The 64809-nt window shown below is 34.3% G+C and overlaps 3 gene segments (V, D, J or C); all 3 read left to right on the forward strand.

Moving 5' to 3' along the window:
• The first annotated feature begins 6717 nt into the window (after nt 1–6717).
• LOC130416322 (T cell receptor alpha variable 18-like) lies at nt 6718–7210 on the forward strand. The segment is given in 2 exon segments: nt 6718–6757; nt 6903–7210. Coding segments are annotated over 2 exon segments (348 nt in total).
• A 32069-nt stretch (nt 7211–39279) lies between these two features.
• On the forward strand, nt 39280–39741 carry LOC130416338 (T cell receptor alpha variable 18-like). The segment is given in 2 exon segments: nt 39280–39313; nt 39434–39741. Coding segments are annotated over 2 exon segments (342 nt in total).
• Nucleotides 39742–40911: 1170 nt separating this feature from the next.
• Nucleotides 40912–41372, forward strand: LOC130416354 (T cell receptor alpha variable 18-like). The segment is given in 2 exon segments: nt 40912–40951; nt 41062–41372. Coding segments are annotated over 2 exon segments (351 nt in total).
• The last annotated feature ends 23437 nt before the right edge of the window (nt 41373–64809 follow it).

A 64809-nucleotide genomic window follows, 5' to 3' on the forward strand; every position in this document is an offset into this window, starting at 1 on the left:
CACCCTGCTGCCAGATTACAGGTCATCTTAAGTTTTTCTGTAAAGCTACAGAATTGTTTCTGTTTTTGGTCACCAGTAAACTGAAGAGTTGAGTCTGTGTTTAAGACAAGGTCATGCAGTGAGTTATTGGTGTTATGCTGCATTTTTCTTTGTTTAAATCAGAAAAGTTGGTCTCACACTTGATGCGAAGCAATGTTTAACTATGTTATCTGTAAATGAATTAAAAACTATAGTAATTATCGCTTTTTTTCTCTTGTAAATTCATTTTTGAAAGTTATATTCAGAAATATTTGTTATAGTGGAATGAAATGATTTCACACACAGCTAAGAATTGTGGAAAGACACTTTTCCATGAAGTTTTAAGATACAAAGTTGTTTACAGATATTTACGTAATTTTACAGAAAAGAAAAATTCGGGATTTTCTTACCTGTGCATGTTGATGTTGTAGACTAATGTAGATTGTTTATCCTCAGCTAAAACAATTTAAAGTTTTTCACCAGGTGGGGGCATCGTTCCTCAAAGACAAGTCTCTGTGACATGAGAAGCTGGCGACACAAACAGAAAAACGTTGTTAACACACAGAGACTCACTAGAAGAAAACTGTTTTAAAGTTGATCAGTGAAGTGATGATGGTTAAACTAGTGATTATAACTGTTATCTTCACAGCACATTATTTTGGTAAGTATATTATTTTATCATTGACACTATATCTGTTTGAGATTTTCAATATATTTAAATGATTAATGCATAAATGTGTTTTTTTTTCAGCATGTGAGGGAAAGGACAGTGTTGAACAGACTCCAGGAGAAATGATTGCAAATGAAGGACATCAAGTTACTCTAAAGTGCAAATTTTCTACAACTGCGACAAATTCATATCTTTTCTGGTACAAACAGCTGCCGAACACATCACCAACATTCATTCTGAGTGAATTTACAATTGGTAAAGGAACAACTGAGCCTGAATATCAGAAGAGATTTTCTGCAACAATAAACTCAAAAACTGTTTCATTGATAATTCAGGATGTAGATGTGAGTGACTCTGCTGTGTATTACTGCGCTCTGCAGCCCACTGTGACAACACCATATTCAGTGCTTGAACAAAAACGTACTCATGCTTGTTTATACAGTACGTGTATAGAAAACAGAAATTAACAAAAAATTACTTGTTGTTTTCTTATTGTAAACTCGCTGGCTTCGTATTTAAATGAATAATCTTATATATAAACTGGTAAACTAAAGGCTACCAAACCCATAATTCAAATGCATTAAATCTTAAGAAATACAGAAAGTCATTGTATAACCTTCAAATGCACACAAGCAAAAAATTGTGTTAATCAATCTAAATAATGCTCAACATGACATGAATATAAACTCTGTATGATTTAAATGGATCTAAACACACCACACTAACTTCAGTGTTCCAATGTTTACCAAAAGGAGGCGACCTGTTAACATAAATGTCACATCAGTTCTTACAGCATCAAAGCGTTGTCTTTACAAAGAATTACTGCAAACTAGTGTATATCCTTCACTGGGGGGTTCTTAACCTTTCTAGCCTTCAAGGCCCCTCTTGTAGTCAACATTATTAAAAAGCTCCCGTCACACTCGTAAAATTTCGACCCAATTCAATATTTACAGCTTTACTTTAAACGTATATTCATTGAAAAATATTAATAATTATATTGGGTTATAGTTTATTTATTTTTACCAATAATGATTTCGTCTCATTTTAAAATATTAGTCTGCTTGAGACCTTAGATTTCAGCTGCGGCCCACTTGCGGGTGATGGCCCCCCTTTTGCATACTATTGTCCTACACTTTTAAATACTGAATAACTTTATTTTTTAACATAACAATACCTGTATTACATGCATTAATCTAAGTTTATGTCATGTTACTGTTAATGTCATATACAATTGCATCTGATTTTGTAATGCTTTAAGAAGGGTTTAGAAAACTAACTCTGCTTAACCTAAATACATTTTAAGACTGGATTTTATATTCTTCTGAGGATTCATTTAGTTTAGAACAATATAGATGTCTCTAGAGATGAATATTTGTCTGTATATATTCTTTGCACATTTCACGTTGTGTTGTAACTTTAAAAATGAACTTAATATTTCCTCAGAGGATTCATGAATGTTATTTATGAAGTGAATTGTTCAGTGTTTAGGGGAGGAGCTAACAGAGGAGACATCATCTACTTGACCATGAAACTTTACTGTGTAAGAACCAGTTTGTGCTGCAGATGAACCCATTCAACATAATGATCTGTTGTTTGTTTTTACTCTCTTCTCTTGTCTGTAAGTGTTCAATATTCACAATTCAGTTCCAGTAGATCAGGGGTGTCCAAACTGACCCTCCAGGAGCAGGACTGGACACCCTGCATTAAACTTTTGTTTCTTTAAATTTTTTTACATTTCTGTATGATTTTATTGATTGTTTTGTTGTCTAATCTAACACACTTGATCTTATTGACAGGTTACAGCTGTGCGAGTATCATCACACCTATTGAGACTGAGATGTCTGGAGCAGAAGGAGATGATATAACTCTGTCCTGTGACTACTCCTCAGCAAATACTGTACAGTGGTATCGCCAGTCTCACAGATTAGCTCCTGAATATCTTTTTAACATTCTTCATGCAACCGGGACAGTTTTACAGAAGTCAAAAATTGTGGATTCAGATCCTCGATTCTCTGCTAATGTGAAAGAAGATCAGATGTTTCTGAAGATCTCATCTGTTAAAGTCACAGACTCTGATCTGTATTACTGCGCCCTGACGCCCACAGTGACACAAAACACAACAGCACTCTACAAAAACTTATTATCTTGTGAGAATATTTCAGAATCAAGCAAATTTCTGCAGACATTACTTTTGATATTGGTAATCACAAAATAAAGAAGAGAATGATATATCCTTTATTTAGATATTTCAGATTTTCAGATCCAATGCAAGTCTTTGACACAAAAACATTACATCTGGGATAAAACTTTCTTGGTTTCCCAAGACCCACTATGCAAATGGAGAAAACACTACTATTGAGTTCTGTCCATTCTGTGTGTTTCATTTAAAACTATTTCTATCAGTTTCTGTTCACAATTGTGTTGATCATGGTAAAAACATTAGTTCAGAAAACAGCACTTATGAATGAGCGAACACTTCACTATAACCACACCCACCTACATAATAATTCGAAATATACATTTTACCTCAGCAATGTAAATATTTCACATATCATTCACAATATACAACAAATATACATTCAGTGCCAAATGCTGATATTTAATAACATATAGTATTAGAAATACAAAATCCTCTGTACTTTATCTTGTCAGGATTGGAAATGGAGACACAGATGACTCTCTTCATGATATTCACGGCGGTTTCAAGTAAAAATACTTGATACAAAAGTAGCAGATTAAACAAACAACAATATAATTTTACTGTGATAGCTTATCATTTGATATATGATATTATCCATTTAAAAGGGATCGAATTCCAATAGTGTATTGAAACAATTCCTATCAGAGATAACAACAAAATATAACATTTAATTTGAAGTGAATCTGCTTTTGGAATTGGAGCAGAAGGAGACACTAATATAATCAGAAATAATGGAGAATCTTAGACACTGAGCTGCACAAATGAAACAGTCATCAATGATGTTTGGCATTACAGACAGTTTCTTAACACAGAACATGATTTACTGGTCATAGGTGCTCGAGCACGAAGCTCAGCATACAGAAGACATTCAGTTTTGATCTAAAACATCTGAATCATCCAGTGAACTTTCTTTTATAGTCACGTTTTGGCAGACACTCTTCAAGTGACTTGAACTGTTTTTATGTCAAAAAAATATGCAAAGATGACATGTAGGCAGGACATATGAACACAAATCTCTTCAGTAACATCACTTATCCAGCAATCTATCATTCGAGTTTCGCCAGAGATCAATTGAATAAATGCGTTTGTTTTCAATAAGGAGCTGGGCGTCTTAAGATATGAAACTTGCTTAAATGTTATAAATAACACTAATACTTAAATGTCAAAACACCAAGAGTACTTTGATCCTTCACGTCATGAGCCCTGTAATGTTTTACTTAGTTGTGTTTGTATTAAACTCCTCTGCAGATTCAATCACAAGTGTTTAGAGCTTTATATTATTGAAATCCTGAGAATTTTATATAGATTAAACAACATCATTTTTTTTAAGAGGCTATATTTAAAACTGTGTCGGGCATCTTATGCAAAACAACAATATTATCCCAAATTCACTGGTGTAGCCAGATACCGTTTCCAGAGCTGTGGTTTAAAATTAATAATAATAGTGGTTTGATGTGGCTTCATTGAAGACAGAGTTTTTGTAGAAACTTTTTAAGTCTTTTTGTATCACAGGGCTCCAACTCTTAGAGCACAGTAATATAGAGCTGAATCTGACAGAGACACACTGTTAATAATGAGATTTCTTATATGTTCATCGCGCTGCAGGAACTGAGGAATGAGATTAGATAGCCATCTGGTGGATTCATATGAAGGTCATAAATAGAAAGTACTTTTTGTGCTTTCAAAAGAACAAAATGCTGGTTAAAATCCTGCAAATGGACATCAAGCGTGAGTCTTGGTGTGTATGATCTCACACTATGTGATGTTTTCAGATAATGTCTCTGTCAGAGGGCTGTCAGACAGAAGGTGAAGTCTGACACAGATTTGTCATCACAGATCACTGAAACAAGCAGAAGAAATGTTTGATAGTTTTTTGAATTCTGCAATGTGGACTGAAACTTACATTACTGACTGTAACTGAAGGTAAAATCAAACATTGTGTCATTATTTCACAACACATTTGTGGTTAGGAAGACTTGACGAGAGCCGTGAGGTTGGGCCGGAAGTGTGAGTTATAGTTTGAATCAGCTGTGTGCACACCGGTCCCGGATATCTCCGGTGGAGATTGGGAGCATAAGAGGACGAGCGACGGGACTGTTGACAAGAGAGGACCGGGCCCGAACATGTTTTACTTCCGTGTTTTTCTTGTGGTTTGTTTTGTTTGCCGGCGGTCGGCCGTGAGGGGCCGCCGGCTGTTATTATTTATATTAAAACTTTGTTTAAATGTTTGCCCGTTCCCGACTCCTTCCTTCCCTACTTTGAATCTCATTACAACATTCATCTATACTGTATAATGTATTTAATATGTAATAATATTTCAAATTAAACTATGTTAATACAATTTTTATCAATGAGAGGACATAATCTCGCCAAAAACAGAAACCTCACTGACCTGAGATGTGATATAAAATATTGTCTCAACTCTGTAAAAGCCCTCAAACATACCAAGGCATTATGAATGCAAATATGTTGTTAAATGTTTATTATTTATTGTTTGTCATCTACCACTAGAGGGTGATATTTCAATAAAAACTATGAGAGCGAAGTTTACACTGCTGGTTTAAGTAAATCTTGAGGGAGCTGAAGCTCTTATCAAAGACACACTGTGTGTGAATAAAGAGTCTCAGGATTGTCTAAATATCACAGACTACTGCTACATTCACCCACAGCTAGAGGAGGGGTTTATAGTGGAGACAACCTCCGCTTGAATAAACTAGTATTCACTTCAGTGTGTGCTTCTGATGATCCAAAGAAACCTCCTGTAAAATGATGCTGTTTGTTTGGGTTGTTCTTTGTTCTTTAGCAAGTAAGTGCCGTTCTATTACATAACAATAACATTTGTGTTTATTTTATTCTAGCCTGTTACTTTATGAGATTAACACATGTTCATAAACTTTTATCTTTGTTTTACACAGGAGACAGTTTTGGAAACATCATCACACCAGTTCAACCTGAGATGTCTGGAGCAGAGGGGGGAAATATAACTCTCTCTTGTAACTATTCATCATCTTCAGCATATACTTTACAGTGGTATCGCCAATATCCCGGATCAGCTCCTGAATATTTGTTAGTCATTTCACACACTACAGGGAAAGTTTCACAAAAGTCAGAAATTGTGAATCTAGATCCTCGATTCTCTGGAAGATTGAATGAACAGAAAACTCATTTGATTCTGGAGATCTCCTCTGTTTCTCTATCAGACTCTGCTCTGTATTACTGCGCCCTGACGCCCACAGTGACACAAAACACAACAACACTGAACAAAAACACTCTCTGTTATATATAAAGAAGCTTCAACATTCATAATAACAAGTTTTTTAATAAAAACATGATTTTTTAAATATTTAAAATAATCTAATTCTACTGTATACAAACTAGAAACTATTTACATTGGTTTGTTATGTACTGTAACTTTTTTTAGTTTTGTGGACTGAAATGTAAACTTTTAAAAACATGTGTCAAAGTTCCAGTTTTTGAAAACGTTGCATTTATCATCTTTGTGTAAACTGCAAGACGGATTATTCTGAGGACAATGACGTCTCGCACATGAATTTTACGTGTTGAGTCAAGCGAGTAAACCCAAAACAGTATGACGGCCTCCAGTTCTGTGTGTTTGAGATACTCGGCATATGTATTAACGTTTCTCCAGCAGAAAGTGGATTTACTGTATCATTAAGACCACCAGTGACACATTATGTACACGTGGTCTTGTCATAAACCACACCCACATTTACCCACTTTACAGCTTACAGTCATCTCCACTGGATTCACATATTTATCTTTCAGCGTTGATTCATGAAGACGGTAATGATATAGTTTATTAGTAAAGATGAAGAGATGTATCCTGCTGATTCTTGTTACAGTGTCAGGTAAAGTGTATCTTAAATTGTGATCCTAAAAAATCTTGAACTACTGCATTTACTGTCTAAATATATTAGATACTAACAATGGATATATTTTTATGTATTTGTATTACTCTTAATGTTGTTTATTTACTTCGTTATTCCCTTGCAGGTGTATTTGCTGACAGCATTGTTCCAAAAGACACCAAAATAATGAAAAGTGAAGAAGATTCTGTGACACTGAGCTGCACGTATGAAACAACTAGCCGATACGTTTGGCTTTACTGGTACAGACAGAATCCTAACAGAGAACCTCAATATTTACTGTTTAAAGGAGCTCGATCATATACTAATGAAGATATAGCAGACCGTCGATTTCAGACAAAGACGTCTGAATCATCCACAGAACTCATTATTGACAGTGTGTCTCTGTCAGATTCAGCTCTATATTACTGTGCTCTGAGAGTTGAAGCCCAGTGATACAAAAACCCTGAAAGTCTTTACAAAAACTCACACACATTCATTGCTTTGAACAGTTTTTAATCAAGTAAAATCAAACCACAGATGTTCTATCTGTAAACCACAAAGCTTTGTGTAAGACAGGATACAGGAACACCTGCTGAAACTGAATCTAAGGTTTTTATTCAGTTTTTACTGCTGTAAAATGTTAAACAGTGTTTATGTTTTAATGACAATAAAATACTGTTTTGCGGAGTGTCCTTGTATTCTTACGTCTTTAACCTTATTATTTACTATTCACATGTAAGTAGGTCGAGTCAGAAGTATTTTATTTAATACATTACATTCAAAAACACATTTGTAAAAATAAATTTAATTTCTTTCTTTTTTTTAATGTAGAGGTAAATAACATCTAATGACCAAAACACAATCATCTTAATCAAAGTGAACTTATATCAGTTATCGTCAGCTTCTGGTCTTCTTGTCTTTAACTCTTGCTTTCGTACATCAGGGTTTACTGCTGGTCTCAGTGTTCCAAGTGCCTTTCAATTCCTCAATCTTTTATACATTTTCATGTCCTTGAACTTTCTCTTTTTAAGAAACAAATGCATTCAAGCCACTGCCACTTGGCTACAGTAATACCTAGTGTACATCTTGCCTCATAAATCCTAGGTTTAATCCCCCAATGAGTTGCGAGGCCTTGTGTGCAGTTTTCATGTTCTCTCTTTGTCCGAATTAATCTATATTGCCGTTCCTAAACTTCTGTATGTCTAATGTACATGACAAGCAAACTTCATCAGTAAAACAACCTCATACATGTCTTTATGTTGACTCAACTCAATTTTCTATATATCAGATGGTGTATGGTCAATAAATGTATGACTTTCAATTAATGATGTTTTTTTTATTTGAAAGGTTGTACATCTGTGTCTATATTAAGATTATGTGAAGAGGTGGAGCTTAACACATCTGTAATGATGATCACTGAACTAGTGTGAGACGAGAAGAGGATGTGTGTCTGAAGCTGCTCTTTCAATACTGACATGTTTGCTTGTGTTCTTCTATTATTGACTGTAACTGAAGGTTAATATTTCATACATCATCATATCACTATACTCTTATTTGAACTATACTCATATAATCTTGTGTTGTAGGTTACAGAGCTAAATAAGTCATCAGTCCTTATATATGTAACGTTTGCCACTGAATCTGAGGATGTGACTCTGTCTTGTAAATACACTGGTTCTGTCTATAGTCTTCACTGGTATCGTCAATATGCTGCTTCACCACCACAGTTTCTTATTATGGATTATTCAGGATCCATAATTGAAGCTATTCCTCCAGTTTCTGGAATCTCCATCAAACACAGAAAAACAGAGAAAAGTGTTGATCTGAAGATCTCTTCTGTTAAAGTCACAGACTCTGCTCTGTATTACTGCGCCCTGCAGCCCACAGTGACACAAAACACAGAAACACTGAACAAAAACATGACTGATGGTGAGATGAGGCAAAACAAAACAAATACATGTGATGGCATGATACTTTGAGAAAAGAATAAACTTACAGTCAATTTCTATTCTGATGATACTTTTTTTCTGATGAAAGCATATCTGTTTATTTAAAATAAATGGGAAGTTTTAGTAAACAAATAATGTCAATTTATGACAAATTATAATAAAACAAATGTATTTTTTTGTAAAAATCTATCAATTTTAAAAACTTATCAGAATAATGTCTTAATGTCACCAAAATAGAAAAGAAGAAGTTGAAGTATTAGGTTTATGATTTAAAACGATCACATCTCAGTTGCTCAATATTAAAGTTTAAACAATAGATGGAGACTTTTCACCAAACAGAAGTATCATATAATCCCAATAAATCTATTTTTTTATTCTATTTTATCAGCTACATGACAACACTTCAAACGATTCTGATCAGTCCGACACTCATGATGACCAATAGGAGCAGAACAGGAAGTTGATGTGTGTCTTTGTGTATGATCAGCAGTGTATGATACACAAACAAAGATCTGAAAGACTGTTTTATAGAATCAAAGATTAAACATCACATACCACAAAAACTTAAAACTCTTAATGTTTCATTGATAGCTTTTCTTGCAATGTTTCCATTTTTCTTTTCATTTTAATTTATTAAAATACATTTTATTATTGTGTTTATTGTTAACAGATTTGGTAACTGGGGACAAAATCGAGCCAGATAAAGGGACTACAATCATCGTAAAAGAAAAAGAAAATATAAAACTGAGCTGTTCATATAGTTCAACCAGCAATGATGTTCGACTTTATTGGTACAGAAAGTTTTCTCAAAGTGAACTTCTGTATTTAGCGTATAAAGGTGCTCGATCATATAGTGCTGAAGATACTTCAGATCAACAGTTTAAAGCAACAGCATCAGACACATCCAGTGAACTCAATATTAATGATGTGACTCTGTCAGATTCAGCTCTATATTACTGTGCTCTGAGAGTTTCTGCCCAGTGATACAAAACATGAACCCTAAAAGATATTTACACATTGAACCTGTAGTACAAACCATAAAAAGAAAACAATAATCTATTCAGTCCCAAATATAATAAAACATGGTTACATTTGTGTGAGGTTTAAGTCAGAGATTCTTTTGTGTATTATTATGTTCAGGTATTTTGTTACATGAAGTGAGAAGAGTATGTTTTAGGGAAATGATGTAACTGCACATCATAGCCACTGTGAGTCAGAATATGTATGTGATGTATATAAACTCCTCCTACATCTACATCTACAACTATATGTGAAATGTAAACAGTGAATTGTCTAGTTATCATCACTGATATTGTCTGTGTTAATTAAGTTTGTCTGGTTTACTTTCAATGTTTGCAATTCAAGGTAAAATATATTTCATTTTAAATTTAGTTTTTACTGTTCAATAATAATATGCCTGCCACGGTATGATCTTGTTTTAAAATTATTATTGTTATTATTTTATTAATCGATTCAATTTCTGCACAATGCAATACAGAAGATTCTGTTGATCAACCAACAAGAGATCAATCTGCTTTTGAACATGAAGCTGTTACACTTCACTGTACATATAAAAACCAGTGATCCGTTCTCTTATCTTTACAGGTACCAACATATTCCCAACAGATTCCCAACATAGATGCTCCAAAAGCTCTCGACTGGATCAGGCAGCAGTGAAAAAATATTTGAGGAAAGAACGGTGTTTGAAACTGTGTCTTTACCCTTGCTGGATTCACCACGGGAAGCTTGTAATAATGGTTTGTAATTTGCCCTGTCGGGCCTACTATCCCGGAGATCCTCATGTTCTTTATGATAAATGTTATTTAAGAACTAACGTTATTTGAACGGGATTAGTACTATCTGGGGTTCTCCTGTGATTTAGAAATTACGTTAACGTGCCCTCCCCACATCTGTAATTCATGTGGCGAGAAATAGCACGGACAAGTGAAGCCTTTGACTTTGCAAATAGTATATATAGTTGTATGGAGTATAATGATTTATGAACGTGCCTGTCAGCATTTAAGACCCGCGATTGGGGATCTTCTGTCCACTTTACGGAAGTTTCCATGAGAAATAATAAAATGACCCAGCAAACAAAATAATCTCAAAACACTTCAACACAGCCTCAGTTAGCGCTATTTGTATCTGTTTATCTTCTTATGTGTTTCGTGTTATATTATCTGCCATGTTATCTGTGTTTATTATTTGCTAATGATGTACAGTGAAGATTCTCACCGCTGCACTGTCACAGGCCACAACTCAAAACACCACTAATACAAATATTAATTAAAACAAGATTTCAGACAAAATAAAAATGAATACATACATTAAAAATGTACTAAATAATTATTTTAAAGCTTGATTAATTTCTTTTTATATCCCATCTTTTCTTTTTTTTCACAGGAACTTCGTTTGCTGATAAAAAAGAACCGTTGTTAACAGAAAAACATGAGTTTGAGGGTAAAAATGTGAGTCTCTCTTGTAAATACACTATCACTCGTGGTGTCACTGTTAACTCTCTCCAATGATATGGACAGAATCTCAACACAAAACCAGAGTTTCTACTGTCAGTCACAGAACATTCAAACACATCTGAACCTGCTCTTCATCTCTCTTCACATGTTGTAAAACATCTCAAACATGTGTATCTGGAGATCTCCTCTGTTTCTCTGTCAGACTCTGATCTGTATTACTGTGCCAAAACCCTTATACACAACACTAAATGTGTACCATACTGTATATAGACTTATTTTAGTTATATTCTCTATTCTTTTTATCGCTATTATTGATGACTGTTACATCTTTCAATAAAAAAGTATTATTGAAAAGTTACCAACACTTCAAGAAAAGTTGAGCAAAGATCTGAGTCTGATGAATATAAACAACCACAAGCTGACTTGAAAGACAGTAGTTGTTTATGTTCATCAGTTGTTTATATTCATACAGTAAGTGTTATATATATTTGTTTCTTTTAATACAATAATAAGAGGTCATACCACACCATCAGTTTAAAAGTAAAAATGTAAGACTTAACCTGCACTTTAAAAAATGCTGTCTTATTCTCAACCCAACACTGGGTCAAAAAGGGACAAACTCAACCCACTGGGTTGTAAATTAACCTCCACTGGTTTGTCTCAAGTGATTGTTAAATCAAATGTAAACATATGGATAAACATAAGCCAACATTTATGTTTGTCTCATTTTGACCCAACGCTGATTGAAAATAAACCAGCAATACTCTGGATTTGATGTGATATGGACTAAATAGTTCAATGATTTCGCATTTATATAAAAAATTATTTTATACAAGACTGGATGACGTTCATTTATAACAGAATTAACGAAAAATGTTCAATTAATGTGACACTGACAAAATGATATTTTAATGCATTTGTATTTGCTGGTGGTTGAGGAAGGAGGAGCTCAAAGTAGATCTTGTTTTGAAGCTGAAAGAGTAACATCAGAGGATTGAAGCTCAGGTCTCTATAAACATGTGCACAATGAAACTCTATCCAGTTATTCTGCTCGTCGCCTTTTTATGTAAGTTATTTTGTCAGTAATTATTTAAAAAATGATAGTAAATAAACAATGTTGTCATTTTTTAAAAACAATAATCGAAATACTGAGATATTGTTTTTCTTTGACAGCTGGAGTCATTAATGGAGATACTATAACAGCAAACAGAACAGAGGAGTTTGCTGAAGATGGTTCAGATGTTTCATTATCCTGCAGTTATTCCTCTGCTCGGTCTTTACTTTGGTACCGTCAGTATCCAAGATCAGCTCCTGAATTCCTCGTGCTTATTCTAGACAGTGTGAAAACTCAGAAATCTGATATAGATGCCAGATTCACTGCTGTCATCACCAAAGAGAAAGAAAATCATGTGTATCTGAAGATCTCCTCTGTGTCTCTATCAGACTCTGCTCTGTATTACTGCGCCCTGAGGCCCACAGTGACACAAAACACAACAACACTGTACAAAAACCTCACACACAACATTATGTCTGTATCACACTATAACTTCTTTTGACACACTGTTTTTATGCTACAATACTTTTATTCAAGCTTGTGTACTTTTCATTTGTTAATTTTTAATGTCTGTGAAGTATATTTTACTCATATCACGTGTTATGAAAACTGAAGTCAATTATCATACAGTGTTTATGACATATAACAATTATCAAACAGAGCTGTTCAAAGTTAAAAGTATAGTTGTTTCATTTAAGTAAATAAAAAATCTTAAGTATAGATATATTGGATTTGATGTTATTTGGATTAAAAATAATAAATGGGAGTCATATCACTGTGATATTTTGATAATATCATTTTAAAGAGTTCACTTAAAAATGAATATGACTCCTTATTAACCTGCATTTGTGCCATATAATTCTCTTTTTTAACAGAGAGCAAAGATGAAGAATTGACTGAGCAATTTAATGCAAACCTCAATGTCTCCTCACTGTCAGTTTTGCTATAATAATTCAGATTTTACATCTAAAACCCTCTGCTAATGTGCTGACAGATTTTTGAGTTGCTCCAGAGCTGAAATCATTTTTTTTTAATTAAGATTACTCTTAAAAAACATTTACAGATCATACTGAAAGCAAAGTGTGAAGTATTGAGGGTTTACATGTTTAGTGATTTCACTTTTCCTCCACAAGGGGTCAGTATTGATCTCTCCATGTATGACATTTATGAATAGATCATATGATAAACTACATCCAAGAAGAGCTCTGTGTGTTTTTAAAATCTGACATATATGTTATTTATTTATCTCATAGATCAGATATGTTAAGATTGGGTTTGATTTCTTTATGTTTCATGGCACATTATTATGGTAAACATCTAAAAACGTTTTCTATACACTTTATGCCTGCAAGGACTTACTTTATTATAAGTAAACCAACAAATTACATTAATTGGGTTGATATTTTCATTGTGCTGGTGACAAAACAACGAGAGGAACAAATGTAAAAAACATTTCAATTGTTTCAACAGTTAATAGTCTAAAGGTCTTTTGGACATTGAGTACAAAACTGTCATCTGAAAATTCCATGTTAAAAAATAAATACAAGATTACTTTGTGTCAATCACATTTACACATCTCCTCTAAACACACTTCCCTCCTAACCAGTAAAGGGGGTCCGGGGGTTCCTGAGGCTAATCGTAAATGTGTTCTGGAAGTTTCACATGAGAAATAACTGAAATATTTTCACAGGATTACAAAACTGGAGGATGGTGGGATATGGATGTAAAAAGCTGGAGACCCCCAGCCGGGAATCAAACCCCATAATATACCTTTGTCACACACGCTTTTTTGGGGGGTTTTCAAGCTCATGAAGGTAAAAGGGATTAACAAAGTTACTGGTTTCAACAAAAGCTAGACCACAACCTGTTGAGAGAAAGGGTTAGTGGGCTTAGTTTTTTTTTGTATGTCAGGTATTCACTGAAGAGATGGGTTTTTCAGTAGTTTTTTGAATGATGTGAGAGATGTGGTTGACCGGACAGAGTTAGGAAGAATGTTCCACCAGGAAGGAGTTGTGAAGCAGAATGAGCGGGAAAGCGATTTACTGTCCTTATGAGAAGCCAATACAAGGCGCCACTGGTTTGCTGAACGCAGGGATTTTGATGGGGTCTAGGAGTGCAGGAGGGTGTGAAAGTAAGCCGGTGCAGATCCAGTGATGGTCCTGTAGGCAAGCATTAGTGACTTGAATCTGATACGGGCTTCGACCGGTAGCCAGTGGAGTGAGATGAAAAGGGGAGTCACATGAGCCCTTTTGGGCTGTTTGAAGACGAGGCGTGCTGCTGCGTTCTGAACCAGCTGGAGTGGTTTAATAGCCTTTGCAGGAAGACCAGCAAGGAGAGCATCGCAGTAGTCCAAACTTGAGATTATAGAGCCTGGACAAGGAGTTGTGCCGCATGCTCAGTGAGATAAGGTCTAACCTTTCTAATGTTGAATAAGGCATATCGGCATGACCGTGTTGTCTTTGCAATGTGATCATTGAAGGACAGCTGATCATCAAATATGACTCTGAGGTTCCTGGCTGTTTTGGAATGAGTGATTGTGGTATTGCCAAGAGGGATGTTGAGATCGTGTTGCACTGTAGGGTGTGCCGGAAACACGAGTAATTCTGTCTAGGCAGGGTTCATCTAGAGGTGATGCCCTTTCATCCAAGCTGAGATGTCCTCAAGGCAAGCTGTAATGTGAGCTGCTAGTGGCATCATCTGGGTGAAACGAAATGTAGATCTGGGTGTCATCAGCATATCAGTGATACGAGAAGCCATGTGCCTGTATGATGGGTCCCAAGGATGTCGTGTAGATGGAAAAAAGCAGCGGTCCAAGCACCGATCCCTGAGGGACCCCAGTGATCAAGTGGTGAGCAGTGGACAGCGAGCCCCACCATGACACCCTGAAGGATCTGTTGGAGAGGTAGGATTTGAACCAGTGGAGAGGAGAGCCTGAGATTACTAGTGATGACAAGGTTGCTAGCAGTATCTGGTGATTGACAGTGTCAAACACTGCAGATAAGTCTAGCAGAATCAGGGCCGAGGATTTAGATTCCGCTGTGGCTAGCCGCAGTGCTTCTGTGACCGATAGCAATGCAGTCAGAGTGGAGTGGTTCGTTTTGAAGCCAGACTGCATGTCATCCAGTAGTTTTATTTCATTTAAAGCAAACAGTGATTACAACAATTGTGACTTCACATATGATAAACAAGTCATTGATGTTGCGCTGAATGTTCCTTTGGTCACTGTAGTGGGTTTTTGAGGAAACACTTCATTGCATGTACTGCACAATATGAATTGTAACCTGCTCAAGATGGTAATCCAATATAATAGTTCAAAAAATATATACCCTAAAATATTCAATTTAATTTCAAAGTCTCTTGAACCAGAAATGGCGATCTTCTTCAGTATTCTGATGTATTTCCGAGTGAAACTTAATAATCAAGTTGATTGTATGTATAAATACAGTTTAGTTTATTTTTTTAAAATAGTACTGACAGCAGACTGATAGATGGAGAGTTCATGTTCTGTTCTGCATATCATCACTAGATTGTGGAAGTAAATTTTGTTTAGTTTATGCAGATTTTATTGTTTCATTTCACAGTGAGTATTTTTACTTTATGTTAAGAGACACTCTTTCTAGTGGACTAGACATTAGTTTTTAATGAAATAAGTTCACACACAGCCAATCATTGTAGAAAACACAAGACTTTGATATGAAAGTTGTTTACAAGTATTTTACTTATTTAACGGTAATTTTCTGGCACCACTGCTGCCAGATTACAGGTCATCTCAAGTTTTTCTGTAAAGCTACAGAATTGTTTCTGTTTTTGGTCACCAGTAAACTGAAGAGTTGAGTCTGTGTTTAAGACAAGGTCATGCAGTGAGTTATTGGTGTTATGCTGCATTTTTCTTTGTTTAAATCAGTAAAGTTGGTCTCACACTTGATGCGAAGCAATGTTTAACTATGTAATCTGTAAATGAATTAAAAACTATAAGTAATTAACGCTTTTTTCTCATGTAAATTCATATTTAAAATGTATATTTAGAAAAATTTGTTATAGTGGAATGAAATGATTTCACACACAGCTAAGAATTGTGGAAAGACACTTTTCCATGAAGTTTTAAGATACAAAATTGTTTACAGATTTTTACAGATTTCTACGTATTTTTTATTCAGGATTTTCTTAACTGTGCATGTTGATGATGTAGACTAATGTAGATTGTTTATCCTCAGCTAAAACAATTTAAAGTTTTTCACCAGGTGGGGGCATCGTTCCTCAAATACAAGTCTCTGTGACATGAGAAGCTGATGACACAAACAGAGAAACTTTGTTAACACACAGAGACTCACTAGAAGAAAACAGTTTTAAAGTTGATCAGTGTAAGTGATGATGGTTAAACTAGTGATAATAACTCTTATCTTCACAGCACATTATTTTGGTAAGTATATTATTTTATCATTGACACTATATCTGTTTGAGATTTTCAATATATTTAAATGATTAATGCATAAATGTGTTTTTTTCAGCATGTGAGGGAAAGGACAGTGTTGAACAGACTCCAGGAGACATGACTGCAAATGAAGGACATCAAGTTACTCTACAGTGCAATTTTTCTACCTCTACAAGAAATGCATATCTTTTCTGGTACAAACAGCTGCCGAACACATCACCAACATTCATTCTGAGTGAATTTACAATTGGTAAAGGAACAACTGAGCCTGAATATCAGAAGAGATTTAATGCAACAATAAACTCAGAAACAGTTCCATTGATAATTCAGGATGTTCATGTGAGTGACTCTGCTGTGTATTACTGCACTCTGAGGCCCACAGTCACTGAAACACATCAACACTCACACAAAAACACTGTGTGAATATTACAAGTCTGGAAACATGTAAAGCATCTTATATACCAAACAGAAAGAACCTAAATTCTTTCAGATTCATTTTACTAATCTTAATTTTTACTGTACCACCATTTTAAAGTTTTGACACAAAAAAAATCACATTTAAACTTATCTGTCATCTCATTTATATTCAAATAAACTAAATACGTTTTGTTACATTGAGGATGTATATGAATATACAGTACAGTAACTCGATAATGAATGATCTATCAAAGGAATGGTCCACTGTGCTTTAAATCACCAAATATCACAAATGATTTCAAAGGTTACATTACACATCTCCACCACTAGAGGGAAACATCTCTTAAATTTTGAGACACATTTTGAGACTGAGACAAGAGAATATCAAGACAAATGATTAAAACCACACATCACATCAGATGATCTATCTCTTTAACTCACATCAACAATGACAAAGTGGATGATTATTGCTCTTTTCTTCACTGCTCATGACTTTGGTAAGAACATTCATCATTTTCATTTAAGTATCTTAAGTATATTTAACATGCTCAAATATTCATGTGGTTAATAAACTTCAGCTTTAACTCTATGAACAAAGATCCTTATGAATGTTGTTTCATGTTTTATTTCAGGTTGTAACTCTCAGGACAGTGTTGATCAAAGTATAAGAGTTCAAACTGCTTTTGAAGGAAAAACTGTAACAATAACTTGTACATATGAATCTTCATTAACAGCAAATGTCTTCTGGTATCAACAAAGAGTGAATGAATTTCCAAAATACATGCTGAACGGATTTGACAAACAGTTCAAGGAGAGATTTAATGCAGAACTCAGCACATCTTCAAAATCATTTCCTCTGATAATTCAGGATGTTCATGTGAGTGACTCTGCTGTGTATTACTGCGCTCTGAGGCCCACAGTCACTGAAACACATCAACACTCACACAAAAACACTGTGTGAACTCTACAAAAATAAAATATGTTCTTAACAAAGGGTATAAAGTTAGGTTCAGCTGTTTACATGGCATTCTCCCACGGTGTATGCATATATAATTGTAAAAATATCATTGTATCACTTTATTAATTGATTGCTATCAGGAAGTAAAGAGATTTCCAACCAGCATGACAAAAAAAATCTGTCTATCATGATATTTTCAAAATATCAATTTAAAAAATATTACGGAGTGACTGCTTTTCCATTAAATTATGTTTTCCTGAATTTGGGCCATCATATAATATATTGGTAATGTGAATTCTTACATTCTATCTTTCCAAATGTTCAGCCAAAACATACCATGAATGGTCATGTGACTTTTTTGTACACCACCTGATTTGTAAACACGACAAAAAGAGTTTCATTGCAGTTTTGAGCCTTTGTTGTATTTCCTTTGTTGTATTTCCACATGTATAAGACACCTTATGCATGTGTGAACTTGTGACTTATTGGCGTAATGTATATGTATTGGTATTTCAATCAGCTCAATTTCAAGTGTGATGAAAACGCAGCTATTAAGTGTATTTTAACACAAATTGCTTACTAAAGAAAACTTAACGCTAAAGTAAAAGAGTCAACAAGAAATTCAACATTAATTGCAGGTGCACAAGTAACATTTATTCAATGTGACAAATTAGCTAGTTTTAACAGTGATTCAATTATTGCTTGCTATCATGGATTTTGCCCCCATTGACTCCCAGTATAACTCAGAATAGGACATATTCCCAGGGTCCCAATTTATTTTATCAAATTATTTTTTTAATTTATCATTTTTGAGTGAACTAACCCTTATGTATTTTGTTCTCCTAATTTAAATTCCAGTAACACATCCTCAACTCAATTCTGAATGCGGCAACAACTCGGGTTGTGACTTTTGTCTGTAGATTCATTGTAAATGCTGTAAACACACACAGAGCAGCAGTGTTTATAACTTTCACCACTAGAGGACGAGATGTTCACAGAAATCACAGCTTTAAATGAACTGCAGCAGTAACTTGAACAGGAGAACATGTTGAATGCTCTTCCGTGAACAATGTGCTTTACCATGAGAGACTTTGTGAGAACTGTTTTAATATTTTTGTCAATATACTCAGGTAAGTTTAACTTTAAGCTTTATAAATACATTTATACATTTTATATACTGTTACTGTTAGTTAGTACTGTTAGATGGACAAACAACCATTATCTCTTCTCACAGAAACAAAAGCACAGGATTCTGTTCATCAGCCGAAAGGTTTTCAATCAGCACATGAAGATGACAACATTATTTTGGAATGTGAATACAAAACTACAAGATCAAACCCCACTCTCCTGTGGTACAGACAACACAATGACTCTCCAAAATACATCCTTTTAAAATCAAAACATATAGATGGAGATAAAGCTGCTGAATTCAAGAGTAGATTTCACTCCAAACTTGATTCTTCATCAGTTTCACTGATAATTCAACATCTGCATGTGTGTGACTCTGCTGTGTATTACTGCGCTCTGCAGCCCACTGTGACAACACCATATTCAGTGCTTGAACAAAAACTTACTCATGCTTGTTTATACAGTATGTGTATAGAACTAAAAATTACTTGTTGGTTTCTTATTGTAAACATACTGGTTTCTTATTGTAATGATTAATCCTATATAAAAACTCAAAAAGGTTATCAAACCCATAATTCAAATGCATTAAATCTTTAAAGAAATACAGAAAGTCATTGCATAACCTAGAAATGCACACAAGCAAAAAAATTGTTAATCAATCTAAATGATGCTTAAAATGACATGAATATAAACTCTGTATGATTTTAATGGATCTAAACACACCACACTTTCTTTAGTGTTTCCAATGTTTACCAAAAGGAGGCGACTTGTTAACATAAATGTCACATCAGTTCTTACAGGAGCAAAGCGTTGTCTTTATAGAGGATTTCAGCAAACTAGTGTATATCCTTCACTAGGGGGATCTTAACCTTTTTGGCTCCAAGGCCCCCCACTGTAGACAAAAATATTAAAAAGCTCCCATCCCACTCGCAAAATCTCAAAGTTTCGACTCAATACAATATTTTACAGCTTTACTTTAAACGTATATTCATTGGAAAGATAATGATAAGTATATTGGGTTTTAGTTTATTTATTTATTTCAATGCTTATTTTGTCTAATTTTAAAATATTAGTCAGCTTGAGACCACCTTTGCGGTCAGCTGCGGCCCACTTGTGGGTGATGGCCCCCCTTTTGAGAACTACTATCCAACACTTTTAAATGCTCAATATCTGTATTTGTTTACATAACAATACCTGTATTACATGTATTATTCTAAGTTTATGTCATGTTACTGTTAATGTCACTTAAAATTCATTACATCTGATTTTGTAATGCTTTAAGAAGGGTTTAGAACACCAAACTGCATAACCTAAATATATTTCAAGACTGACTTTTATGTTCTTCTGGGGATTCATTTAGTTTAGACATATGGATGTCTCTAGAGATGAATATTTGTCTGTATATATTTTTTTGCACATTCCAAGTTGTGTTGTAACTTTAAAAATGAACTTCGTGTTTCCTCGGGGATTCATAAATGTTATTCATGAAGTGAATTGTTCAGTGTTTAGGGGAGGAGCTAACAGAGGAGACATCATCTACTTGACAATGAAACTTTACTGTGTAAGAACCAGTTTGTGCTGCAGATGAACTTATTCAACATGATGATCTGTTGTTTGGTTTTACTTTCTTCTCTTGTCTGTAAGTGTTCAATATTCACAATTCAGTTCCAGTAGATCAGGGGTGTCCAAACTGAGCCCCCAGGAGCAGGACTGGACACCCTGCATTAAACTTTTGTTTCTTTGCATTTCTGTATGATTTTATTGATGTATTGTTGTCTAATCTAACACACTTGATCTTATTGACAGGTTACAGCTGTGCGAGTATCATCACACCTATTGAGACTGAGATGTCTGGAGCAGAAGGAGATGATATAACTCTGTCCTGTGACTACTCCTCAGCAAATACTGTACAGTGGTATCGCCAGTCTCACAGATCAGCTCCTGAATATCTTTTTAACATTCTTCATTCCACTGGGACAGTTTTACAGAAGTCAATAATTATGGATTCAGATCTTCGATTCTCTGCTAATGTGAAAGCAGATCAAATGTTTCTGAAGATCTCATCTGTTAAAGTCACAGACTCTGATCTGTATTACTGCGCCCTGCAGCCCACAGTGACATAAAACACAACAACACTCTACAAAAACTTATTATTGTGTGTGAATATTTCAGAATCAAGCAAATTTCTGGAAACATTACTTTTGTCAGTGGTAAACAGAAGAGAATGATATGTCATTTATATAAAAGTCATGTTTTGTTCAAGCTAAATGATGTTAAAGTATATTTGTAAACACTTCCAGCTATTGATATGTCTGATTACTGAAACTAAAGCTTTATAACATTAAAAGTACATTGTTCCACCTCACGTGTTTATAAATCACCTGTAAATGATTTTATTTAAATATGTATTTTTTTTACATGGCTGCAGTTAATATTTGAAAAAAAAACATGTTGAATATCATTTGTAAGAACTGAAGGAGGAGTTTAGAGACACAACTTCATGACACAGTAGATTATCTTTCACAAGTCTGTGAATCAGCTGATGTGTTTGTCTCCTGTTCAAGTCTGTTTATTGTGTCAAAATGTTGATCTATTTAATTACATTTCTTTTATCAGCTGAAGGTAAGAAATTACTGGATTAAAAAATGTTCTGGAGATGTAAAGCTAATGCTATCGTATACAATATTGCTTTATTATTTTAAAGATTATTTTCTCTCTCTCTGTAGGTAATGTCATCAGCCCGTACAGTAATAATGAGTTTGCTGTGGAGGGAGACAGTGTGACTCTCTCTTGTAAATACAGCGCTTCTGTTCGCTCTCTTCACTGGTATCGTCAATATACAGATCCATCAATATAGTTCTTCATACTGGACTCTTATGGATCAGTGACTACAGCTGTTCCTCCAGTTCCTGGAATCTCTATCCATCACAGAAAAGACGAGAGCAGTGAAACACACACTCAACACTGTACAAAAACGTCTTTACATATTGAAGATTGTAAGTACAGTGAAAAAAAAGCTTGCTTACTCTGGCTATGTCGGTTCCAGAACACGTTTGAAGAGTAAGTTTTATCAACCTCCCAAAAGATAACAACATGAAAAAATTGTCAGTGGAATGTCACAAGGAAAAAGCCGGGAAGCTTAAAGTTTTTGACTGTTAAACAATGTTATAAATCTGAGGTTATTTCACAGAAGACTTAAATCTGCATTAGTGTTTAAAGTGCGGGATTAAAAATCATGAAATTAAATTATTTAAATTATGTGTTTATAAAACTATAAACGCTATAAATTAATTATTTTATAAATCATATGAACATTTTAAATATATGCACAGTTTTTATGCTAGAATATTTAAAATATATACTCATCATGGCTCTTTGTTACATAAAGTGTAGATTTGTTGAGATGTTTATAACTGTTATTTTAAAGTGTCTTCCATGGGATTTACCAAAAATGTGGTATCAATGCTTATTTTGAAGTCAGAATTTTTTTGTTCCTATTCTTTATGTTTCATAATATCTATCATATTTGGATTTCTGAATACTGACTTTGCATCACATCAGCTTTATTTGCAACAGTTGCTGATGTATTCATGTTTTTGGAGACTCTTTTAATCGTAGAGACGGCTTTGATTGTTATAATCTTTACAGAAAACTTGTTCATCACTTAAGTACACAAGGTTAATTCATTTGCATGGCATTAGAAGATGGAGGTCTGCTGTGACAGAGGTAGAGACGGAAACGTTAGGCACACAGTTACATGTCCAACATGTCGTGTAAAATACATCCCTTTTTAATGAATGTATCTCAAATATCTCCATTTAAATTTTTGGTTTGATTTTGTCAGCTAATATAACCATGTTTTACATATTCCAAATGTTAAAAGAGGTGGAAACGACCCATCCTGAAAGGATAATTGTCATTTGGAGGAAGGCCTTTCAATACTTAACTGTAGGAGGAGGTTGAGTATCACAAATACATTTTTAAGAGCCTTGAAACATGCCAGACTGGGAATCGAACTTGCAACCTTTGAGTTTTAAATCTGTGCTCACTAACCATTAGGCCACAACTATCTTTGACCCGATGCATCCTAATAAATGGACAAGAGTTATGATATGCAATTGCTCTGCATTTAAAGTACTTCACTATTAACATCCTTTAACTGTTGGAAATTGTAAGGTGTGTTTATTTATCCAGTGACATTTGGAGATGTTCTCATAAACCTAATTCAAAGTATATACAGTATTTCATATAAATACATTAAGTTTATCAAAAACAGTTTACATCATTTTACTTAAAGATTATATTATTTTAAATGGTTAAATAAGAAAGTTGATGATACAGTTAGTAGTGAATGATGAATTGAGATGGGTGAGATTGGAAATGTAATTGTAACTTGGCTGTAAAATTATAATATATTATACGTAATCTCTCCCATTTGATGCTCATCAAAAGTGCATATGCGCAGACACCTTTAAAGTTAATAACACTTCGTTAAAATAAACTAACCCTGGAACATAACCTGCTCCAGAGCAGATTATCTTCAGAGAGTGAGTTGCTATGGTTACTTACATAACCTTAAAGTTATCTATGTTTTTGGAACCGAAAGATGAGGTTATCCAGCATGTGTTGGAAAGATCTTGGTATAGTGTCGATATTCTGGTAATCGCGGTAAATGCCGCAGTTTCTGTTCACACAATATAGGAATATGTTTTCTTTAGAGTTAATAAATCAAATCATTGTACACAATCGATTCTTTAAATTATTACAGCAATTTAATATTTTTTTTAGGACTATTTAGTCAAACTGTTGAAGTAAAAAAATCCAGTTTGTTCATTGGTAACAGGAAGATCACTCACCACACCCACATTACACACATGTTAAAGCTTCAAAATATATTTCTGCATCTGATTGTCAGTGTCAGCAAAACTAATCTTCTAACTGGATTCACATTACAAACGAAGGATTTAAGTATTGCCTAAATTCAATTATTCCTAAAACAAGATTTGTTCTATAATAAAATATGTATTTTTGAATGTCAAGATGGATAGATGTCAACTGCTGATTCTCATGACAGGTGCATTTGAGTTTCATCAATTAAATGTAGTGCACAACCTTTATTATACATTCTAAATCTTAATCTATTTTCTTTGTAGGTGTGTTTGCTGACACTATTATACCAAAAGAAGAAGTTAAAATGAGAAGAGAAGGAGAATCAGTGACACTGAGCTGCACATATAACACAAGCAGAGATAATGTTTATCTTTACTGGTACAGACTGAATCCTAACAGAGATCTTCAGTATTTGCTGTTTAAAGGTGCTCGCTGTAAGACTTGTGATGGAAACGTGTCGGACGGTCGGTTTCGGTCGACAACCTCTCACACATCCACTTCACTCACTATTAAATCTGTGGCTCTGTCAGATTCGGCTCTCTATTACTGTGCTCTTAAAGTAAGACCACGGTGATACAAAGTCCACAGACGCTTTACAAAAACTAACGCACAACTAGAGTCAGTGATCCATTAAGTGACAAACCACAGTTATGCCTCTAAAATCACACAAGACAGGATGTGTTAACACCTGCTTAGTGAGTTAAGAGGACTACTACAAAGAAAACATCACCCTCAGTCAGACCCAACTCGATTCAACCTTACAACATAATAGAAATACAATGATTTTAAAACTGAATTATTTTGTGCCAGTCTGAGAACTGTACGGTGATCTTTAATCACATATTCATCTTTAAAATATGACAGAAACATACAGCAGAGGTCAAACATGACATACAAACGTCTGGACACCTACATTGGGCGTCATGTGTTTCAGAGCAATTGTGTCAAAAGAGGCCTTTTTGAATGTTTCACAGAGAAATCATTCTCTGTTTATAATCTTCATGATCGTATGCTGCGAGTGCTTCATGAAACACTGTAATGTAGCTTTAAGAGGAGGAGCTAGAGCTGAAAACATTGTCTGTCAAAGTAAAACAAATGTTTTACTTCAGTTACTGTTTGGGTTGCAGGTGAAGGTCTGAAAATGCTGCTGTTTGTTTTTATTTTGCTGTTTTCCTTTGCAGGTATTTATAATATTACTTATACAGTCAGTTAAGCTGTGTAAATGTGCTTGTATGTTTCTTTATTTTCCTTGTAAAATAAAAATGTGTCTGCTATGACTAGATGTCATATGTTAAACATATATTTGATCTTTTCTGCAGTGAAAAGTTTTGGGAATATCACTCCGGTTCACAATGATATGTACAGGACAGAAGGGGAAAATATCTCTCTATCATGTGACTACTCTTCAGCACTTTATCTTTATTGGTATCGGCAATATCCCGGATCAGCTCCTGAATTTCTTTTCCTCATTCTGCACGCTACAGGAAACGTTTTGCAAAAGTCTAAAGTTTTGGATGTCGATCATCGATTCTCTGGAAAATTGAATGAACAGAAAACTATGTTGATTCTGGAGATCTCTTCTGCTGCTCTATCAGACTCTGCTCTGTATTACTGTGCCATGGAGCCCACAGTGACAAAAAACACAACAACACTGTACAAAAACCCACAATTACACAACAAATAAAACAAACATAACTGTTAAGTGCATTAAACAGCAAAACACTTTTTCTAAGTTAACAAACAGTGTCACAGAAGTGTACTGCAGTGCCTGCCAAAAAAATTGTCATAAAAATAAGATTTCTTATTTCTTCACCATAGGAATTGAGGAATTGGATTAGATTGCCATCTGGTAGATTAATATGAAGATCATGATTAGAAAGTGCTTTTTGTGTTTTCAAAATAACAAAATGCTGGTTAAAATCCTGCAAATTGACATTAAGCGTGAGTCATGGTTGTGTGTGATATGATCTCACACTTAGTCTGATGTATTTAAATACAGTCTCTGTCAGAGGGCTGTCAGACAGGTGGTGAAGTTTGATACAGAACTGTCAAACTAACATCACAGATCACTGAATCAAGTAGTAGAAATGTTTGATAGCTTTTTGACTTCTGCAATGTGGACTGATACTTACATTACTGACTGTAACTGAAGGTAAAATCAAAAATTGCGTCATCATTTCAAAACACTTTTATCTTTACTTTATATTATACCTAATATGTCATCATATTTAAAATATTATCTATATTAATCTAACTTTATCAATAAATGGCCGTAGATGTCATAACCTCGCCGAAAACAGCAACAGAAACATCATACAGAAACCTCATTGATTTGAGTTGTGAGATAAAATATTGTCTCAAGTGCAATAGCCCTCAACCAAGGCATTACGAATGCAAATATGTTGTTAAATGTTTATTATTTATTGTTTGTCATCTGCCACTAGAGGGTGATATTTCAATAAAAACTATGAGAGTGAAGTTCACACTGCTGGTTTAAGTAAATCTTGAGAGGAGCTGAAGCTCTTATGAAAGACACACTGTGTGTAAATAAAGAGTCTCAGGATTGTCTAAATATCACAGACTACTCCTACATTCACCCACAGCTAGAGGAGGGGTTTATAGTGCAGACAACACTCGCTTGATAAATAAACTAGTATTCACTTCAGTGTGTGCTTCTGATGATCCAAAGAAACCTCCTGTAAAATGATGCTGTTTGTTTGGGTTTTTCTTTGTTCTTTAGCAAGTAAGTGCCGTTCTATTACATAACAATTACATTTGTGTTTATTTTATCTATCCTGTTACTTTATGATATTAACACATGTTCATAAACTTTTATCTTCGTTTTACACAGGAGACAGTTTTGGAAACATCATCACACCAGTTCAACCTGAGATGTCTGCAGCAGAGGGGGAAAATATAACTCTCTCTTGTAACTATTCATCATCTTCAGCATATACTTTACAGTGGTATCGCCAATATCCTGGATCAGCTCCTGAATATTTGTTAGTCATTTCACACACTACAGGGAAAGTTTCACAAACGTCAGAAATTGTGAATCTAGATACTCGATTCTCTGGAAAATTGAATGAACAGAAAACTCATGTGTTTCTGGAGATCTCTTCTGTTAAAGTCACAGACTCTGCTCTGTATTACTGCGCCCTGGAGCCCACAGTGACACAAAACACAACAACACTGTACAAAAACACTCTGATATATAAAGAAGCTTCAACATTCATAAAAGCATGTTTTGTTTTATAAATAAATATTTAAAAAAATACGAAAATAATCTAATTCTCCAGCATACAAACTAAAAAAAAATATGTTATGCATAAATTATGTAATCTTTAAATTATTGCCAGTTTAATACTTAGTGTGTTTCCATTACATACAGTATAAGTATTTTTATAAAACTTTTATAAAAATGATAAATCTTTTCTGTGACAAATTCGTTTTCTAATGGTTCCAGTGGTGATACTGGTGGAATATTGCATTGATGGCTCTCAGCCAATCAGATTCGAGAACCAAACTGTTGTCTAATATTAATATATTTTAAATTGTGTTCAGCTGATTAAAGGAAGTTATATAAGGGATTGTTAAATAAATGGAGGAAAATGTATATTTGGGTAACCCAGGACTGTAAAAGAGTGCCACTAGGGGGAGATGTTTTACAAGAAACATTGAATTATTCCATATGCAAATGACAGTGGCAGGAAACAGAACACAACAACATGATCAAACTATACATCACATCACAGTTTTCTCAGAAAGATCCCAATGGGATCTGTATACTGTATACTGTGACTGTGGTTATTTATGTTTATTGCGTAAACAGTATGTTTATGTCATACTGTGTTCAATAATAAACATGATGCAATGACACACACTGAACATACTGAGAATAGCATTTATTACAGTAAGAGAAGAACTTCATCATCACAGTAACCAGTAGCTATAACAAAATAAATACTGTAACACAGTAACTAGTGCAGAGAAACAAATACATATAGTACATGTCTGATGCCAGTCATGAAGAAAAGTACAATTAAAGACTCAGACTTAAATACTGAACAGTATGTTAAACTTTTACACATGTTTAATTTCAAGTTATATTTATTTGAATTATCTTCATTTACTGAAACAGTAATAAACTGTAGAAATTAAAATTGTAAATTGCATGTGGGTCATTGTTTTTATTCAAGAAAGGATTTTTAAAACACTGTGCACTCTTTTTTAAGAGCAAAATGTATTAGGATTACACAATATCAGATTGTTACAATATTGTTACTCAAGCTGTTGTACCATATGCATTTTCTTTACATAATTATACAAAAACACCAAAACAGACTGACAGAAAGATTGCAGCTTAATCAAGTCCGTCTGATTATTGTGTAAGAAATCGTCACCTGATGATGCTTTCTTTTCAAACACAAATGTACTAACACACAGTTAAAGAAGTCAGAATAAGCAAACATTAAAAAGTCAAGGGTCAAGCGTCTAAAACGCTGTTCATTACCATAATGGTGATTTAAATAAAACATCAAGAGGTGGATCTAAGTTCTTAATAAGAGATTTTGTAGACGTATGCAGTGGCATTAAACAGGTTGAAGGTGTGAGATTAAAAAACAGTGAAATCTACATTTTTACAGAAATAAATGTACACCAATCAAATTGCTGCCACTAGTTTATTGTAAAATTAAGATGTAAGATGTAATGAATGAAACATCAAACACCCTATTCAAACCTCATTCATCATTAAATAATAACAATTAACTGTACATTTCTATACAGCATTTTACAACAATGAACAGGAATGTTTACAGGACTTTATTGGCACACGTTTATTTTCTGTAAATTCTTCACGCAATTACAATACAGGGATAATCCATAGTACTTTACCTTATAATACTGTAATGACTGTTTACAGTTGAGACCGTCCTTCGAAAAAACATCATATATAATGCTTTTACAAGCACAACGACCAGTCGTTCAGTCATGCGAGTATACCCAAAACAGTATGGCGGCCTGTCATTCATAAAACAGCGTTTTATTTGTTTTCCCGGATCTGTGTAAATGAAGATTGTTTTCTTGTGTGCATGAAACTTTACAAAAATGCAAATGAAAATCTTTTACGATTTTCATTGTGTAAACGTGGTCTTAATGTTATTAACCACAACCCACATTCACCCACTTTACAGCCTCCAGATATCTCTCTACTGAATTCACATACTTAGTTTTCAACGTTCACTCAAAAAAAAATGTTTTTGCTGCCTGTTCAATTTACTTAACTTGCTTAAGTTAAATCAACACAACTTTTGGAAAATATGGTTACAACATGATTGTTTTATGTTTAGTCATATAACTGAATCCATTCATGTTGGGACAACATAAAGGAGTTGTGTTGTGTTAACATAAAATAGTTATAATAGGGCAGAGGACTTATATTTCCCAGCATGCTTTGCGTACACTGCATATTGAGAGTTATTTTCTTAAATAAGTGTTTTATATTTTGCACTTTTCAGTAAAAAGAAACACTTGTTAGTCATTAATGTTCATTTATCTTAAAAGTTTTAAAGAGTTAGTTATATTTTTGAGTTTGGTGGTTACCCTTGTTCAGAAAAGTGTTGCCTTTGGTTAGGTCGTGGGCGGTAACAATAACTGTTTTGCATTTCTGTTGAGTTCTATTTTCTCAATATCATCTTATTGAAGTTAAATGAGATAATGTCTAATAAATGTTACAAATGTATAATATAAAAAATGTTGAGCAATTCATTTTATTTTAGTGTTTTTATTTGACCTACAGAATTAGTTGCTCTAAGTTCCAATCATTAAGTACAATCAACACAAATGGATAACATTAGCAAAGCTTATTTCTGTTAAATAAATTGAACTAAATCAGGTCATCTTAGATCAAGCTATAGTCATTAAATTCAAGACAATAATTTACATTTATTCAAAATAAGTGTGTGATGTACCATTTAATTAACACAGTTATGAGCGATTTACTTAAAACATTATGTTACGATTAATTGTATATTACCTTTTCCATTTAAGCAACTAAGTTTTGTGAGACCAGTTGACATAACTTTATTAATTAAATACAACATTTCATTTCTAAGAGTGTTGATTCATGAAGAAAGTAATGACATAGTTATTAGTAAACATGAAGAGATGTATCCTGCTGATTCTTGTTTCAGTGACAGGTAAAGTGCATCTAAAATTGTACTGAACTTACTACGTAAATATATTAGATACAATGGATTTATTTCTATACATTTGTATTACTCTAAATGTTGTTTATTTACCTTTCTATTCCATGCAGTTGTATTTGCTGACAGCATTGTTCCAAAAGACACCAATATAATGAAAAGTGAAGAAGATTCTGTGACACTGAGCTGCACGTATGAAACAACTGAACGATATGTTTTGCTTTACTGGTACAGACAGAATCCTAACAGAGAACCTCAGTATTTACTTTATAAAGGTGCTCGAGCACAGAGTGGTGATGAGGATATACCAGACAAACATTTTCAGTCAAAGACATCAGACACATCCACTGAACTCACTATTAAGAGTGTGACTCTGTCAGATTCAGCTCTATATTACTGTGCTCTGAGAGTTGGAGCCCAGTGATACAAAAAGCCTGAGAGTCTTTACAAAAACACACACACAATTATTGCTTTGAACAGTTTTTAATCAAGATAAATCAAACCACAAATGTTCTGTCTGTAAACCACAAAGCTTTGTGTAAGACAGGGTACAGTAACACCTGCTGAAAATGAATCTAAGCTGAATGAAATAAAAAATGTATATAAAATGGTTTTGTTCAGTAACTGTAAAATGTTAAACAGTGTTTTGATGACAATACGATATTGTTTTAAAGTGTGTTCTTTTGTGCTAAAATCTTTAACTTTATTATTTACAATTCACATGTAATTAAGTAGCCCTGCGATGGGTTGGCACTCCATCCAGGGTGTATCCTGCCTTGATGCCCGATGACTCCTGAGATAGGCGCAGGCTCCCCGTGACCCGAGGTAGTTCGGATAAGCGGTAGAAAATGGATGGATGGATGTAATTAAGTAGAGTCTGGCATATATCTTTACATTTTAAAATACTGAAAATTTGTCAAAATACTCCTTTGTCAGTTCTTAAAACACTAAAAAATAAATCTTAGAGGCAGTTTTTGAAATAAATACAATACATTTAAAAATACATTTGAAAAATAAATTGAATACGTTTTTTATAATAAATAAAATGTAGAGGTAAATAACATCTAATGACTAAAACACAATCATCTTAATCAAAGTGAATTTTAATCGGTCATAGTCAGCTTCTGGTCTTCTTGTCTTTAACTATTGGATTTCAGACATCAAGGGTTTACTGCTGGTCTCAGTGTTCCAAGTGCCTTTCAATTCCTCAATATTTTATAGCATATCTTTTCAAGTCCTTTTCAAAAAGCACATGTTTTCTAGCCAATCCCATTTTGCTACTTCTTTCTATCAGTACAGTACATAGCGGCTGTACATCTTGCCCCATAAGTCTCCCCGGCTGAGTCGTAAGGCCTTATGTGGAGTTTTAGCCTAACCCTCTAAATTGTCTTTCCTAAACTTCTGTATGTCTACCGTACATGAGAAGCAAAAGCCTTCCTCAGAATTACCTCCTTGTATACAGTATGTGTTTATGTTTATGTTTACTTAACTCAGTTGTCTATGTGTCAGATGCTTTATGGTCAATACATGGCTTTCAATTAATTTAGATTTATTTTTTTAAAGTTTGTACATCTGTGTCTATATTAAGATTATGTGAAGAGGTGGAGCTAAACACATCTGTAATGATGATCACTGAACTAGTGTGAGACGAGAAGAGGATGTGTGTTTGAACCTGCTCTTTCAATACTGACATGTTTACTTGTGTTCTTCTATTATTGACTGTAACTGCAGGTAAAATATTCATTCATCATCATATTAATATTCTCTTATTTGAACTATACTCATATAATCTTTTGTTGTAGGTTACAGAGCTAAAGAAGTCATCAGTCCGTACAGAGATGTAATGTTTGCCACTGAATCTGAGAATGTGAATCTGTCTTGTAAATACACTGGTTCTGTTGATAGTCTTCACTGGTATCGTCAATATGCTTCTTCACCACCACAGTTTCTTATACTGGAGTATTCAGGAGTCATAATTGAAGCTGTTCCTCCAGTTTCTGGAATCTCCATCAAACACAGAAACAAAGAGAAGAGTGTTGATCTGATGATCTCTTCTGTTAAAGTCACAGACTCTGCTCTGTATTACTGCGCCCTGGTGCCCACAGTGACACAAAACACAACAGCACTGTACAAAAACCTCACTGATTGACAAATATAAGGTGATATAGTGTAAAAACACAACAAACATATGTGATGGCATGTTATTAAAAAACATGTATCTTAGAATTTATTGTCTGCTTATATGTAGCTGTTTATTCAAAATGAATAAGAATCATAAAGAGTTTTATTGCCAAGTATGCTTTGACACACAAATAAATTGTTTTAGTGACAGAAGCTTCCAGTGCACACACAGGTTAAAAAAGTGACAAGGGACAGGTAACAAAACATAAAAAATAAATATATGAGAGACATTTCACATTTGAGAAAATGGACAATATTAGACAGAAGGACAATAGACAGGATATTGTATGTACAGATGTGATATTCACAAATATACTGTGTTATATACAAGTTATGCAGGGGAATGTGTGTAGTTGAATATTATGTCAACAACATGTTTAATTAATATGAGTTTAAAGTTGTGTATCGCACGTGTTTTTATTGAATAGTAGAACATTTAACTGTTCATGATGTAGATGGCCTGAGGGAAGAAACTTTTCCATGTCTGGCTGTTTTGGTGCTCAGTTCTCTGTAGTGTCGACCAGACACCAGCATTTCAAAGAGAAAGTTTGATGGGTGTGAGGGGTCCAGAGTGATTGTGCAAGTTATTTTACTCACTCTGGATGAGTACAGAGTGAAAATGTTATTACAATATTTTTTTTTAATTTTCCTTAATGAAAGACAGACTACACATGCTAAGCCATGGAGGAATAACTTCTTAGAGATTCATTAAAGAAGAATATGTTGAATATTTGTCCTTCAATCTCGGATCATATGAATGTGCTATAAATGCACAAAACCACTAGGTGGAGACATTTAACTATATATTATAGTCACCTGATCTCATCTTATAAATAACCCCAAAGAATATATCTCTCAGAAATAATATCAAGATTTATCCATTTTTGAGTATTTCACTAAAATATATGTTTACACATCTATGAGTACAGTCACCTTTTTACACAGTTGTTAACTGTTTATAATGTTCTTCAGTTAAACAAGGAGAAAACCAAAGTCATCGGATTTGGAAACAAAGGAGAATTTGTCAAGGTAAATAGAGACCTTTACTCTAGTGGTCAAACGACTAACAATCAAGTCAAGATTCTTGGTGTGATTCTGATGTGTGTTTTTGTGGGTTTCTATTGTTTTAAAGAGTTGGTTTTGTGATTAAGTCAGATAAGGGCAGAGAGTAATTGGTGTTTTGCTGAATATTGCTTCACGTAAATGCAGTTACTGTGTAGTATTGCAAACTTTATTCATTTGAGTCCCCAAATTTTTTATTAATGAAACATCAAAGACTCAATTCAAACTTCATGAAGTATACATCATTAACTAACAACAATAAACTATCAATCGCTCTACAGTATTTTTTGCAAATGATTTTACAACAATTAACAGGAATGTTTACAGGACTTTAAAGGCAACATTTTTGCAATTTATTTCCTGTAAGTTCCTCAAGCAATTACAACACAGGGATAGTCATAGTACTGTACTTTATACTACTGTAATGTCTGTTTACAGTTGAGACTGTCCATCAAAAAACATATGTATATGTTGCTTTTACAAGCACCTTATTACGACCAGTAGTTACGTCCTTAGGATGAATGCCCTTTAGCGTCAGCGGCATTTCATGGCCTAAAGTTACATGTATTGATGTACAGAGTATTCCATTGCTTTAGGTTGTTCACTTTTTATGCATTTATTCCTTTACATTTGATATAGTATGAATAATTTCATGAATTTTATGATTTTAAAGATATTGTGAAGCCTGCAACTCCACCCCCAGCCTAAACCTAAACACCATACAAAACACAACACATGACTGAAAGTACACTCAGAGGCATTTGTTGCACACAATGACAAACAAACAGTATATTACAAAACAACTCGGGTTGCAATTCTTCTGAGATGAAGCCATGACACGACTTTAAACGAAGATACCCGTGAATGCAACGCACACAGTCAGATCTCTTTCATACAGTCAGAAGCCAAGACACAATCAGTAGTGAAGAGCTAGTGACACTTTACATTGAATTGAATTCCTGGTGGAGGTCTGAAATCTCCAGAACCACATCAAAACAATTTTAAGTTGAGTTGTGGAGATGGATGTCCTACACTTGTCGGCAGAATCCCTTTTGAAGTGCATTGAGTGCAATCAATCAGTATGTAAATATACACATCATTGTTTGTGTGACTTCAAATGTTCCTTATAAAACAGTTAATAAAATAAACATCAGCACAACATGATCTAATAGAAATGGATCGAGGAGGATGAGAGGATGGTATTAGGGGCTGTTTACACAACACCGTTTTTAACTGAAAGCTTAATTTTTTGGGGGCTGTTACGTGACAACAGAATTTTGAGGGACTGAAAACACAAACTTTTAAAAACATGTTTCAAAGTGCAAGTTTTTGAAAATGGCGCCGTTATCGTCTCGTTATCAAACTTTCTGAGAACTAGACATTTTTATTCAAGTCCTTTTCAAAAGCACATGTTTTCTAGCCAATACCATTTTGCTTCTTCTTTCTATCAGTACATAGCGGCTGTACATCTTGCCCCATAAGTCTCTCCGGCAGAATCGTAAGGCCTTATGTGGAGTTTTCACCCTAACCCTCCAAATTGTCTTTCCTAAACTTCTGTATGTCTACCGTACATGAGAAGCAAAAGCCTTCCTCAGAATTACCTCCTTGTATATGTGTTTATGTTTACTCAAATCAGTTGTCTATGTGTCAGATGCTGTATGGTCAATACATGTATATGGCTTTCAATTAATTAAGATTCATGATTTTAAAGTTTGTACATCTGTGTCTATATTAAGATTATGTGAAGAGGTGGAGCTTAACACATCTGTAATGATGATCACTGAACTAGTCTGAGATGAGAAGAGGATGTGTGTTTGAAGCTGCTCTTTCAATACTGACATGTTTACTTGTGTTCTTCTATTATTGACTGTAACTGCAGGTAAAATATTCATTCATCATCATATTAATATACTCTTATTTGAACTATTCTCATATAATCTTTTGTTGTAGGTTACAGAGCTAAAGAAGTCATCAGTCCGTACAGAGATGTAATGTTTGCTACTGAATCTGAGAATGTGAATCTGTCTTGTAAATACACTGGTTCTGTCCGCGGTCTTCACTGGTATCGTCAATATTCTGCTTCACCACCACAGTTTCTTATACTGGATTATAATGGAGTCATAACTGAAGCTATTCCTCCAGTTTCTGGAATCTCCATCAAACACAGAAACAAAGAGAAGAGTGTTGATCTGATGATCTCTTCTGTTAAAGTCACAGACTCTGCTCTGTATTACTGCGCCCTGGAGCCCACAGTGACACAAAACACAACAACACTGTACAAAAACCTCACTGATTGACAGATATAAGGTGACATGATGTTAAAACACAACAAACATATGTGATGGCATGTTATTAAAAAAAATGTATCTTAAAATGTCCAGTCTGCTTATATGTAGCTGTTTATTCAAAATAAATCAGAAAGAGTTTTATTGCCAAGTGTGCTTTGACATACAAGGAATTTGTCTTAGTGTCAGAAGCCTCCAGTGCACACACAGGTTAAAAAAGTGACAAGGGACAGGTAACAAAACATAAAAAAAAAACAGTGAGAGAACAATGTACATTTGACAAAATGGACAATATTACATAGAATGACAATAGACAGTTTATTGTATGTACAGATGTGCTATTTATAAATATACCGTGTTATATACAAGTTATGCAGGGGAATGTGTGTTGCTGGATATTATGTCAACAACATTGTTTAATAAATGAGTATGTAGTTGTGTATTCCACGTGTTTTATTGCATAGTAAAACATTTAACTGTTCATGAGGTAGATGGCCTGAGGGGAGAAACTTTTCCCATGTCTGGCTGTTTTGGTGCTCAGTTCTCTGTAGTGCCGACGGGACAGCAGCAGTTCAAAGAGAAATTGTGTTGGGTGTGAGGGGTCCAGAGTGATTTTGCGAAATCTTTTACTCACTCAGTATGAAAATAATCAATGTAAATTTTCTCTTATGTTAGACAGACTACACATTGTTAAGCCTTGGAGGAATAACTTCTTAGAGATTCATTAAAGAAGAATATGTTGAAATATCAGGGTAATGACTTAAAACATTTCTCAGATCATATAAATGTGTCCTTAATGGCACAAAACCAGTAGGTGGAGACATTTCACTGTACTGTATATTATAGTCACCTGATCTCATCTAATAATTGACTTCAAAGAATATATCTCTCAGAAATATTATCAAGATTTATCCATTTTTGAGTATTTTGAGTGTTTATAATGTTCTTCAGTTAAACAAGGAGAAAACCAAAGTCATCGGATTTGGAAACAAAGGAGAATATGTCAAGTTAAATACAGACCTTGACTCTAGGGGTCAAACAACTAACAATCAAGTCAAGATTCTTGGTGTGATTCTGATGTGTGTTTTTGTGGGTTGCTATTGTTTTAAAGAGTTGGTTTTGTGATTAAGTCAGATAAGGGCAGAGAGTAATTGGTGTTTTGCTGAATATTGCTTCACGTAAATGCAGTTACTGTGTAGTATTGCAAACTTTATTCATTTGAGTCCCCAATTTTTTTTATCCAAAGCGACTTACATTGCTCTATTCTATACATTTTATATGTGCAATCCCCTGGGATCGAACCCACAACCTTGCATTGGTAATGCAATGCTCTTACCACCGAGCTACAGGAAAGCTTAAAAACACTTTTGGCATATAACTGTGTATGCGAGCAGGCATCCAATGGCCTGGCATTTATTAAACAGCGTTTTATTTGTTTTTCCAGATCTGTGCAAATGCAGATTGTTTTGACAATGCTGTCTTGCGTACTTGAAAAAACGTTTCTGGTTCTCAGTGTAAACGTGGTCTTGATGTCATAAACCACACCCACATTTACCCACTGTTCAGCTTCCAGCTATCTCTCTACTGAATTCACATATTTATCTTTCAGCGTTGATTCATGAAGACAGTAAAGTTATAGTTTATTAGTAAACATGAAGAGATGTATCCTGCTGATTCTTGTTTCAGTGTCAGGTAAAGTGCATATAAAATTATAAGCCTCAAAAATCTTGAATTTTTGCATTTACTATCTAAATATACTAGATACTTAAAATGGATAAATTTCTATACATTTGTATTACCCTAAATGTTGTAATTTACATTTCTATTCCCCTGCAGGTGTATTTGCTGACAGCATTGTTCCAAAAGACACCAATATAATGAAAAGTGAAGGAGATTCTGTGACACTGAGCTGCACGTATGAAACAAATAGCCGTAATGTTTTGCTTTACTGGTACAGACAGAATTTTAACAGAGAACCTCAGTATTTACTGTATAAAGGTGCTCGATCATGGAGTGGTTATGAAGATATACCAGACACACATTTTCAGTCAAAGACATTTGAATCATCCACTGAACTCATTATTAAGAGTGTGTCTCTGTCAGATTCAGCTCTATATTACTGTGCTCTGAGAGTTGGAGCCCAGTGATACAAAAAGCCTGAAAGTCTTAACAAAAACTCACACACAATTATTGCTTTGAAGAGTTTCTAATCAAGTAAAATCAAACCACAGCTTATTCTGCATGTAAACCACAAAGCTTTGTGTAAGACAGGATACAGTAACACCTGCTGAAAATGAATCTTAGCTGAATAGAATAAAAACAAAATATTAAAAGCTTTGTAATGACTGCTGTAAAATGTTAAGCAGTGTTTATGTGTTAATGACAATAAAAAACTTGTTTGCGGTATGTTCTTTTATGCTCACATCTTTAACTTTTTTATTCAAACCTACAATTCACATGTAAGTGAGTAGAGTCTTGCAAGTATTACAATTTAAAATAAAGATTATTTGCTCAAAACATTTCTTTGTCGGTTCTTGCTCATTCTTCAAACACTAAAATAAAGAGTAGAGGCAGTTTTGTAATAAATACATTACATACAAAAATACATTTGGAAAAAATATATATATATATTTATAACTAATAAAAATGTAGAGGTAAATAACATCTAATGACTAGAACACAATCATCTTAATCAAAGTGAACTTTAATCAGTTATAGTCAGCTTCTGGTCTTCTTGTCTTTATCTTGTCTGGCTTTCAGACATCAGGGGTTTACTGCTGGTCTCAGTGTTCCAAGTGACTTTCAATTCCTCAATCTTTTATACATTTTCATGTCCTTGAACTTTCTCTTTTCAAGAAACACATGCCTTCAAGCCACTCCCATTTTGCTAATTCTTTCTATGAGAATCTTGGCACATAAATCACTGTTTAATCCCTGGCCTAAATTTTAAAATATTCATAATGTGACTACATGTACTTTTTGTGGATTACATATTATTCACAGAATGGCCGAAAATTGTTTACAGTTCAGTGATTCTCCTACATTTTACATGTTTTTTTACTTTCTTTCTTCAAAAAATTTCAGAATAAACATATCTACCACTTATATACTTTGTGTTTGTGTTTCTTCAAAATAGCCGAAGTAGAGAAGCATTGAGAGGATTCACATCCCCGCTAAAAACATTCTCTTATTACATCGCTAAAAGTCTGCATAAACCATTCTGTGTTTTCCATTTTACTCTTGCTCCTCAAAGTTTGTGTCTGCTCACTGGAGAGACGACAGATCGTTCCATCAGATGGATGGAGAAGAGTCAACATTACAAAGTAAACACCATCATAAGGATGAGAGGGTGGTCTTAATGTCACAAACCACACCTACATTCACACACACTATAGCTTACAACAAAGCATCTCTCACATTCATTCCCACATTAATCTTTCAATTTTTATTCCTGAAGTCAGTAATGATATAGTTTCATGTTGAATCATGGAGATATGGATCTTAATAATTCTTGTAACAGGTAAAATGCATCTGTGTTGAAATATAAATAATTTACATTCATCAGATGTTAAACACCCAAAATGGTATTATATATCTGATTATTCAAATTGTGTTTATTTACACTTCTGTTTCCTTGCAGGTGTATTTGCTGACAGCATTAAACCAAAAGACACCAATATAATGAGAAGTGAAGGAGATTCTGTGACACTGAGCTGCACGTATGCATCCAGCAGTTATATTCTGCTTTACTGGTACAGACAGAATCCCAACAGAGAACCTCAGTTTATATTGTGGAAAGGTGGTGGATCATTGAGTGCTAATGAGGATATACCAGACCCTCGGTTTCAGTCAGAAACATCTGAATCATCCACTGAACTCATTATTAAGAGTGTTTCTCTGTCAGATTCAGCTCTATATTACTGTGCTCTGAAAGATGAAGCCCAGTGATACAAAAAGCCTGAAAGTCTTTACAAAAACTCACACACAATTATTGCTTTGAACAGTTTTTAATCAAGTAAAGTCAAACCACAGTTGTTCTTTATGAAAACCACTAAGCCTCTGTTCATGTCAGGGTTTGTAGCACCTGCTTAAAGTTAACTGAGATGAATGAAATAGGCTCCAAAGCTGCTTAAAGGTAACTACTACCATCAATAAACTGAAAAAAGTTAAAAACTCTTATTCTATTCCAGGTCATTTAAAATTCTTTCTATACAGTACATACAGTACAGTGTTTTTACATAAAAATTGATCAGATCTTTTTCTTTTTGTACAATAATTGATGTACCGTAAAATATATAGACAGTTTCAACAAATAAACAAACATCATTGCACATGCACGCTTTGTAGCCTGAACTTAAACTGCGGTACACAATAGCAGAGAAAACAGTCCCTGTAGATTATTTCTAAAATTAATATAGAATAAAATTCAACTAATTGTATATTTAATATAATTATTTTACAATAAAGTGGTAATATAAATTAAATTCAAATAGTTATATAAGACCGATCAACAAACCGCAACTCCCTTCCGATGAAGGGAGCTATACTACTCGCAAACTAAATTTAAAAAGGTTAAATTCCATGATACCTCCCCTTTAACATAGCATGTCTATTATTAAAAATGTATTTGAGATTTAAATAAATATCTTTGATACTTATTAATAATCTATGATTTTTTGGCAGACATTGCACCCTGTAAAAAAACGTATCATAGAGTTAGGCCTTAGTGTCTTTGTAATCGATAGCGAATGAACAAATAAGTAAACTGTTAAGCATGGGACACAGATGATTTTCAAATGGAAGACCACAGATGTAAGGACAGTTTCAGAAAATTGCTAACATTTTAATCCAGTGGCCAGTAAATTAAAATAAATTGTACAGAATACTTTCACAGTTAATAATTGTTATTTATTTATTTATTTTAAAAAATCTTTTGGCAATTGTGTAATCAATTTTATTTTGTAGCTTTCCAGGTGGCACTTAATGTCTTACAGTCCATGAGAGGGTTGTATTAATGTCATAAACCACACCCACCTTTACCAATTTTATAGCTCAACACCAAGCCGTCTTCACTGAATCTTTCAACTGTGATTCATGAAGACAGTAATGATATTATTCATGGAGAGATGTATTCTACTGATTCTTATAACAGCAGCAGGTAAAGTGTCATTCAAGACTGTCAGACTTACATATGTTGGTTATTCCCCCACTTTTTTTGCATGGTATGTTTTATTATGAATGTTAATTTTCCTTTTTTTTATTGTACAGGTGTATTTGCTGACAGCATTAAACCAAAAGACACCAATGTAATCAGAAGTGATGGAGAATCTGTGACACTTAGCTACACATATAAAGCAACCAGCAGTTATATTAGACTTTACTGGTACAGACAGAATCCTAACAGAGAACCTCAGTTTATTCTGTGGAAAGGCGCTCGATCTGAGAGCAGATATAAGGATATACCAGAGACTCGGTTTGACTCGACTACATCAGACACATCCACTGAACTCATTATTAAGAGTGTTTCTCTGTCAGATTCAGCTCTATATTACTGTGCTCTGAGAGATGGAGCCCAGTGATACAAAAAGCCTGACAGTCTTTACAAAAACTCACAGACAGTCATTGCTTTGAAGAGTTTCTAACAGTGACGTGCACAGGAATTTTGAGGGGCAGTTGCTCTGACCTGAAAAAAGGGCACACCCCCCAAAAACTGAAAATAAACTCCCGGGCTATATGAAGGACTGAGAAAAACTCTGATTAATTAATCAATTCGCCTACACAGTGTCATGTCATCTTTATCACAAGTCTCTGTCTCACCTGATGGTTGGCTTTTTCGCAGCCAACCTTGCAGTGATGTGCTACGTTGGCGTTTTACTGCCATGTAAAAAAAAAAAGATTTCGAGAATAAAGTCGAAATGTTACGAGAATACAGTCGAAATGCCACGTAAAAAAAAAAAAAAAGATTTCGAGAATAAAGTCGAAATGTTATGAGAATAAAGTATCAATATTACGAGAATAAAGTCGAAATGTCACGTAAAAAAAAAAAAAAAAGATTTCGAGAATAAAGTCGAAATGTTACGAGATTAAAATCGAAATTTTACGAGAATAAACTCGTCGTTAAAGGTATTTTGTTTACGTGAATGTTGTATTTTAAGAGTTTAAGTTGTGTTTAAGCACGTCATCTGAACCAGTGAGTTCGGAAGGCCTTACAAACAACTCGTTGTGACCCCCTGCTGAAGTACTTTTACCAAATCCTCCACAGCCATTGTTCCTAGCAATTCTGTAAATTTTCTCAAAATATTACGAGTTTATTCTCGTATTACTACGAGTTTATTCTCGTAACATTTCGACTTTATTCTCGAAATCTTTTTTTTTTCGTGGCACTAAAACGCCGTCGTACATTTAGGCATTTAACCTTTTTGGATAAAATAATTAATGTGATGCATTACTTCCATCATTCATTCTTCTTGCTAAAACGAAATGTGAGAAACTAACTATCAGCAAAAAAATTGTAGCCTATATCTGTCTTATTATTTAGGCTAAATGTGGCTAAACGTGGCAAACTCAGCGTGGATTTATGAAGATTTTACTTCATTTCAAAAAACTTGATGATGATGATGATCGTTCGTTTGTTATACATCACAAACTCACCTTTTCTGACAACGTTGAGTCGTCTCACCCGACAACCGCGACAATCTCCTTCTAGGACCGCTCATGCAGGCTCAGGTGCCGTGTCGCTACCCGATCCGTCCTGGAAACACGATTTGTTCCGCGCATGCGCGAAAGTGCGTCTACTTCCGGCCGAAATAATTTACGGCAAACACGACTTGTTCCGCGCATGCGTGAAACTCCGTCTACTTCTGTTCGAAACAATTTACGGCAGTTTTAATAAAAAAGTTGTTTGTCCATACCGGAAATATTTTTTTAAATAAACTCTGTATAAAAAAAGAGCAATTAACATCAAAAGACATCAAACATATTACAAATGATAATGGTTTGGTGAAACGTACGGAGGGAAACACAAGGAATCCCGTAAAGAGTGAAAAGTAGTTTTTCTCCAATAATCTTTATGTTTCTTTTTATTATATTTTTTGATTCCAAGAAAATACAATATGACAAAATATTATATGTCAGGAGTGAGAAACTGATTTTTATATATAAAAATACTTCTTTATTTATAGAAAAACTATAAAACTTAAAATGAATATGTTTATTAGTGATTCTCTTAAAACCTTTTTTTTGGCAAAATATGTCAAGGTTAATATGTGGCACAAATTGATAACCTAATTAGATTATTGAAATCCTTACATGGTTGCCCTTGACAAGCAGGATTTTCAGAATTCATCCAATTTATTTTTACATTTGTTCCTTATTTTCTATAGTCATTCACTAAATCTCAACCTCCCATACAGCCTCTCTCAGTCACACAATCAAACATCTATTCATTTACTTAAATTGCTGATTAAGGAACAGGGCATTGACCTTACTTTTCTAATATTTTAACAAATGTCTGCATTTAAGAAACACACAGAAAAAGTTATTTATGTATTTATTACATCTACACATTTGGTTATTCCAAACAACAACCCAAACCCCACCCACTCACTCACTCAACCTAACGACGCTCCGAAGGACAGTCAGGAATCTAGCGCCGTCGACCATTTTTGTACTCTCCAACATAGCCACTAACAGACTGTCGTAAAACATCTAAGATAACAGGAAGTGGCGCCAATTAGAACGCATCTAGTCGACTGTCGTGAAAATGGGAATTACCGGAAGTAGACGCACTTTCGCGCATGCGCGGAACAAATCGTGTTTCCGGGACGGATCGGGTAGCGACATGCCGGTCGCGTGCAGCGCTGCAGCCATGTAAATAGAGTTTGCTCTTCCCCTACTGACTTTCATTTTCGGTGACCGAATATGGAAGTGAATGAGGCTTTGCGTTGTTTTTTATCTAGACCTACGTGAAATTCTGCATCCATTGTACGATTTATTTTTTTATTTTTTCCACCTCGGAAGGGCAACCTGAGTCGAGAAGGGCAATATGGGCAGTTGCCCGGGCAACCTGAGCAACCCCCCTGTGCACGTCCCTGGTTTCTAATCAAGCAAATATCAAGTCACAGGTGCTAAACCACAAAACATGACTGTATAGTAACACCTGCTTAAAGTATACAGAAGGAAAATGTTCACTAAAAGTCACTATACAGTCTTATACAGTGATAATACAGACTGTACATTCTCATGACACTGTACATGACAACTCTGTTCATTACATCCCAATTCATTTACTTTTGTCTGAACTAGATCTGCCAGTCTGCAGAACACAAAAGAAGATGTTTTGAAGAATGCTGGTAACTGAACACCGGCGGTCTATAATTTAAAAGTCAATGGGTTCTTCAAAACACATTATGTTGTGTTCTGCAGAAGAATGAAAGTCATACAGGTTTGAAATGACAAGAGGGGAGTAAATGATGAATTTGCTCTTGAATTTGAATTCTCAAAGGCGGGATGTCCGATCTCTCATAGCCTTTGTTGATGTACAAATCACCAAAAAAGACACACCCCTACCCTTGTCTTTCACTTTCGTCATTTGGAAACATCTTACACTGAAATATCTTAAAATCAGTTTTATTTATAAGTATGCACAATATAATGTATTTTTTTAACTACATGTCTAATTTAATTATTTCTAAATCCTGCTCGTATCTGTTATTTCTAAACCACTTCAACCATTCTTGTTCTCATAACCCAAATAACTTCAAGACATGCACATCATTTCTCAATATTTTTGGCAAGTACAATGTACTGTAACACTGAATTGTGGTGTTTGGACACCGTTCTTAAGTTCAGACCTGACAAAAACATCATTCTGAGCAAGAAGACGGAGCTTCTGAAAAAGTGTGTATTTTGTGTTGCTCAGATTCTTGCTATTTTCACGTTGTTAAGGATGAAAATGTTCCAGCACATAGTCATTTGGATCTTCACCTTTTTAATCAATTACGGTACAGTCTATGAAAGTTGTCTCGACTAAAGCCTTTAGTTCTACATAGATTTACAAATTCCTATATTTTATTTTTCATTTCATTTAGACATCACATGTGCTGACAGCATCGCTCCAGAGCGTACACGAGTGGATGCAGTTGAGAACGAGAACATAACATTGTCATGCAGATATTCCTCTGCATACAGTTTTCTTTGGTATCGAAATCACACATCAGTTCCTCAGTTCCTCATGCTCATCCTACGAAACTCTGAAAAAGTTGTGCAGAGTTCAGATAATCGTCTGTCAGGAAAACTGAACGTGGAGAGCAAATGTGTGGATCTGATCATCCCCTCGTCCACAGTTCAAGACTCTGCAGTGTATTACTGTGCTCTTCAGACCACAGTGACAGGAAAACAAACTTTACTGCACTAAAACCTGACAGGTTGAGTGACAGAAATAAAGATGTGCTCTTTACACGTACACCTATACTTTTACAGAATTGAAATCTCCATAACATTTGTGCAGCGACTCCTGTGTAGTACAAAGAACTTTTCCTTTTTTTGCACAGTTACAACTGACTGTACACACATTTTTGTGTAAATAATATTATACACAATAATTATTGACACCCCCATATAAAATTATGGACATGTTTGCATTTGAATAAGATCATAAGGGATTTATTGTTCTCTGATTTTTTTTTTTTTAATTTTAACTCTCAGCTGGGAGGCGGAGCTTTAACCAGTTGTATAGATCTCAATGAAACAGATGATGTTTGCATTGTCCTCACGGTACAAGTTCATCTCAACATATCATAATGTTTTTTCACATTTTTATCCTGCTCTGTGCTGTTGGGTGTGAGTATAACTTGATTTTACCAGTCACATATTTTGCTAAATTATTGCTTAATTCTAACAATAAAAGTAAGCTGATAATGTTTTATATAAAGTCATAATTATTACAAAATGTATCTAAATTATTTGTATTATTTTCAGGTGGAAGGTTTGAGAGTGTGATAACACCAGACCAAACTGAGTTTTTTGAAGAAGAGGGTACAAATGTAACCCTGTCCTGTAGCTATTCAACAGCCATCAGTGTACAGTGGTATCGGCAGTACCCCAGATCTGCACCTGAATATCTTTTTTTAATCCTGCAAACCGCAGGACGTATCCAGAGCGCAGAAAAACTGGATCCTCGATTTTCTGCTAAATTAAATGAAAAGAAAGACTGTGTGTATCTGGAGATCTCTTCTGTTAAAGTCACAGACTCTGCTCTGTATTACTGCGCCCTGGAGCCCACAGTGACACAAAACACAACAACACTGAACAAAAACCTCACTGATTCACAGTTTGACTTTGAACTGGTTTAATTGGTGCTTTTCACCTACATTTCTCAGTTCTTTCTTTAATATCTCAAATGTATGAATTAAATAAAACCATTATATGTGCTAATAAAAATATTCTTTATGTAGTTTTATATCTTCATCTAATTATCAATTAATAAAATAAAATGATGTTATTCAAGCAAACTGTTCAAACACCTTAGAAATAACATATCTAAACAGTTATATGAATAAAAATTAAATATTACTTTATGAAAAAGCCAAATAATATAAAGAATTATTACAATCCACAACATTGACAGTGTAGGATTCACCTGCCATCTAGTGGACGTTTGGGTTTAGTACAATGTCCTGTTAAAGATACTTTTATTTATTTTTTGATAAAGAAAATAATCATTATCCTGTATCAAATGTTACCAGAAAGGTACAAAATATTATTTTGAAAATAATGTATAAGTATCCAAACTAATATACAATGTAATAAAGTAGCTTGATATACTTTTTCTGTTATTTTTTACAGATTTTCTACTTAAAATGTAAAAAAAAACACATATTTACAGAATTACAGACATTTTTCAGGGAAAAGTGTTATTTTACAGTTTATGGCATCCCAGATGCGCCCATTTGTCGGATTATTCTTTTTGTTAAACAATTTTCAATTTTTTTGCAGTGTACTTTTGAAATATGGTCAAAAAAAAGACTGCAAATTTACAAGAAAAACTCGAAAGCGGTTTATTACATATCCTTATATCCTTTAATTTAACAGGTAAAAAATATTTTACGATATATTTCTGTCACTCCAAGCGGACAGAAAATTTCTGGGTTTTACAGATTTTTTCACATTGTGTATATTTAATTTAATTAATTTAATTTAATCATTTAGCATATATATGTATATAACAAATATGTACGATGAGAATATTTACTTTTACAAGAAAACAATCAAATATGCTCGGAAAATTTGAGAAATTCCCAATTCACCTACATTTACCACTGATGTAGTTTTATTCGATCATGCAGGGGAGGAGTTACATTACACAGAAGTCATCTTCAAACCGAAGCCATAGATCAGTGTGCTGTTACCCATGTGTGTCTTGAGTCATCATGTTATTTTTAACTATACTGCTGCTTGCAATATTTAAAGGTAAGCTTATTTATTATTAAATACACAATACATGTTCATGACACCACTGAGAATGTTATGAACGTATCATTCTTGATTCTGTCATGCATACTGAGTGTTTTCTCCAAGTTTGATAAAGTTTTTCTTTTTGGTTCTGTTGTCATGTTAACAGGTAAAGCTTCCGCAGATGTTATCACCTCAAGGAAAGATAATGTGTATGCCACTGCCGGTGATAAAGTTACTCTCTCTTGTTACTTCAGCAGCGGTTATGTGTCAGGTCTTCATTGGTATCGTCGGTATTTAGGTTCACCACCTCAGTTTCTCATACTGGACTACTCATCGAGTGTAGTAAAAGCTGAGCCTCCAATCCAAGGGATTTCCATTAGAAAAGAAGATAAGGAGGTCTATCTGGAGATTGAATCTGCTGCTGTATCAGACTCTGCGCTTTACTACTGCGCCCTGCAGCCCACAGTGACACAAAACACCACAACACTGTACAAAAACCTGACAAGAATACATTAACCAGATATGTGACCCTGGAATTGAAAGTCAGTCTTAAGAAGCACGGGAACATTTTAAGTAAAAGACTAAAATACATTGAATGATAGATGTGATAGATTTTGAAAATTATTGATTTTTCTTTTATGCCAAAATCATTAGGATATTAAATAAAGATCATATTCCATGAATATGTTTTGTAAATGTCCTACCCAAGATATATCAGAAACTTTATTTCTGTGAGTGGATGTCCTGCCACAGTTCCCCCTATTAACAACTTCAAAGGCCATTTTCTCAATATTTTGATTTTTTGGCACCCTCAGATTCCTGAGTTTTAAACGGCTGTATCTAAGCCAGATATTTTCATATTCTAACTACTCATACATCAAACTTTCATATGATGTACAAATCTCAATTTCCAAAAATTGACCAATAAGACGAGTTTGTCGTCACATATTCACATTAGAAGACAACATCTAAACACTTACGCATTGTTTATTTCTGGTGATTTTCACATTTTTATTAACAAGGTAATCAAAACTATAAAATAACATTTTTCCAGACACATTTATACTGATTTTGGTTAAGAAAATAAAAACATTATTTTATTTTTGCTAGCCATCCTCATGTAGCTCAGCCCCTGATTCCTGTGTATTTTGGCCACTTCTTGTATGCCCTTTCATCCCTATCCAGTTCAACACATGTTCCATCTATATCAATTTAAGTTTTGTAAAGAACTTGATTTATTGACAATTAATCTTGAAAACCAATTTTAAGGAGTTGAGCAGAAAACTTAATTCACTATCAAATGTTCTTTAGATCCATGACTTTATTTAGCTGTTTTATTATATCATCCTTACATCTCTATCATCGTAGACTGCAGTTTTACATTACACCAGCAGAGAGAACCCCAACGCTTGATCTACAGTGAAATAAATGTATGCTGCGTCAAATATAACTTTCAGAGTAGAGACCTCAAAGACACAGACAAGCTTGCAGGTTCATGATTTACTGGAACTTTTGCTTTTAGGTCCTTTTGCTCATTGATTCCAGTCCAACATGAGAGCTTGGCTATGGGGTCTACTTATCCTGCTTTCTCAAGGTGATGTACACGAACCCATTTGAATTATATTGATTTGTGAGATTGCTGCTATGACTACTATAATGTGATATGAGAGACATAGTGTCTAATGATATTATGTGCACTTGTGTCCAGATTGTAGAGGACAAGACGCCGTACGCCAGTCAACAACAGAGGCTTCAGCATTTATAGGGGAGACAGTAAATCTGAACTGTGAATATGACACGACCGACTCGATGCCTGCCCTGATGTGGTACAGACAAACAGGGAATTTACCTCCAGAATATATATTAGTAAGACATAAGTTTGGAAATGGAAGTAATGCCAAAGACTTTTCAAAAACAAGATTTCAATCTGAGCTGGATTCTGTTGAGAGACGAGTGACACTGACAGTCCAGAATCTTCTGTCGTCTGACTCTTGTGTGTATTTCTGCGCTCTGAGGCCCACTGTGACAAAAGGATATTGAATACTTCAACAAAAACTTATCATTTATAGCTTTTGGAGTATATAAGTTGACACACGATTTTGTTGCCATTGTTATTGTCGGTAAATGTTTTCTGCTGAAATAAACAAAAAATAAATAACTTATTGTATATACAAGTAAGCAAGTGATGTATACAAGTAGATAAGAATATTTGCCATAGACTAAAAATAAAAACAAATAAATGCAAATCGTTTACGAACATTTGAACACAAAAGTATTTTCTGAAAATAATAATAACCTGCTCAAAATAAATACTCAATGGTGTCAAACTGAAGGGTGTGTTGATCACTTTAAACCATTAACACATCATTCACTTCAGACAACTGGAACACATAACAGTCCCATATGAGTCTACTGTATATGATGACACCTGCAGGAAGCAACGCTGCACTGTGATTGGCTGTTAAAAGATGTTCGGTTGTGTGGTGTATGAAGTGCTTGACTACTGTTCTGCGAATGTCTTTGATGAAACCATCATTCTACACAATGTCTGTCAGTTTGTTACTGGTTTTAATGGCATTTATGGGTAAGATTTTAATATTTGTTTAATATTTAATTGTATTATTTTGCTTTAGTAGCACATATTTGGTTAATTCTGACCTACGATAAAAAAAGATAAGCATGACGTATCCGACTGATTTCTTCTTAGGTTCCAGTACAGGAGACAGTATTACTTCAATGTCTACTGTTGTTGATGTAAAGGAAGGTGAAAGAGCTGTTATCTCTTGTAAATACCACTATACTGTATCAATGAACAATCTTCAATGGTATCTGCAATATCCCAACTCTGTGCCGGAGTTCCTGGTTCTGATCATGTTGTCAGGACAAAACCAGACCGCTACTCCTCCTCACCCTCGACTAAAAGCTTCAGTTATTGAAGGTAGTAAGACGGTGACTCTGGAAATCTTTCCTGCAGACGTGAAGGATTCAGCAGTGTTTTACTGTGCACTACAGCCCACAGTGACAGGAAATGAACACACACCATACAAAAACTTGCTCTCAGCTACATGAAGAACTGTTTAAAACAAGTGAGTGGAATTGTGACTTTGGACATAATTTAAATAAAGTTAATTTTTATTGTATGGGCTGAAGTAGCTTACCACAGGGTGGCGAAATTTCTCATGACTAAAGTCTAAAACATCACAATTTGAGTTTAAAACTGTATGACAAACTGTGTTTTTCACTTTAAAAACTGAAAAATTGTAATGTTCAATTAAAATGAAATTAATTACAAATTGCTAGACATACCAGTTAGAATATATGCTTGATGTTTGACTTTATTTCAGTTAATAAATGTGTTAATAAATTGGCTTTGTTCAATACGTATTCAGTGACAAAATCATTTAAACAATTTACCACATTAAAATACGAATTCAATTAATAATTTCCTCTTTTAATGAGACTGAAATGGAGCAGCTTCGGTCATAAATAGGACAGATAATATGGGTCGCAAGACAAACCAGACCAGACATTATGTTTAATCCAAAGCACCTTGGCGTGAACTATAAAAACGGCTACAGTCCAGTCTATCCATGAGCAAATAAGGTCATCAGAAAGCTTAAGTCGGAAAAAAGTGACACTTAGGTTTCAATATTTGGGACACAATGATGCTCTGAACTGTATGGTTTCATTGATGCTTCTCTTGGAAATCTCCATGATGGGGTTACACTGGTGGGGCATTTATCGGTCTCATTGGAAAGGAGGAAAGTTTTCCCCTCTCTGTTGGCAATCTAAACGTGTCAGATGTGTGGTGAGGATTACTGTGGCAGGGGAAACCGTGGCCCCGTCAAATGGTATAGATAATGCTATTTTTTCCGGCTACTATCTTTTCTGATCTCACAACAGGAAATGCTGAGCTGAACGAAGTCCACAAAACAGGTGAATGAATACGACTTTGACTGGATATAAGCAAAATGAGGATAGAGAAAGTACTCTGGTCAAACACAAAAACCCAAATCACTGACTGTCTTACCAAAAATTGGGAGTGTCTGCTCTTACTGAAAGTTAGTGAATTACTATTGCATAGCACTGTGAAAAATATAAAGGTTGTTTCTTTTGGTAAATACATTTTATTTATAATTTCTCTTTGTATAAAGGATTGAGAGATTGTTAACATGTTAATTTCCCTTTATATAATACACTATGGTAGTGTGTGCTCCTACACAATGTACCACGGTACAGTGTACAGGGTCAGCACAGGCGCGATAGAAGATAATATGTGCCTGTGGAAGAGATGTGTTAAGGCTAGTTTTTTTGGTTTTGTAGCTGGTTGTGACGTTTTCACGCAAGAAAGTGTGTTAACCAAAAAAAACGTCATGTTTATTGGAAGTAACATTTCCAGCCCGAAAACGCTATCCAAAAATGATTTAATTGTTCATTTCTAATAAAAAGACGTTATGGCTATATTCACCATATTATGATTTATTTGTCCATATATACGTTGGTTTAAGTGGAAGAATTAAACCTATAAGAATGTTCTGTACTAATCCAGACTAAATGCAACTCGAGGGTGACGTTGGTATTTACATTCACAAAGATTTTGAACAAATATCATATGTAATATTTGTTAAACAATGTGAATGCCGCTCTGGCGAGATGGGTCGCAGCAGTATAGGTGCTAAGTGTGGAGAGAGACGTGGCATTGTTTTGTCTAGGACTAGTCTAATCCTGTCCGGAAACCTTTACTCTATCAGCTTAAGCTGTTGCATTAGAAGTTTCTCTCTAGACGTGCATTTGACAAGACCCTATTCAATTTTTAATCTTCACATAAGTCAAGACTAACCTTGAACTTTATACTGGTGTGATGAACACAAAATTGTGTCATTCAAATGATACACATGACTCTACTCATAGTTTTTTTCACTGTTAATTTAGAGACATTTCCTTGACGTAAAGCATTTGTTTTTTGGGTCAGTAGGAGGTGACACCTGCAGGAGAAAAAAGCTAGATTGTGATTGGCTGTTAAAAGTGGTTCGGTTTTTAGATGCCGTTCTGTGAAATCGTATTGAGGAAACCATCACTCTACACAATGTCTGTTTGTGTGTTGCTGGTTTTAATAGGGTTCATGGGTAAGATTTAAATCCATTTCAAAGTGTAAATTATATTACAATGTAGTAGTGCATATTCGGTGCTTGACTTGGATTTACATTCACATTAACAATTGTGTTAAAACATGTTTTTTCTCAGGTTCTAGTACAGGAGACGGTATAACTTCAATGTCTACTGTTCTCCATGTAAAGGAGGGTGAAAAAGCTGTTATCGGTTGCAAATACCAGTATAGTTTTTCAATGAACAATCTTCAATGGTATCTGCAATATCCCAACTCTGTGCCGGAGTTCCTCGTTCTAATATCTGAGTCAGGACAAAACCAGACCGCTACACCTCCTCACCCTCGACTAAAAGCTTCAGTTATTGAAGATAGTAAGACGGTGAATCTGGAAATCTTTCCTGCAGACATGAAGGATTCAGCAGTGTTTTACTGTGCACTACAGCCCACAGTGACAGGAAATGAACACACACCATACAAAAACTTGCTCTCAGCTACATGAAGAACTGTTTTTTACATTTAAAACAAATGAGTGGAATAATGACTTCATTCATAGATATATATGAACTGCTTTTAAATTTAATGGCCTGAATTTATTACAGAAACCACGAGGAGTCAGCACTTTTCATGACTGAAGTCTTAAACATCTCAATTAACGTTTAAAACAGCAACCCAGACTTTAAAACGTATGTATTGTAATGTTGAATTGAAATAATAGTAATAACTGAATGCTTGGCAAAAAAATATGTTTTTGCCAACGGTTTTTATTTTGGTAACAGCAAATTTTTTAACAGTTTGTGGTTCAAATACCAAAATGAAATCTCCCTTCAAATCTGTAAAGCATTTAGTTTATTTTTAATGCATGATTTTTCATTGTCAGGTAAGTGCCATTTTAAGGATTGTCACATCCATTACGCTATATACATCCATCATAAATGGACACATGAATTTTTTTATGAAGTAACTATTTTATGTTCTATAAAGAGGCATCCCTTCTCCATTCATTTGGGTATTATTGCTTCAGGGTTGTGCATTTTATCTTACAGAAATCCTACAAATTGTATCGTCTCCCAAAAACCGTGTCCTTTTTTGTAACATCCGCATGTTTATTTCCCTTTTTTCATTATAATTTTTTGTTCATAGACTGACATTTTTTGTGGTTTACACTCTATCAACAAGGGTTCAGTAAAATATAAACAGATGGTTCAATATAATCGTGACAAATTTATTCTCAGAGCATTTTTATGTCACGTTCATAACGCAAAATGTCACATCAATAATGTTGGAATTGCCCAAGTACATACGTCATCTCTGTTCTTTAAGAAATAGTTAATTCGGTGATGCCCATGCACACTTATTATAAAATCAGAGGCACACAATTCTCTAGAATATCATAATTTGCTGTACTGTAGGATTTGTGCTCACATCTTTTCATGCAATTAGAAGTCAACCCTCAAGTTGTCAAAATGTATTAAAATAATACAAATATTAAGTTTAATGTGAGAATAAGTCTGACACAACCATTTCAATTATTTGAAAAATACGAAACCAGGAATGAACCACTTCCTGTTTCCTTCTCACTTCCTCTAACAGCTAAGCTGATCATGGACTGAGGCACACACCAGATCTAGATTTATCATGTGGACATCAGCGCTACTGATTCTCATAACTGCATCAGGTATCTAAACTAATAAACGTTTGATAAAATATTATTCATTTCTATTATGGAAGATGATATATGACAAAGAAACTAACATTTCACTGTTTACTTTATTGCAGGTTCTTATGGGGATCAAATTGAACCAGATGAAGCTGTTCTTGTCAGTAATGAGAAAGATAGTGTGACCTTAAGCTGCACTTATGAAACAACAACTGAAAATGTAGATATTTACTGGTACAGACAGTATCCAAAGGGAGAACCTCAGTATTTACTGTGGAAAGGTGCCCGAGCAAGAGATGGCAGTAAAAACATACCAAATCCTGACAAATTTGATTCCTCTACATCCAGAACATCCACACAACTGATTATTAAAAACACTGTTCTGAAAGATTCAGCTCTTTATTACTGTGCTCTTCAGAGAGACCCAGTGATACAAAGTTTCATAACAGCTGTACAAAAACTCACTCTATCTATTCACTTTGAACTTAAAAACCTCTAAACGTCAGCCAAACTTAAACATATTATCTGCCAAAACCGCTGATACATTACAGAGTATGAGGAAACACCTGTAAATTATGCAGCAGACAAAACCATGAATTTGATTTAATGAAGCAGTGTTTCCACAATAAATGCAGCATGATGTTCAATTGAAAAACTCTTATGTCTGGGTCATTAAAAGAAGTAAACCCCCCTACACCCTTTTGTCCTGGTTTCTTGATACCATCATCAAAAGACCAGAGCCAAACCTGGCAACAGGGGAGGGGGCCTTGATTTATGACTCCTAAGCTTCAAAGCAAGCAAAGGACGCGTGAGAATTCCAGAGAAACTTCTGTTATAAAACTACATGAAACTATCCTTTTCTATAAATATATGTAAATATCTGTGTGATTCATTTGGATGCATGAATTCACAAATATCCCTGTTGGCGCTCTTGCCATTTTAAGTTATCTCGTAAATATGCACAATTGATTCAGGCTTTGTTTGTATTTGTTCATCAGAATGAATCATAACTTAATGCGATTCAAGCCTGCCGTATTTTGTACCAAAATGTTTGTCTCTTGATTTCCTCCTTGTTGATATTGCGTGACCATGGACCATGGCTGGGCCATGCGGCAGTTTGCGAGGCCCAGATTTTATTTCTGCAGGACTGCATTTATGAAACCGTTGAAGATTTCTATCTCCACACACATACCGGATATTATTTCACAACACAGAGCTCACAAGTATCCATTTCTATACATAGAACAGCTGATTTAAGTGTGTGCTTCATTTCATGATTTTATTGGTGTTCAGAAATGTTTACCTGCCTTGCTGCCATGCCCGCTCTCTCTCTCTCTCTCACTCTCTATAAGCTCATCATTATTTTAACATGCAGCTAAAATCTCTACACCACTCCAAATTTCATTGTCTGTTGAATTTCAACAAAACAAACCTCAAGAGTGACATAAGTCTGACAGCATGACAAGACACATGAAAACTTGTTATGAAAAATAATTTCTGAACTTTTCCTATACATGAACTGTAAATATTACTGTTATATCTTAAAAGTGAATACAAACTTGTTTTCTCAGTTCGATTTTAGTTTTTGTTTAATATTATAATTGTAGTGCTTTTCACTTATTTCAGTTCATTTTTGAGGCAATACTTAAATTGTCATATAGTTTAAGTTTCTCTAATAATTTTTAGATCAATATTTTATTTAATGCCAATGAACAGAAAAGTTATAGTCAACTAAAATAACCTCGCCGTGCGATACATCTGACTTTGCTGGCAAAGTGTGCATTTGAAGTTTATGCGGCAATACACCAAGAGTTTTATAAATTGTTTTGTAACAGGGTTTTTGCTGATAATATGGAGTCTTTGACTTGACATTCAAGTAAAGCATGTGCATGAAAGATAGTATATTATTTTAATATTATATAGCACAATCTTACAATCACATTTTACATATTTTTTGTTGCAATTAAAAAAATTGAGTTTTGTTGTGGTTCTATTCATGTGTTTGTAATCATTTATGTTGCACTGGTGGAGCCGATTTTGAAACATTTTGTCTGTTAATGAAACATCTGAGCCTGCATGTCACCATTAATTGCTGTGGATAAATCTACCTAACAGGTCGATTTCAGAATAGATATTTATGAAGTTGTGAAGTTAGCTCACAAGCAAAAGTCTTAAACCACACCTCCTTATCTTTCTAGGTATTGCTTGTCATTGCACTTTGATGTTTAAGAATAGCTTCAGCACTGGATCAAAGTTAACCTATAGCAAACCTGATATAGGTTACAGACAAAAATAGAGCATACGAATCTTGTGGTGACACCTGGATGTGCCTGAAACTGAAATGTACGTTAAAGGTATATACGTTCATATGATTTCAAGTCACAAATGCTCTAGAGAATGAATTAAAAACAACTGAAAATAGTGCTACAGCTACAAAAATGTGCTACAACACTTTAGACTTATTTTTACTACTTTTAAGGTATTATTATGAGACGTTGAATGAAGTGTATTAATAAACAAAAACGTTGTACTTTAAAAAACTGGAAATAATATTTTAAGCGACTATAATCACACCCTGATAAAACTAGATGCTTTAATTTGTCTTCAGCATTTCTATATCCTGAAAAATTTCATTCAAACATGTAAGATAAGAAATGTGGGTGGAGCTTTAAAGGTGACACCTGAATACTTCATCTTCATCGTCATTCGGTCTCTACTCTACAGTCACGATGTTATTGTGTTTTCTGCTTCTGCTCTCAGTAATACAGGGTAAGACCATTTTTACCAATACTTCTTATTTCTTATTAATATGTATATTCTGTAAATATATTAATATATACAGTATTCACTATAAGAAACATTTTTTGTGAGAGTTTTGCTGGTATATTCCACATCTTTCATATAAATTTAGAATAATTTTTCTTTCACATTTTGCAGATAAATGTCTCGCTCAGACAATAACACCATTGAAGAACAATGTGAACACTATTGAGGGGGCTCCAGTCATTCTCGCATGTAATTATGAAGGCAATGTACAGGGTTTGCTTTGGTATCGACAGTATCCTGAATCCAGACCTGAATTTCTGCTTACTGTAATTGAATCAAGCATTAAGAGAGTAAAATATGCAGATCCTCGTGTCCCCAGACTGGATGGTAGGGTGAAAGATAATCATGTGTATCTGGAGATCTCTTCTGCTGCTCTTTCAGATTCTTCTCTGTATTACTGCGCTCTGAGGCCCACAGTGACACAAAACACAACAACTCTGTACAAAAACCTCCATGAATATAGCAATACAATAAATTAGTGTGTATATAATAACAGCATGTTGAAAGTGTTAAATTATATTCTTCTTGATCTTATAGATGCCTTCGGAACTTTGAATCACAATGTTCTCATTTCACGTTAAGAGCTTTGGATTGGTATCAGGGGAACAGCTTTACGGTGATTCTGCTCATATCTCAAAGGTTCTTCTTGGTAGAGCTAGGCAAGTATTTCTCATCATGTCCCTATCATAAGTACACAGTTGTACCTCGCACTTAAAACGGATGATTCCATTTTAGGATGCATTTTGGATATTAAGCAATGGTTGTCACATAACTTTCTTCAACTCAATAAATCTAAAACAGAAATGATTGTTTTTGATCCCCTAAAGCGAGCTCTGATATTGCTAAGGAGTATGGAAATCATCTCCTCCCAGGTTAGAAATCTTGATATTATCATAGACTCTGAATCTATCAATTGTGCTTTTAAGGAAGGTTTTTATCAGTTGTGGTTCATTTCCAAACTTATATCCTGTTAAGCTTTTCAAGACTTGTGCTTTTATTGCATCACCTTTAGATTACTGTAATTTGCTTTACATAGGTCTCCCTGAATCATTGCATTCATTTTTTATTGCATTCATTTTTTTTAGTGCATTTTTTTTTATTACATGAATTTTTTTTAGTGCATTTTTTTATTGCATTAATTCTTTCTATTGCATATTTTTTTATTGCATTTTTTTTTTTATTGCATTCATTTATTTTATTGCATAATTTTTTTATTGCATTAATTTTTTTTATTGCATTAATTGTTTTGTTTTGTTTTGTTTTGTTTTGTTTTGTTTTGTTTTGTTTTGTTTTGTTTTGCTACTCTACTCTACTCTACTCTACTCCACTTTACTTTATTTATTATGATTTGATTTGATTTGATTGTTTTTCCTTTCTTTTCTTCTGTTTGTTAATTTGTATTTTATTTTATAGTACATTGTACAGTACTTTGGATAGCTCTACTACGTGTAAATGTGCTATATTAATACTGAATATTTATTCATATTAATATTAATAAATAATAATTTTACTTGCTTACTTACTTGCATTGCTGTTCTAAATGTTTTACAATTATTTATGTGTCAACATTTAGGCTATAGTGGAATACAAAATATAACTGCGCATAATGTGTTAATGCTCTTTCCCCACTGCATTTTTATGTTTGATCACACAAGGCAAAACTTTTGTGTAAAACGTTTGTTTTGGTTTAAAAATGTCAAAATTTGAAGAAAAAAATCACAAAATCTGACAAGACGTTTATTTGACAAGCTTGCTTTACAATAGTTCTCTATACAATTTAAATCAGAGCATTACAGTGGTGTTACATAGACCAACTAAATGCATGAGAAAATGAATATTTACAGTTGTTATTGTTTGCTTTCCCATTTTGGAAGAAAGATCTTTCTGGGGCAGAAAGACAGGCATGCTCTGGGTTGTCAATAATACTACGCAGTAAAACTCTGAAATAGCAATACAGTCAACTTTTGTATTAAAGGTGGGCATGTCCTGGCTAATTCGCTGCCAACGACCATTGGTCCTCTCTCTTTCTCCGGAAGGAGTTGTTTGACCACTCCTCCATGACATGGTTTGTGTGTTTGATTATGAGTTTGATACTTTGTGAATCTCGTATGAGTGACCATGGATGTTGCACGTAGGAAATATTTTAACATCTTTGACTTTCTGGTTGATGACAGCCTTGTGTTAAGGGAGTCAGGGAAATTATGTTTGTACTTTGGTTTATTCATTTTATTTCAGGTAATGTAAAGAGGTTTTAGAAATAGAGGTTTTGTTTACTGTTAAGGCCTGGTTTGACCTTGAGGATTGTAGCTACCCTCTCATTTATTTTAATAAAAGATCATTTTTAATTGACATCTCTCTCTCTGGTAGTGATACTCATTTGTTCTACTTATTCATTCATTCCTACATTATTTCACTGACTTCATTCATTCACACTTTTTCTTCACTATGTAAGGATCATCCAAAGAACAGCCTAGAGTCCCCTGACCACCTTAATCCTCCCCTTGCTCTCCTACTTTTCGAACAATTTGGATAAAAGGGTCTGGCAAATTAATAAATGTAAAATGTACATGTAAAAGCTCCGGTTTGTGTTCGTATGGACAGGGTATGATACTCCAGACAATGATCCTCTTGCACCATCATGAGGTGTACAGTTGGCCAATTCACAATTATTTTGGGGGGGTCAGTTCTTTTGTCAAGCATGGTTAGGGTGAATTCAAGCACAGGCAGATGAACTCCTTAAACTTTACTTTAATATTCAGAAGACAAAAACACACACTAACCAAAGGAACTGAACTCTGGTAACAGAAAATATACACCAGAACAAATGAAACAAGACACAGGTGAACCTAATTAACCAATAAGGAATGAATGAGAAGCCAAGACAACAAATGAGGGAACGAAACAAAACTAAAATACAATGGAACAAATAAACCGAGACATGTTACAATTTCTGGATAACTTGTTGCCTAATATAGTATGTAATCCTCCCATGTCCAACCAGCCTAGTATAAGGCCTAGTATATTCAAACAACACATTTTTGAATGAATAATAATTGTGTCACAAATCTCAATTTAATTTGTCGCATTTGGTAAACTCTAATTCATTTCTGATAGAAATTACACTATATGATATAAAGGTTTACGGTCACTTGTTTATTTAATTTTTTTTATATTATACTGATTGAATAAAAATTCAATCAGAATTACCATCCTCAAATATTTAGACATGTCATCTGTTTAAATTATCAAATACTCCACAAACAATGTATTAAATGTTGTTTAAAGACCAATATATCTATTTTATCTGTATAATATATAAGATTAGACTAAATACTTTAATGTTATGTAATGTACTGATGCACTGACCAAAATATATCTTTACAGGCTATGCAAAATTTCATCTGACTCTTCTGATGCAATAGTTATACTATTCCACAAGAGGTCAGGCTTCACCCATAAAAATCAAAATACTGCATAAAATCGGCATGTGAGGGGTGGAGAAATAAGTCAATTGTAAGTTTTAGAATTTTGTTCAAAGTAGTTGCTTGTTGGATTCTGTAAGACATGATTTGGCTATTCAGTGTGTGGCTTATTTCTCTCACAACAGGTAAGACAATAAATCAAAATTACTGATGTGATACTTTGTTTAATTTGTATATAACATAAGCTGGTTGTGTTTCTATTCAGCTCATTTTAGTATTTCATATTTTTCTCTTCTTCCAAAAATGATCCTCTCTATCGTTTCTTTCTTCTATCAGGTGATGTCTCTAGTGTGGGAATAGCATCAATATCTCATGATGAATTTGTCTCAGAAGGAGATTCAGTCACTCTGTCCTGTATTTATAGTAGATCAGGTGGTGTAGATACTCTCCTGTGGTACCGTCAGTACTCAACATCCAGACCAGAGTTCATGTTTCTGGTAAATGAAGTTAATGTTAAGCAATCGGCTGATCCTGTCATTCCTGGAGTGTCTGCTAAAGTAAATGAAGAGAAAACTGGTGTTTCTCTGGAGATCTCCTCCACTGTATTCACTGATTCTGCTCTTTATTTCTGCGCTCTGAGGCCCACAGTCACACAAAACACAAACATGATGCACAAAAACGTTGACGCATTTTCTGTGTTTTTTTGTGATTAGATTTATTTCTTTAGTGCTTTTCAAAATATGATTTGTTGCAAAGCAGCTTGACAGAATCTACACTGCTCCAAATATTTGAAACACTCATGGGTTCTCAATCAATGAAATACTCAATTTGAAAATTTTATTTATATACATTCTATAATTTGTTTACAACAAAATTGTGACAACGATAAATGGAAACCAGGGCTGAATTCAATGCAACCACTGGCTAGCACATGGAGGTTTGTGCAATGCATTACTGACCCACCATCAAACCTGCTCTTATCCATGAAGTCAACGGGGTGCCAGTGTCGGCCATGCCAATTCTGGTGTTCTGTGGCAAGTGCCCATCGAACTGCACTTTGTTGAGCTGTGAGCACAGGACATACCAGAGGATGTTTGGCCCTCATGCCACCCTCATGAAGACGCTTTCCGACAGTTTGGTTATAAATATTCACACCAGAATATCCTGGGTTGTTGCCCTTCTATGACCCTGTCCAGCATTCCTGCTGGGAGACACATCAAACCTCCTTGCAACTGCCTTTTAAGGACTTAAAAACAAGGACTTGGTCTTTAAAGCACGCAGACTCATAAGTCTTAGAAGCAAGCTGATATGAGACAGTCTAACCATGCAGAGGATTTCCTAATTGCATCACCTGCTGCTGCTGTTGCCTGGTGACAGCAGCGAGAGACACAGCGGAGACTTTTTAAAACAAATGCGGTGCTAGAAAAATGAAATTGTATTTGAGAGGATATGATGCGATTATGTAGACTGAAACAGTCCAGCAGTACATTAAAGAGATACTTCACCTAAAAAGGAAAATTCTGTCATTATTTACTTACCTTCGAGTTGTTCCAAATCTGTATACAATTCTTAGTTCTAATGAACAATGAAAAAGATATTTGGCAGAATACTTGCAATCAGACAGATTTGCCCACCATTGACTACTATAGTATGACAAATTGCAATGCTTGTTTAAATTTCCCCAGAACCGTTTGCTGTCCTACATTCTTCAAAATGTCTTTTGTGTTCAACAAATTTTTCCTTCTTTGGGAACCAATCTGTTTGGTTATTAGCATTCTTACAAATATCTTTCACTGTGTTCATCAGAACAAAGAAATGTATACAGATGTGTGGAGTAAATGATGAAAGAATTCCCTCCTTAAGCTTATAATAATGTTTCAAAAATAATTGTTAAAATTAAGGAGGAAATGTTTAAAAGTTAGGTTTAACTTACAGTTTAAGTTAAATTTTAGCATGGATGTCAATGAGAAATTAGTTTTAAATTAAGTTGAATTTGATCGGAAATCATGCTATTTTTTTAGTCTGTTTAACCAAAATTGCATGAGCCAACTTAATAAATATATGAAACGCGACAGAACGTTTGAAAACACTAAAGTTTTATTTAATTTTAAGTATAAACACACATTGATAGACAGGCACACAGTTGAATTTAAAATTAGACAAAATTTGTTTCTCAGATATGTAACAATATTAAAGTGTTTCTCATGTGTATTTCAACCATTATTTAAAAATAAAGCCAAAGAGATGTCGGTTTTACCTGTTGTTGATAATTACAAAGATCAATAGAAAATCTGATAGCAAGCTACCCTTAAATCAATATTAAAATGTTTTGATTCTGAAATGTTAATATGAGTAGATTGATGTTTGTAATGGCTGTCAAGCTGTAACAAAGATGATATATAAAAGTAAATGAAGTTGATCTTTCATGACTGATTTGAATGTTCTAGTTCACAAGAGCAACGATACTGACACAAAACAAGATTGAAAGATTTGTTGACACACTTAGACATCAACTCACACCAAACAAATCTCAACAATGGTGACAAACATCAAAGTAATTGTGATAGACAGATCAACTGCAATGCATACTGGGAGTCATAGAAGTTGCCTTTTGTTAATTATCACCATTTTGAATTTCATTCACTGGTTCTTGATGTCTTACTAGTTTAATGACTTTTGAGTATTTTCTGTTAGTTCATAGAAGTCTGGAAATACCACCACTTTAATCTCACTAAAGTGCATTAAAATTGCTTCAATTGATGCTTGCTATCAGGGAAACCAAATCCAACACACCTGGGCTGTTTCTTAATTCAAAGAACGGGTTTGTGTTCTTGTGGAGACCGGTCTTGCGAGGGCACCTTGGAAGAACAAACGGGGATTGACGGGCCGCAGTGACTTCACCCCTTCAGGAGCCGAGTTGACTAGCTGTGACCTCCAGAAACTAGCTGACCAATACATTCCTGTGAAAATGGCTAATAAAATCTGACAGTTTACTTAATGGGTAGTCTTTGTTGAGATACTCACTGTACCACTGCAAAATATGTTGATTTAATTGTAGTTGGACAAGTTAAATAGTTAAATATAAAGATGAGGTTGTTAGCAGACACTAGACATTTAAATAAAGCTGTGAATGTCTGTCAGTTGTGGTTTATGGAAGTGAATAAGGGTGTTGAGTGTAATTTCATTAACCACACCCACCTACATCATAATCTGCAACATATCTTCAATTACTTTAGTATTCTACAAACAACTAGAATTTCATTTAGCATTTCACAATCTACAGTTAATTCACATTCTAAGACATAAGTGGTAAAAATTTTATATATCAAAAAGAAACAATGCAAATGGTATTTTATTTGGTCTGATCTGTCAAAATGGAGACACGGATGACTTTACTCATGATCTTCACTGCAGTTTCAGGTAAATATATTATGTTACAAAGTAGCAGTTTATACAAACAACTACCACATTTTACAGCAAAAGTAATAATCACTAAATCACTTGATGTATGATATATTTATCAGACTTAATTGTAATATGTTTCATTAAAACAATTCTGATTACAGTGTTTAGTAAAAAAAATGTTACGTTTCATTTCAGGATCATTTGCAGATACAATTCGACCAGAAGGATACACGTATATAATCAGTCGTGAAGGAGATTCTGTCACACTGACCTGCAAATATGAAACAGACAGTGATTATGTTTATCTTTACTGGTACAGACAGTTTCCTAACACAGAACCTCAGTTTATACTGTGGAAAGGTGCCCGTTCAAGAGATGGCTGGAAAGACATACCAAATCCTAATGAATTTGATTCCTCTACATACAGAACATCCACACAACTGATCATAAAAAAATCTGCTCTGAAAGATTCAGCTCTTTATTACTGTGCTATTCAGGGAGACCCAGTGATACAAAGTTTCATAACAGCTGTACAAAAACTCACACATTAACTATTGACTTTGAACTTAAAAACATTCAAGCATCAGCCAAACCAAAATGTATTATCTAAAACCACTTGTACAGTGCGGTACATCATGAGGAAACACCTGCAAATCATACAGTAGCCAAAGTCAAGCCTTTTGATTGACTAACACAATATTTCTAAGCATTATTTAAATGTATTTTCTACACTGTAAGAACACACTGATCTCTCACACTGATCTCTTATTGTCCATGTGGTTTTATCATGAACATATATTCTGAAATTGTATATGTCAGCTTGCTCTAATGAGTTAACAGGACTGGATTACAGGGTTGCCGATCTGAAACAAAATCATTTATCACGAGCCTAATGTCTCTCTAGTCAAATAATAGAACCAAATGTTGATAAATACAATAATTATAATATTAACAGGTAAACAAAAGCTTTCCTGTAGCTCAGTGGTATGAGCCTTTTGTTAACAATGCAAGGTTGTGGGTTCGATCCCAGGCGATTGCATATGCCTAAGTATAAATGTATAGGATAATGCAATGTAAGTTGCTTTGGATAAAAGCGTCTACCAAATGCATAAATGTAAATAAACAAAAACTTTCACTTCTAACAT

Source organism: Triplophysa dalaica, chromosome 3 (genome assembly GCF_015846415.1).
Source record: "Triplophysa dalaica isolate WHDGS20190420 chromosome 3, ASM1584641v1, whole genome shotgun sequence".
NCBI lineage: Eukaryota > Metazoa > Chordata > Actinopteri > Cypriniformes > Nemacheilidae > Triplophysa > Triplophysa dalaica.